The sequence below is a fragment of the Callospermophilus lateralis genome, chromosome 11 (genome assembly GCF_048772815.1).
Source record: "Callospermophilus lateralis isolate mCalLat2 chromosome 11, mCalLat2.hap1, whole genome shotgun sequence".
NCBI classification, from domain to species: Eukaryota; Metazoa; Chordata; class Mammalia; order Rodentia; family Sciuridae; genus Callospermophilus; species Callospermophilus lateralis.
This window is the reverse complement of record NC_135315.1, coordinates 121,467,483-121,537,729: the sequence shown is the minus strand read 5'-3', so window position 1 is coordinate 121,537,729 and position 70,247 is coordinate 121,467,483. Positions and strand designations below refer to the sequence as shown.

The 70,247-nt window shown below is 56.5% G+C and overlaps 1 protein-coding gene and 1 pseudogene across 1 annotated transcript in view; both read right to left on the bottom strand.

The window, feature by feature from the left end:
- Positions 1 to 24,843: 24,843 nt before the first annotated feature.
- LOC143410155 (ribosomal RNA processing protein 1 homolog A-like) lies at positions 24,844 to 37,918 on the bottom strand (annotated as a pseudogene).
- Positions 37,919 to 54,772: 16,854 nt separating this feature from the next.
- Positions 54,773 to 70,247, bottom strand: part of LOC143410792 (pyridoxal kinase-like) — a 16,627-nt gene continuing 1,152 nt past the window's right edge. The window contains exons 3-11 of the mRNA XM_076871510.1: positions 64,841 to 64,945; positions 64,258 to 64,341; positions 62,572 to 62,618; positions 60,557 to 60,642; positions 59,760 to 59,829; positions 58,140 to 58,251; positions 57,281 to 57,417; positions 55,156 to 55,222; positions 54,773 to 54,894 (exon numbers count right to left, since the gene is read on the bottom strand). Of these exons, the coding sequence (XP_076727625.1) occupies positions 54,782 to 54,894; positions 55,156 to 55,222; positions 57,281 to 57,417; positions 58,140 to 58,251; positions 59,760 to 59,829; positions 60,557 to 60,642; positions 62,572 to 62,618; positions 64,258 to 64,341; positions 64,841 to 64,945 (821 nt within the window). The 3' untranslated portion in view covers positions 54,773 to 54,781. The remainder of the gene's footprint in view (positions 54,895 to 55,155; positions 55,223 to 57,280; positions 57,418 to 58,139; positions 58,252 to 59,759; positions 59,830 to 60,556; positions 60,643 to 62,571; positions 62,619 to 64,257; positions 64,342 to 64,840; positions 64,946 to 70,247) is intronic.

The following is a 70,247-nucleotide window of genomic DNA, read 5'->3' as shown; positions in this document are numbered from 1 at the left end:
AAAGGGGGACCAAGGCCTCTTGTTCTTTCATTAAAAGTGAAATAATGTTTAACTTGCAGGGAAATAATATGTTCACCTCAATAACTTCAGGGACTAGCCCAGGAGGAAAGAGTCAGTTCTTATCTCAAGGATATTCCAGCATAAAAGAAAACGTGAGCCTCAGAGGGAAGACCCCTCAGCGCAGCCCTCCGCCTGCTGCGCCTGCCCCTCCGCATTCGCGAAAGCCCTGTAGTGTCAGTTCCCTGAGATGGCCTTTGTTTGGGGACAATTTCTCCTCCTCTTCCAACTTCTTGGGCATCAGTTCTTTGAACAAACCTGACTCCTACCTACTCTGGTCTCTGGAGTACTGGCTCTCGAGCAGCGAGCAGACGGAGCTGGGGCCAGGAGTGCCGCAGCCTGGAGTGTGGGGCCAGGAGCCACGGCCTGGGAGTGCGGCTGCCTAGCAGCAGTCGTTGCCATCATCATCATCATCATCATCATCATCATCATCACAGGCTGCTGAGGGCAGACGCCTCTGAGTCAAGGAGCCCACGGAGCCCAAGGATCCCTGCGGCTCAGCTGCCTCTGCTCCTCCACGGCACCGTCACCCATGAGCCTGCCACAGACAAACAGGAACTCGCAGGGCGGCCAGTGCCCCCAGATGCCATGGGCTCACTTCTCTGCTGAGCAGAACAAGGATAAACAGCTGCCATCGTTTTTTGGATGCTATTCTTTAGGGAAAAACTAACACTTTAAAAGCTCATCAATCTAAAATTTAAAATCAAACAAACTAGGTGGATAGGAGACTTGAGTAAAGGTCAGACAGATGGCTGAGCCACTGGCCCGAGTATGTCCTGGACCTTCACACGGCCTGGTCACCAGAGAGGCTCCCCCCAGGAGTCCCGGTGGTCTGCCAAACGCCCAATGCTCCCTGCGGGACACATGGTGGCAGTGTGCTTCCTGGGGTGGCTAGGGCTGTGGGCCTACATAGGGGCCTGAGATTCACACAAAAGTGACGTGGCCATGCCGGAGACTGATGCCCACACCTGGCCCTCAAGTGCTCTGCTCACTCTGCTGTGACAACTGACCACGGTCTCAAGAGCACGTTCCCTGAAAACTGGTAAGTGTCCCAGAGCTGCTCTAAGGAATTGTCATAGTCCAGGTGGCCTCAGGTGGGAGCGTGTTCTAGAGGCCAGAGGTAAGAAGTCAAAATGAAAAACGGAAGGGTGACGATGTGGCCCAGGGCAGGGCACCCTGGATTCAATCCCCAGCACTGGAAAAAAGCATGAAGATCAACTTTTCCAGAATTCTGGAAATAAGCCCAGGGCTTCTGCCAGCCGTGGAGCATTTGAGCAGGAGGAGCAGAGGAGCTGGAGGGATGAGAGCCTCGCGGCTTTTCAGCCCTATTTCTGCAGCCTCCCCAGAGGCCCTGGAGGTAGCCTATGACCCTCTGGAGGGGCAGGAGGGGCCAGCCCCCAGAGGCCCCATCTGCTGACAGCGTCCACGGTCAATCTGGCTGGCACTCTGAAATGCCCACCACTCGCCTGTCCTCCCTGGCCTGGACTCAGACGCCACTTGCCGTGGGCAGCTTTTCCCTGGGCAGCTGCTGAGGACTCTCAGAGCTCGCTGTTCAGTGTCACTGCGGCACAGGCTCCTGGGTGTGTGACCAGGAGACCAGGCCATGGAGGCAGGGGCAGAGTGGCCTCTGTGGAGAGCTGGGAAATCAGACCTGGCATCACCAGCAGAAGGGAGCGTGGGGAATTCTCAGGCAGCCAACCCCTGGACGGCCAGTGGGTCCCCGAAGAAATGAGAAGGAGTAGTAGCCGGTTCTTTGAGAGGCCTGAAAAGGAGCGTATCTGCATTCATGGGAGGCACCCCAGGGGTGCTCGGAGGAGAGCCAAGGCCACGAATGCCCACCAGGAAGCCCTTGCCCAGTGTGCGCAAGGCCCTGGGTTCCAGGCCCAGCACCACAAAGACAGAGAAAAGAGAGGGGGAGGGAGGGAGGTTGGACGGCAATGGCACGTCGACAGCCGATTCCGACCCCCGACCCCCAGGTGAAGACCTGCCCCTGGGCAGCTCCAGATGCTGGGGGACGTGCAAAAGCAGGCGCACATGTATCACTGGTGGGATGCAGAATGGCACCAACTCTCTGGAAGACAGCCTGGCAAGTGAACTCTTTCCATATACTCCAGGAGTCACGATCCTCAGGGTTTGCCCAGATGGACTGAAAACCTGTGTGTAGCAGCTTTGTTCATAACTGTCAACTCCTGGAAGCCACCAAGCACTCCCAGGAGGTGAGGGGATGAAGAAGGGTGGCCCATTCGGACAACGGAATACTACTCAGCAGTAAAAAGAGGTGAACCCAGGGGTGCTTAACCACTGAACCATATCCCCAACCATTCGTTATTTGGTTTGGGTTTTTTTTTTTAATATTCTATTTAGAGACAGGGTCTCACTGAGTGCTAATGCCTCACTGATCTGCTGGGGCTGGCTTGGAATTGTGAAAACACAGGGAGGGGTTTAGCTGCACATTATTAAGTGAAAGAAGCCAGTCTGAAAGCCCCACGTGGTTCCGAGGGGGAGGAAGAGCTTCACTTCCACACTCTTGGGGGCTCTGACTGGGCCTGGGAACCAAGTGTCACTGACTCCAGCTGATATGGCTTTGTGGGGTTCACTCTGGGGCGGGGTGTGCATGGCGGGAGACTCGTGTGTATCTGCTGGGACGCATGAAAACTCTGCTTTCCTGTGAATCCTAAGCTGCTCTAAAAAACACTCTTTTTTTCCATACTGGAGATTGAAGGAGGGTGCTCTCCCACTGAGCTGCATCCCCAGCCACTTGTTCTGTTTTTCATTCTGAGACAGGGTCTCGCGAAGTTGCCCAGCTGGCCGGCCTCACACTGCAATTCTGCCCTGGCCTCCTGAGTCACTAGGACCCCAGGGGTGCCGCGGTGCCGGGCTCATCAAGTGTGTATTTTAAAAGAAAGATTTTGAATCAGTAACCTAAATTTCCATCTTAAGAAGCTAGAAAAAAAAATGAGCAAACCCAAAAGAAGGTAGAAATTTAAAAATTACAAAGATTAGAGTATAGATAAATGAAATAGAGAATAGAAAATCAAAAGGGAAAATCATTAAAAGTCGTTTCAACGATCAACACAACTAATAAATCTCTAGCTACACTACCAAGAACAAAAGAAAGTAGGCTCAAATTACTAGAATAAGGACTGAAAGAGGGGCCATTACTACTGACTTTACAGAAATAAAAGGAATTATAAGGTAATATTCTGAATAATCACATAACCTAGATGAAATGAAAAAATCCTGTGCTAGTCAACTTTCTGTTACTATAACAAATGCTTGAGATAAATTAACTTAAAAAGAAGAAAGGTTTGTTTGGTCTATGGTTTCAGAGGTTTCAGTCTATGACCAATCAATCCTGTTGCTTTGGGCCTGTGGCAGCACAGTACATCATCCCAGGAAAGGGTGATGGAGGGGGCCCGTTTACCTCATGGCAACTCAGAAGCAAAAAGAAAGGAAGAGACTGGTGTCCCTCTGTCCCCTTCGAGAGCACACCTCCACTGACCTAAAACCTCCCACTAGGCCTTGGATGGTTCCCACCACCTTCCAATAGTGCAGAGCTGGGGACCAAGTCTTTACTGAGCACATGGGCCTTCGAGAACACTCTAGATTCAAACTATAGCAAATTCTTTAAAAGACACCAATTACCAACACTGACTCAAGAAGTAAGAGAAAGTTTTAATAGACTAATAACCAGTAACGATATCAAATTAGTAATTTTTTTTTCAATTATTCACAAAGAAAAACCCAGGCTGTGGTGGCTACACAGCCGGGGAAGAATCAATACCGATCCTTAACGAGTGTTTCCAAAAACAGAAGGGACACTTCCAACCGCTCCGTCAGGCCAGGTCTACCTGACGTCCAAACCCGCGAGAAAACCACCAACCAGCATTCCTCATGAATTCAGATATAAAAGTTCTCAGTGAAATTCCAGCACACCAGGTTCAGTGGCATAAGGAAACAGTCACACCCCTGAGTGAGTGGGATTCATGCCAAGGACGCGGGGTTGGCCCAGAGTGTGAAGATCAGTCCATGTGATGCCCTAATCAGTGGAATAAAGGGCAAGAGCAACATGTTCATCTCAACAGATGCAGAAAAAGCGTTTGACAAAGTCTAATGCCCTCTCATGATTAAAAAAAACTAACAAAGTAGAAAGGGAAAGGAGCTTCCTCAGCCTGATAATGCACAATTACAAAACCCACAGCTGCCATCACACTGGGTGTTTCTTGGTACTGGGCACTGAACCCAGGATGCTTACCACTGAGCCCCATCCCGGCCGATTTTTGTTTGATTGGTTGGGTTTTGTTTTTTAATATTCTATTTAGAGACAGGGTCTCCCTGACTTGCTAAGTGTCTAAGTACTCTGCTGAGGCCTCCTGCCTCGGCCTCCCAAGTTGCTGGGCACTACAGACGTGGCCACCACCCAGCTTACCATCCACTTACTGGTAAAAGACTGAATGCTTCCCCTGAGGCCAGGGATACGACGGAGATGTCCACAAGACCTCTTCTGTTGGGCATGTTAGTCACAACAACAGGCATGAGAACAGAGAAGAGGCCACTAGCTGAAAAAGTAAGTTGAGTGGGTCTGGGGCTGGGGCCCAGCGGTAGAGCTCTCGCCCAGCACATGCGGGGCCCTGGGTTTGATCCTCAGCACCACATAAAAATGCATAGAATAAAGGTATTGTGTCCAATTTCAACTAAAAAAGAAATATATATATTTTTAAAAAGTCGGGGCTGGGGATATAATCAGTTGGTAGAGAGCTTGCCTAACATTCACAAGGCCCTGGGTTCAATCCCCAGAACCTACACACACACACACACACACACACACACACGTGTATATATACATACATACATGGAATGATCTCTAGTCACATGTGACATGATCTTATATACGGAAAATCCTAAGGATCACACCCAGCAAACATTAGGATTAACAAACCAATCCAGCAAGGTTGCAGGATGCAAGATCAATATACAAACATTTATTGTGTTTCTACACACTAATAATGAACAAGCAGAAAGTGAAATTAAGGCAATTTTATAATGGCATCAAAGTGAATAAAATACGTAGGAGTAAATTAAAATATGTGCAAGATTTATACACTGAAAACTAGAAAATACTGTTGAAAGACATTGGGAACACCTAATTCAGTGGAAAGACACCCCACATCCGTGGATTGGAGACTTACTACTCCCCAAGTAGATCTGCAGCTCCAGCTAAATTCCTATCAAAATCCCAGATGCCTTTTTTTTGCAGAAATTGAAGAGCTGATCCTGAAATTTATATAGAAACACAAAGGATCCAGAGGAATCTGATTAACCAAGTAATCTTGAAGAATGAGCAGGAGGACTCACATTTCTTGAGTCGAAACTCACCACAAGGCTGTAGCAGTCAAAATAGTCTTGTGCAGGCGTAAGGACAGACATTCAGATCAATGAGACAGATTAAGAGACCAAAAATAAGCCCTTATACTTAGGGTCAATTGGTTTTCAGAAGGTGTTCCAAGACCACTCAATTCGGAAAGAACAGTCTTCCAACAAATTGTTCTGGGACAACTTAACTATCCACATACAAAAAACTGAAGTGAGACTCTTATATCACACCATATAAAAAAACTTAGTATAAATCAAAGACCTAAGTTAAGTCTGAAATCAGAAAACCTTTAGTGTTCATGATCTTGGACCAGACAGTAACTTTTTAGATATGACACAAAAAACTCAAGGCAACAAATGAATAAATAAATAAATAACAACAATAGATAGGTTGGACTTTGTTAAAATTTAAAACTTTTCCCAACTACTAGTGCCGCAGTCTGGCTGGGCACAAAATCACGAGCCACTCACAGCCTTGTAGATTCAAACAGCAATTCTTTATTCCCGAACTCACACCAGCACTCTACAATCACGTTCTGGGCAAAATCCACACTCTCCACTGGGCTCTGAATCCCAAATACTCTCTGAATCCCACAAGAATTCAAGGCGCCTGAGGCAGCAGGATACGCCCTATTCCCAGCAGGAATAACCTTAAACCTGGAACCTCCCTAAACTCAAGGAGCAGGATACTCCCTAATCCCAGCAGGATACACCCTAAACCTGGATCCGTCCTGGTCCTTGAGCAAGGTCACCTTACATGCAATGTCACTGCAAATGACCTGGGTCCAATATGGAGAGTCCTTCCTCTAAGCAACATTGGGTAGGCTGACAAAGAAATCACCATGCATCATTCCTACTTGGCAATGGCTCTCAGCATACTAGGGAGACTGAGGCAGATCACTAGATCAAGGCCAACCTGGACAACTTGTTGATATCTTGTCTCAAAATGAAATAAAAGGAGCTGGGGATGTAGCTCAGGGGCTGAATACCTGGCTTCAATCCCCAGGACCACACAAAATGTGCGCAATCCCTCTCCTATTTCCATGAAGTGAGGGTCCTTAGAGACAAGAAGGGATGTGGGGAGACACTAGGGCCTACCTAAACAAGCCAGTGTTCAAATTTCACATCTTTGTAAAATCTATTTCTAATTAGTTTGCTTGTTATATTGCTCTTACTAGAATCAAGGTCATAATTCCATGTTTCTACTGTTCTTTTCTTGTACACGTAAGCACAATTGATTTTTGTATATTGATCTTGAATCTTAACTTTTCTGAGCTCATTTGTAGGTTGTAATGGTTTTTGCTGAATTTCTTAAGATTTTTGAAATACTATAATGTAGAGATGAATATAGATGTGAATGTAGATGGTAGTTCTGCTCTTCCAATCTAGATGCATTTTTTATTTGTTCTTTTTAATTATACATGCATTTTATTTATTTTTTTATTCCAAATGACATGGCTAACACCTCCAGGTGATGGTGAATAGATATGGTGAGGGTGGGAATATCTCTCTTCTTTCTAATCTTAGGAAATAAAATATAGGTTTCAGGGCCAGGATCATAGCACAGTGGTATATAGTATCCCAAATTTCATGAGGCCCTGGGTTCAATCACCAGTAATGCAAACTTTAATACAGATTTTATCATTAATTATGACATTAATGGCAGGTTTTTATGCGCCTTTTGTCAATTTGAGGGTGTCACTGTGTACTTCTTAATAAAAGGAAAGGGTGTTTGACATTGTCAAATTTGTTTTCTGCATATTTTGAGATGGTGCAGTGGGGTTGGGGTTTTGTATTCATATGGTGTATTACATTGAATGATTTTTGGCTCCTAAATATTTTTAAAAACTTTTGTGCTACAAACAACATCATCCAAACTGTGGAAAGACGGCTCACGGGGTGGGAGAAGAGGCTGCAGTCACCCCTTGATGAGGTCTGGTGTGCAGAGCACCACTCAGTGAGAAGGGAGACAAGCCTTCCACATAAGGCGAGCACAGGGGGTGGACCCATGTTCCTGCAAGGGACAGAAGGCCTGTCAGGGGTGGGACAACTCATCATCGGGGAAGTGCACACGGAAGCTGCAGTGACACACCACTTCACAGCCCGAGGGTGGCCAAGGTGAGGAGCTGCTTCGCACACTAGGGTCACGTGCTGGAATAGAGGAAAACAGGCCTTGGGTGGGGGATGTGAAAGATGAGGAGCTTTGGAAAACAGTGTGGACACAGGGTTACCACCTTGCCACTTGTAGGGACACAAACGAAACAAAAACATGTTCCGTCATTACAGCAAGATGTTGGAAACAACCCAGGCCACCGCCTGCAGGTGGAGGGACAGAAGTAAGGGGACTGTCCCTCAGCCATGCAGAGGAAACCAGGCTCACCCACCCATGGAACAGCGATGTGACCCTGCGGGCTCAGTAGGAGACAGTGGGGATCACCCACAGGGTCACCAGGGTTTGCTGGGCTGGTCACATGAAGCTGCTTCTGCAGAATACAAGGTGCTTATCTGGAAGTCACACTGGATATGAGGTGACCTGCATCCAATGTCCCTGCAGAGAGGTGGGTGTGGGCCTGGCTCCACCAGCCTGGAAGTCCCCGGGCCTCAGCTGGAGGGCCGTGGCACCCTGAGGGCACCTCCAGTCTCCTTTACACTGGCTGTGCAGGGCATTAGGGTTCCAGGCTCAAAAGAGAAGGCAGAGGTTCAGAATGGCAGCCGGTCCCTGAGAGGGCTGGAGGTGTCTGCAAGCCTCTGGCCTCTCCACTGGCTGCTCGTGGGGTCAGCCCATTTGCCACAGAAGGAAGAAGGTCTCTGCTGGCAGGTGCCGGCTGTGGAGCCACTGTCTGCAAGGAGGCGGGCCTGGGGGTGGAGGGCCTGGGCCCCCACGGAGATCCTGCAAGAGGCCAGGTCAGCCATCTCCCAGCTGCCCTTCGGCAAGTGTGGTGTGGCAGCAGCATCAGCACCACGTTCAGAGTGTGATGGTCCTGGAAGATGGCGGCTTGGTGAGACGTACTAGTGCACCATCATGTCACGGATCTCTGGCCACCACAGTCTTGCACGCACTCAGCAGAGGCCTGTGGCCATCTAACTGACGACACACCTAGTGTCCGAAACCTTGGAGCCACTGGCACCCAGGGGACACCACTGACCCTCATAGCACCTGTGGCCTGCAGTCAGAAACAGCTTCTGGATTCTGTTGGCACCACCCTGGTGTCCCCGTGTCCTCGGGCTCCTCTTCAAGAGCCCCTCGCCAGGCTGCGGAGCAGGAGGGACCCGGTGGCTGCCGTCCTCCCAACTAGCTGGGTTTCCAGATAAGGTCGCCTTTCTTGCCTCAGTACTTTGTCTCTCAACTGCCCTGCAGCATGCATCTGGACCTGGTCTGGTCACCGTGTGGCCTGGGGTTCTCGGGACCTACTCTGCCCCCCCCTGTCCAGGGGGCACCAGGCAGTCCCCACTGCAGGAAGCCCCTGCAGCACCTGGCAAGTGACAGGGATGGCAGGTGGCCCAATGCCAGGCCATCAAGGGGGCCATGGCCCAGGGCCAGCACTGGCTCTGCACCCCCTGGACTGTGGCCCCAGGAGCCACCAGCTGAGGGAACACCCAGGCAGCTTCCTGTCCCATCCCCTCCTCCCTCCCTCCCTCCCTCTCTCTCCCTCTCACACACATACAGACACACACTCACACACACACACACTCTCACATACACACACACTCACACATACAGACACACACTCACACTCACACACACACATACACACACACTCACACACACACTCACACACACATACACACACTCACACATACAGACACACACACTCACACACACACACACACACACACACACACTTTATTCAGGGGAACTCACACAGCCTCACACTAACGGTGCTGGGGTGACCTGTCCCGCAGCATTTGTCACACGGAGCAGTCACAGGGCTGTGCAGCCCCTACCAGTGCCTGCTCTGAATCCCTCCCCACCCTCCAAGGGAACCCTGGCCCTTTACAGTCCTCCCCTCGGTCCTCCCTGGTCCCAGGCAAGGCCCTCTGCTTCCCATCCCTGGATCGTCCCCCCGGACTCCATGGGTCCTACCCGAGGGGCTTCTGGCCTGGCCTCTTACCACACCCCGAGGTCTCTGTGATACATCACGTCACATCCACCCCTTTTGGTGGGGGACCAGGTTGTGAGTGTCCTTCATTTGTCCCCACCTCCTGCTCCTGTGACACTGGGCTGTGAGCACTTAGGGCCAGAGCCCGTGACCCTATCAGGAGGCAGGCATTTGCCGTGGGCGCCAGGTGGTCCACACATCCCGGCTGACCACGCGCCTGCCTGGCGCACTGTCTCTGCACCACAGTGCGCAGGCTGCGAAGTCAGCCGTGGACACAGAACTCCCCTCCTGTCCCCACAGGACAGCGCCACAGCCGGAGCACAACAGTTACCTGAGATTCTCTTGAAGGACGGGCTGCAGAAAACAGAGGCCCGAGGCCATGGTCTCCCATGCGCCAGACCCCGACCCTGCAAGGGCTCCGAGCTCCAGCAGGCTTGCTCCCTCCCACAGGTCCCCGTCCCCACCTGACCTGCGGCCACCACCGTCAGGTCTTCTGCACTATGGATTCGCTGTCGGCTTGCCTCTCTAGAACTTCAGAAGTGAACCACTGTAGGTGCCTGCTATGGGGGTCTTTCCTCACCACAGAGCTCCTGGACTCATGGACATTGGAATGAGATGATGGCGTCCTTCCTGCTGCTGAGCTGAACGCCCTGTGTCAGCCACGGTCCAGGCTTGTCTCTTCTCCTCCTGATGGATCTCTGGGCCGCTGCCAATTTGGGGCTCTCTCTTTTCATTTCTCTTAGTAAAAACCTCGTAGTGCAATTGCGAGTTTGTAGGGCAGTTGTCTGTTTGGTTTTAGAAGCTACCAGGTCTATAGCCAGGTCTGGTAGCCCACACCTGTAATCCCAGCAACTGGGGAGGCTGAGGCAGGAGGATCACAACTTCCAGGCCATTCTGAGCAACTTAGTGAGACCCTGTCTCAAAAAAAAATTTTTAATATTTATTTTTAAATTATAGTTGGACACAATAACTATTTTATTTTTATGTGATGTTAAGGATCAAACCCAGGGCTGTGCACACACTAGGCAAGCACTCTACTGCTGAGTCACAACCCTAGCCCTCAAAAAATTTTTAAATGGGCTGGGGGTGTAGCTCAGAGGTAGAGCACGGTGGCTCAGTGTGCAGTGCCACAGAAGGACAGAGAGGGAAGGGAGCCACCAGCTCTTCACCCAGGGATGTGCCCTTTGCAGGCCCTCCCCCCGGGGGTCCCAGGGGCTCTGTGCCTTTGCTGAACACACCCTCACTTTCGGTGGGCCATGCTGGTGAGTGCTGTGGAGAACTCCGCGCGGCTTTAGCCTTGGTCTCCCTGACGCCTGTTGGGGTTGCCGTGTTCGGTGTGCATTGACCCTCTCCAGTCTCCTTCGGTGACACGTCTGTTCAGATCCCCCATTTCTGAATTGCATTTTGTCTCCTAATGCTGAGTTGCACTGTTTTTGTGTGTATCTCCTCTCAGTCCTGCTCTATTTCTTTCTTTCTTTTTTATTATTATTATTTTATTATTATTATTATTTATCTATCTATTTTTATGTGGTGCTGAGGATCGAACCCAGGACCTCGCACGTGCTAGGCGAGCGCTCCACTGCGGACCCCAGCCCCAGCCCCCCTATTTATTTCTTAATGAGCAGAGTTTTTAATTTTGATGTGATCCAATGAGTCCGATTTCCTTGTATGGTTCTGTGTCCTTTCTGAACAGCTGTGCCTACCCCAAGTCAAAGGCCCATTCCCCTGATTTTGTCTCCCCGGGGGTTTGTAGTTCCAGCTTCTGCCTTGGCAGTGGGCCCCACCTCAGGCTGAGTCTGGTGGGGGCCCAGGCCCCTTGGTCTCCACGTGGGAACCTAGCAGCTTCAGGCCATTTGTTGGAGAGAAAGTCCTGCTCTGGGCACTGCATCAGCTCCTCTGCTGAGAACCAAGGACCACAGAAACGGGCCACGGCGCCCAGGGTCTCCCTGTCCCCTCTTGCCAACGTGCCCTGTCGGCCACCGTGCTGCCACAGAGCTGGACACGGGCGCCTGAGTCCTCCAACTGCTCTCTCTCAAGACACCTGGGTGCTCTGGGTCCTGCCTCTCCACACAATGAAACCCGTCTCCAGCTCCCCACAGCTGCAGGGTGGGTCAGGGCTGGATGTGGTGGGGCTCTCCATTCGTCTAATTTCTGCCTACACTTTGTCTGAGCGGCTCATTTATTATCAAAATGATACGATTTCAGGCCAGGCATGGTGACGCACATCTGTAAACCCAGCAGCTCGGACGGACGGAGGCTGAGGCGGGAGGATCACAAGTTCAAAGCCTCAGCTACTTAGCCAGGCCCTAGGCAACTAAGCAAGACCCTGTCTCTAAGTAAGATATTTTAAAAGGGCTGGGGTGTGGCTCAGTGGTTAAGGGCCCTGGGTTCAATCCTCGATGCCAAAATAAACAAATAAGTAAATAATAATACAATTTCATTGTAAAAATGGGAAAATCCAGAGAAGTAGCTATAGTAGCCCATGGGGGTGCTCACTCCAGCTGTCTTCTGCCGACTCTCCAGTGCGCCCCTTGCCAACCCAGGCCCGAGTTCACAGGGAGCCGGCGTTGCTGTGGCCGGCACTACAGCTCTGGCTTGGCCCCTCGGCCTTCTCCAGATGCTTCCACACCCATCTCCTGCATTCCTCCTAGAGACCTCGATGGCCAGAGCAGCATGCCCCACACAGGCCACAGCCGGAGACACCTAGAACTCGGGGGAGCCACCCTCAGACAAGGGAGGCCCAGGGCCTCAGCCTCGTGGGGCTGCCTCCCTCCAGGTCCCTGGTGCTGCGCTCCCGGTGGCACACGGTCCACTCACTGGGCACTGTCCTCCCTCTGTCCCACCAGGCCACTGGGATGGCTCTCAGTCCTCAGCAGAACTCAGCGGGGATCCCCAGGTCTCAGTCCGCGGCAGCAGGGGTCTCAGTGGCAGCGTGGTATTCCACATGTCCTTCTTCTGGGTCAGCTTGGGTGGGTCACCACGGAGACAGAACACCTGACACAGCAAGGTCCAGAGGAAAGGCTTGGTTTGGCTCCGCAGTCCACAGGCACCGGGTCCTTCCCGTACATTACGGCATGGGAGCCGCTCACCTTATGGCAGCTGCAAAGAAAAGGCGGGAGGGAGAGTCCCTGTCCCCTGTGACCCAACATCCTCCCCAGGCCCCTGAAGGGCCCACTACCTCCCAATGGTGCCACAGGCTGGGGTTCAAGCCTTCAAGGGTGACACCAGCTTTGGGGGACATTAAGGTCCACACTACACATCTCTGCCTCTGCTCCTCTCCTGTGTCGGGCTGGGGATGGACCCGAGCTGGGGAAGCTGGGCCAGGACTCTCAGGGCCACAGCCCAGCCCTGTCCCAGGTCTCTACCCACAAGGTGGTTCTCAGCAGCTAGAGGAGTTCTTTGAAATCATTTCCCAGTTGAACGCAGTGGTGCTTGCTGGGGATACCAGCGACTAGGGAGGCTGAGGTAGAAGGATCACAAGCTGGAGGTCAGCCTCAGCAAGACCCTATCTTAAAATAAAATAAGAAAGGCTAGAGGGCAGCTCAGTAGTGGCACACCCTGGGTTCTGTTCCTAGCACTAAGGAAAAAAATCCCAGAATAGGATTATTTTTTAAGGTTCTAAATTCATACGGCAAAATAGTGTCCTGAAAACACTCAGCCAATCGGGCGTCATCTCTGTAGGATGTGAGAGGGCCTCTTCGTCATGTGTGAAGTGGCCCGCACCTCCCAAGGACTAGCAACTCTCTCAGTCCCTGCACTGTGAAGACAGAGCCCAGAGGCATTTCCCCATTCGGGGTGACTTGGGAGTTGAACAGCGGCTCTGTCCCTAGTGGGCTCTGGGGCCCTCTGGATGGGAAGCAGCCACCAGGCTCTGGGTTGGGTCCCAGAACTGCAGAAAAAAGGAGGGGAATTATGGGCTGTGACAGTGGATCCCAGAGCTGTGAGAAGCAGTGCAGATGGCGCCCGACACTCGGCTCCGGGTGGGGTAGCACACGTGTGGGGAACCTCGTGGCGGCCAGCTGCGACAACCATACAGGTAGCACCCAGGCCTCCCGGGTCCCCCACCCTTCCAGCCACACCTCCTGCCTCCCACTCAGCCCCTGGTGGCTGCGGTTCTGGCCTCTGATTCATGGCTTCATCAGGGATGCTGCACAAAAGGAATCCTACCTGTGTGGCCTGGGGGCTTCCGCCTTTCCTTCGGTTTCTGGAGACCCCTCGGCTGATGTGTGCCTCCATAATTTGCTCCTTTTCATATTCCTGTGTCTCCTGAATGGCCTGTCAGTGTCTGAGAATGCCCACAGGTGGCAGCTTGGCTCAGCAGGCAGGTGTGTTGGAGGGTGACGTGGAGCAAGTGGCCATCTCCAGGGAGGAGAGGGGCCATTCTCACAAGGAGAGCTTTCCTGGTGCCAGGGCACAGGGTGGCCCAGCAGCAGGGGGTGCAGGGGGCAGTTCTCGGCAAACTCTCAGGTATGGCTCGCTCTTGGAAGCTTCCATCTCTTTCTCTGGTTCCTAATAAGGCTGCACACTCCTTGCCATCCCTTCAAACTCCTTTTCCAGCTGAAGGTGCCAGAGAGGATTCTGATGTTGGTAACCAAGGACCCGGACTGGCCCCTCCCTTCTCAGAGGACATCATAGCCCTGCCAGCCTGACGCTCAGGCACATGTGACTGCAAGAACCTGCTGGGAGGCGCGGGGACAGGGAGAGCACTGGACACAGGGTTGGCCCTGCACCAGCCATGGGCCCCAGGCTCCTTCTGGGCATCCCAAGCCAGCTGAGGGAGGGACCTCAGTGGGGACACCTTCCTCCGGGCTCTGTCCCTTCCTCCCCTCTCCCGACCCTGGCCAGGGCAGCTGAGCTGATCAGAGAGGGCAGCCTTGCTCCTCCCTTGAAAGAAACCCCGGGGGGCTGGGGCTGGGGCTCAGGGGCAGAGCACTGTGATGCGAGGCAGGGGCCTGCCACACTGCAGTCTTGCCCACTCCTCAGAAATCTGCCTTGGCCCTGGGCCCCTGCCTGGCGCCTCCCCCAGCCCCCGTGGAGTCAGTCTGTGACATGCTGGGGGCGTCAGTCCAGGCCTGAGTCCAGGCCAGCAGAGAAGCCCTGGAGCTTCCTGGGTGGAATCGCTGCTGCCCCAAACACACAGCGGTCCAGTTTCCTGGGCCCTCCAGGGACAAGGCAAGGGACAGCCCCACTCCTAGAGGGCCTGCTGGCCCTGCACACCCAAGGTGGCCTCGAATGCCCAGGTGTGTTACGGGTCATCTGGAGCAATGGCAGACGAGGAGGCCTAGAGTCCCGCACATGACCCATGGGAGGCTGAGTAGCGTGGCACTGCCAACTTTTTCCTTGTGGTCCTTCCTTGAAACCCTGCCACACCAGCCTGTCCATCCCAGGTGGCAAGCAGAGTGGCATCCAGTGTCGAACCCACAGCCACCTGCAACCAGAAGGCAGCAGTGGGCTGCATCTCCAGTGGACCCCGAGGGAGCCAAGCCCAGGCCAGCAGCACCCCTCACCTCCAGGGCAGCACCTGCCGGGGCCAGCGTGCACAGACTGTCTCCTGGGCCACTCTGCCCATAGCAGATGGGGCTCCCTCGCACCCCCCCCACCCATGTGGCCTGTCCCCTGGCTGGGCCCCTGCTGACCACCCACCAAAGTCTCTGCAACAGTCCCTGGGATGAGCTCGCTGCACTGCAAGTGCCCCAGGCCCTGGACTCTCCACATGGACAAAGGCTGCTCAGGGTCCAAGGAGGGTGCAGGTCGGCAGCAGGGAGGGGTCCACCAGCAGCAGCTGCAGCTCTCACAGGAGACGGTCAAGTGGCAGAGGTGACCTCCTGGGCAGAGAGGGCAGCAGGGCAGCACTGAAGGCTCAGCACCTGCCACCTTTGGACACAGCCCCAAGCACAAGTGTCCTGTGACCCTGCAAGGGTCCCATGCCCTGCTCTGCACCCCAATCTGTCCCCTGGGGATGGCTGGGGGTCCTGGGGCAGGATACCCCAGAGCCGGCCCCTCATGACAGCCTTTGCCTCTCCTCTGAGCAAGGGAGCAAGGCAGCCCCCAGGGCAGCACTGCCCAAATGCTGTCCAGAGACTGCTGGGACCTCAGGTAGAGGTGGGGGCCGCCAGTGAGGCAGGACCCAGATGCAAGGCCTTGGCCCCCAGCCCAGCCCCGGAGGAGGCCAGAAATTGGGGCAGGTTGCTGGAGGTACAAGGTCAGGGATCCAGGGATGGGTGTGTGAGACTCAAACGCTGGGAGGCCCCAGGAGGAAGAGGCTGGCAGGACAGAGGACATGGGGTGTGCGCAGGAGACGGGCCCAGAGGGAGCCACAGGGAGGGAGCGAGGACGCAGGTGGGAAGTGGGAGCCCCAGCAGCCGGCGAGCCCACTGATCTGGCCCTGGCTCAGTCCTGGAGTGTTCTGGAGGCTCGGGAAGATGCCTGGGGCCATCCTCCAGTTCTCCAGCCCTCCCTCTATCCTGCTGGGGGCAGGAGGTGGAGTGGGTGCTCCTCCCAGGTAACAGGGTGCCGGGAGGGGCTGGGAGCCACCCTCCTGCACACCAGCGGCACACGGGATCGGGCTCCCCCGGGGCGGGCTGCGCTGATGCCCTCTGGGAACCCAGCGCCTGATGACCTGCTGCTGGCAGCACTGCTCTGGCCACACCTGCAGAGCCCCCTGCCCATGAACCACAGCACCATCCCCAAGCGGACAGTCACCTCCCTGAGGTGTGGCCTCCCAGGACAGGGCCTCGCTCGCAGGGGCAGGTGGGTACCTCGGGAATGAAGCATGAGCAGCACAGTGAGCAGCACAGGTGGAGGCTGGGGACGGCGCCTCGGCTTGCATCGGGGTGTCCCTTTCCTGCGTGGCTCTCTGAGCTGCTACTGTTCTGGTGTTGGGCACAAGGCCACATTGTGACCACAGGGCTCCAGGGCCAGGACCATGCTCCCCACTGCCAGGCAGGGCCCCCGTGGCCAGCCAGGTGGAAAGTCTTGAGGGCTCAAGGCGCTCTGTGCCCACCATGTTGGCCTGGCTGTGGCCACCAGGGGACACGGAGGGTCCTGCAGGGGCAGGAGCAGAGGCACCCAGGGGGTCTCGCCCTTTCCTTCTTCTTTCAGCAGCAACCGCTCCACGTCAACTTGACTTGCTTTCTAGGTTAACTGCTATTCTGAGCACCTTCCCTGTTCTTTCTGCTTGCCGCTCCGTTTGTCCCACTATTTATAGTTGACTACTTAAGAGGCACAAATCACTGTTGTAACAGCTGATGGATTTCAAGAGACTGCTGAAGACAATTAGCTGAAGGGTTTGCTGATGGCTCCTTCTCCCGGGGCTGGCGGAAGCTCTGCCCCCTTCCTTAGGTGACGATGTGTTCTCCAAAAGCAGGCCTCCCCCTAGACAAAGTGCTCCCCCAGGAAGCTGGCTTTCCCACTCCCCGCACCCACCGTCCCCAGAGAAAGAAGGGCCCTCTCCCCTGCGGGCTCCCACAGGCTCAGGACCCACCAGGTCCTCCGGCTCCACGTCCAGCTCTCTAGGTGGCAGGGTGGCTTCCACTCCAGGAAGCAGAGGGAGAAAAGGTAGGACCCCAGCCGCAGCCTGCCCGCAGCCGCTCGGGGCCAGGCACACTGCCTGCTTCACCGTGTCCACTTAGTAAACCCTCAGCCCGGAGGTAGGCCTGCCACTCTCCACAGAGATGCAGAGACCGACACAGCCCGTGGCTTCCTGTGCTGCCCACCAGGTCCTGAGCCCCGCACCGTGAGCTGCTCTGGGTGGCCATCCTGGGGCTTACCTGGGCAGGGGACACGGTGGTCAGGTCTGGGTGGTTATTTAAGAGTGAACACCATCTCAGACTGTGGTCTGGCCCCCGTGCTGCCGTATCTGAGGAAATGGGTGGGGACACAGGCCTGTACCCATGGGTTTGAGTGCCTTCACTACCTCTGAGGATGCTGGAGTCCAGAGAGGCTCAGTCAGGCTGGGCAGAGCTCTGGGGTCCCGGCCCATGGACAGAGCCATGGCAGGATCCCATGAGCTCTGTGGCTGGGGCTCATCCCAGAGGCGGTAGGTGAACGAGGGAGGAAGGGGGCAGGTGATGGTTGGAGCAGGGTGGGGAGAGCCTGCAAGCGGGTGGTGCCCCAGGCCCACAGCCTGCCCTGCCACCCCCAGGCCCACAGCCAGCCCTGCCAGCCCATCCTGTCCTTCCCTTGCCCTGGCTTCTGGGGAAAGGCCCCCTCTGCCCCACCTGCATTTTCACGTGGAAGCCATAGTTCTTGAGGCCGAGGGGGGGTACTTCTCCTAACTCGGCTCGCCTGGGACCCTCAGGCGGCACAGCAGAGCAAGCATCTGGCGCAGGCTGCTGCACCCATCAGGGGTGTGCTGGGGACTGCAGCCCCCACCCCGCCACGCAGGGCATCTCCTGGGCAATCCAGCAGAGTCACGAGAAGCCCCAGGGCCTCCTGCCCACAGCCTCCAACACACAGCCTGCTAGCTCTCAGGTCCTGGAGAACGGGGGCTCTGGGTACAAGGGAGCCCTGGACAACCATGCGGTATTTGCACTTTTCTGAAGGTCCCCAAGCACCACAGTGGGAAACATGAAGGAGCATAGTGGAGCAAGCTGAGTGCATCACAATGGCGGGTGGACCCACTGGGGCCCACAAGGACACATGCCACCCCCTAGGGGCTGTAGCATCCCAATTTACATAGTAGGAAGATGGAGGGCCCTGGCCATTCCAGAAAGCCGACCCTCACCCACAGTCAGAGGAATCTCCCACCTGCCCCAGGGGCCTGTCAGGAGGACAGCTCTGGGGAGAGCTGCAGACCAAGGGAGAGGGCCTGTCTGCGAAGACAGCCATGGCCCCTCTGCCTGATCCAGCAGAGCCCATTTCCCACGACACCCACCGGACCTGGATGGTGGCAAGGATGCTGGTTCCTTCCGGATTCTCAGACTGCAGCAGCCGGGAGCTGAAGATGGCAGACCCCCCTTTCTCCTGGAATGCCTGCTTCCTGGCTCAGGATGCCCGTGGGAGGGAGGACTATACCACCAGCGAGGGGCAGTGTCACAGGCCATAGTACCAACTTCAGGGTGTCTAGGATGGTGTGAGCCAGTGCTGGGGAACTTGCCCGTGTCCTCCCACCTTTGACCTTTGTGAAGTGGCCCTGTGCGGGTGACCACTGCTGGCCAGGTGGACGTCTGCCCGCTGTAGTGGTCTCTGAATAGGTGGTGTGTCTGGAGCAGGCGTGTTCTCTGAGAAGTTGCATTTCCCTTAAAGAGCCTGCTGGGAAAACACAGGCAGGGCATCTCTTGGGCCAGTTGGCTGGGAGAGTTTTCTAAGACGCAGATGATGTAAAACCACACAAGCAAGTTGGTGGTTCCCAGACAGCCTACAGCGTCCCCATGGGACACAGCCACCCATCCTGAGCACAGACCTGAAGAACGCAGAGCAGGGACCCAAACAAGAAGTGAAAGGAAAGCGCTGCTTCTAGATAAACAGGAACAGGCCACTAATGGACTCCCTCCTCCCAGGAATGCTTGGCTTTTCAAACAGCCCATTTCTGAAATCCTAAACACCAACAACAGAGGGGAAACTGTGAAAACTGTGTTTCCTAAAACGACTTTTTTTTTTTTGGTACTGGGGATTGAACCCAGGGGTGCTTAACCACTGAGCCACACCCCCAGCCCTTTTTGATTTAGAGACAGTGTCCGAGAGTTGCTAAGCGCCCACTAAGTTGCTGAGGCTCGCTTTGAATTCGTGATCCTCCCACCTCAGCCTCCCAAGCCACTGGGATTACAGGCACGTGCCACTGTGACCGGCCTAATACTTCTGCTTTTGCTTTTCTTTTGCATTTCCCCCCCCCCAGTACAGAAGACTGAACCCAGGGGTGCTCTGTCACTGAGCCACATCCCCCGTGCTTTTTATTTTTTGAGATGTTTTCCCTAAATTTCCCAGGCTGGCCTTGAACTTGACCCTCCTGCCTCCTGAGTCACTGGGATTATAGGCCTGCTCCACCACATCCAGCTTTTTTGTAGAAAAATATGTAACATTCCAAACATAGATAAAAAAGAATCACACTGGGCTGGGGCTGTAGCTCAGTGGTAGAGCCCTTGCCTCACATGCATGAAGCATCCAGTCCAGCATCATATAAAAATAAATAAATAAATAAAGATGTGTCCATCTACAACTGGAAAAAAAATCAGAAGAAGAAAAAAAAGAATCATACAGTAACCCACCAGGTACCACCACCAACTTCAACTTGGGAACACGTGGGTCCTTCACACTTCTCCTGCCTCTCAACCACCTCAAGGTCAGGAAGGTGACTGGCCTTCTGCTTTGTGCCAAGTGCTCCACCACTGAGCTAGTACCAGCACAGACACCTCTGGGACACCCAGCCACAGCCACCAAACCCAGGCTCCCGCGGAAACACCGCTCCTGCTCCCCACCCCCCACCGGTTCAGGCTTCCTCCTTCCCAGAGGAGCTCTGAGCAGTCCCAGAGTGCCCAGCTGCTGCGGGTGAGCTGTCCCTGGGGACATATGTGCCGGCACAAGGCCCAGGAGCAGCTTGTTCCGCACCTTCGTCCAGAGAAATGCCCTGGTCTGAGCAGAACTTCCCCCAGGGGAATTCTCTCAAGAGGAAACCCAGCAGTATCCGCTCAGCTGCTAGCCACCTCCGAGTGCCCGCCTGCTGTCCTCCCCAGCTCTTGCTGTCCTGGGGAGGAAGGGGCAGGTCAACCCAGGAAGTTGTTCGCACAGAGGAAGACAGCCAGGCCAGGAGGGCATCCACCTGCAGCAGGAGTCTGGCCCTAGGAAAAGGTGCAGGCCCCTGCCTCGCTACCACCTGGTGGAGCCTGGAGAAGACAGGCCACCACCACCTCCCCAAGGCCCCCATGTCCTGCTCCTGAGGTGCCTGGCATCAGAGTGCAGCTGGCCCTTGGGTGTGGCCTCCTCCTGTGACCAGCCCCTGTGGGACCAGTGCCACATGTGGCCCAAGCACACCAGTCAGTGGTGGGACGGTGGCTGGGGTGCAGTCACTCCCCAGGGTGAGCCCGGCAGCTGTGGGCTTGGAAGGGGCGCAGGCCTGCGGTGCTGTGACCTCACATGGGGCCAGCAGCCTTTCCTGTTGAAGCAGCCGGAGTCGGGGCTTTTACGCTAAATTATGATAATGCCCGACTCCCCAAATCCAGGCACATGTTTAACTTGTATCAAGACAGAATTTAATAATTATAAGACTTAAAAAAGCCAATGCCTGTGTCCAGCCCTGACTAGACCTGGAGGCAGGAGACACACAAGCACCGCGGGAAGCATCCCCTTGACTTGTGACTTCCAGCCCCAGGCAGGGAGATGAGCAGAAACGCAGCCCCTGGCAGAGCAGAGCAGAGGTCATGTTCAGCAAGGCAGGACTCCGGCTGGTGGGAGCCAGGAGCACTGGCAGACGTTCCCTGGAGACCACAAGCAGCCCCCAGAGGGGATGGAGATGCCCCAGCAGCCTATTCTCCAGAACCCACTCCAGGGCCAGGGGCACCCCCAGAGGCAGATGCTGGCACCGTGCCTGTGCAGGTCCCAGGCAGGAGGGGACACAGCCCACGTGAGCAGGGGCGTGGCAACATCCTGGGGCAGGGCCAGAGAAACTGGGCCTACTTCCCCAGAGCCCAGCCAGGTGCCTGCTCTCCTCGCCCCCGGTGAGGCAGACTCCATGTCAACACAGGGGCTCTGCGGGCATGTCCATGTGGGGATGTCACCAGGGGTGAGGTGACACCATTGGGAGATGGCTTGGAGAGAGAGGTGCCCCTGTGGGGGATGCCACCACAGAGTCACGACACCCACGGGGGATGGGCTACTCAGACAGAATGAACCCTGGTTCTTCACTTGTGTTCCCTAAGGTCACAGGTTAGAAGACGCTAGAGAGAGAGATGGCAGGTAGGTGTGGGCAGCAGGGCAACGCCTGGATAGACAAGTGGCAGGCAGGTGGGTGGGTGCATGGAAGAGACACCAGGAGGCAGGAGGGCAGGTGGATGAGTGGTGAGTGTGCGGGTGACAGGTGTCAATGGGTAGGTGTGCGCAAACACCCACATGGGTGCAGAGCTGTCCCACAGTGAACTCCAGGGGATGCAGGGTGCCCGACAAAGAGAGATGCCAGCTAACAGCTCGGTGGCCACCATATGGCACTTGAGGGACATCCCAAAACCCCTAATGGCAGCAGCTGTGGGGAGAGATGGGCGGGACTGTCACTGCTTCTTCCCGCCAGGTCCAGTTCAGAAGGCAATCAGCCCGTCTTCAGCAACACCTTTCAGAATCAATTCCAAGCCAGTGCCCCTGGGTTCTCTGGTGTCCTCTCTCTCCCCAGTGGAAAAGCCCACGGGGGAAGCATGCCCATGGGACCTCCACCAGGGGTCTTCACCCTGCAGTGGGGGCCGGTGCACATGGACCCCACTCTGGGCCCTTTCTCTTGTGGGGCCACATAACAGTGGCAGGACCTCCTTTCCATCCAACCTGCCAGGGCCATGGCATGGGTCTGGACTGTGGGTCCCAACTGTTGTCTGGTTCTCATCTTGGGATCTTCTAAGCCAGCAGGGAGGGACAGTCCCCTCTTGCCAGACTGTGTCTATGAAGCAGTATAAGCAAAGGTGGGGGCTCCCAAGAACTGGTCAGTGTTCCAGTCCCACTACCTGCAGGACTGTCCTAACTCCACTCACCATCTTACAGCGGGGGTGGGCTGAAGTCCACCCTGGCTGGGCCACTCTCCAGGATGTGCCCCAGCACCCAGGGCTCTTCAGTTCCTGCCCACTGCCCCATGCCCACCTCACCAGTGCCTAACCTCACCGGGAATCAGAAGCCTCAGCCTCCCAACAGGAGGCTAAAATGGGGGAGTTGCCGTCACAACTGCCACTGTGGAAGAATGGTGCAGAGACTGTCCTAGCCAAGGCAATGGCTTGTGAGCCAAAACTGTCATTCTCCACCAGAACCAGCCGTGGAATGGAGTCACTCTGGTGGCCTGGACTGCCCTGAGCCGCCCTTTGCAGCTTCCAGTCATCAGGCTGCAGCTGGGCTCCTTGTCTATCTGCACCGACATGTACTGGAGGGACTCGGTGTCCCTGAGATGGCCTGCTAGCCTTGTAGCCCTGGAGCTACTGCTCAGCCTCCCAGAATGTCACATCCGAACAGTGTGGCAGCACAACGGCGTGCTTGCTCCTTGAAGTCCACAAGTCCCTGAGCCACAGAAAGTCCTCACCATTTAGTTGCTCAAGGAAGTCTACGTGAACGTCCCAGCCCTGTGACCTACAACCCATCTCTGCCTCGGCAGGGCCTTCTGCAGCACCCAGGCTTTCTGCCCCGTCTGCTGGAGGACAAGTGGGCATGGCACTGGAGGTTCTTTTTGAGGTGATAAATTGCTCCAAGACAGGCTGCAGAGGCCTAGTGCTGGGCTGAATTACAGCTCAACATTTTTTAAGATGGGGAACTAGTCTTAAAAGGACCACAGATAACCATAGCGGCTTGGGAGGCTGAGGCAGGAGGATCCACGTCTCTAAATAAAGCATAGACAGGGCTGGGATGTGGCTCAGTGGTTAAGCACTCCTGGGCTCTATCCCCACATGGGAATGAGAATGGTAAAAAAATAAATGAGAGGCTAGGGGGCCCTGGCAGGCCTCACCACACCCACCACGCAGCACCTCTGCCCACCAGCTGCACTTGTAGCACAGTCCCCACAGTGACCCTCTGGTGTGTGCACCCTGTAGCTGGGCCCCTGCCACTTGTGCAGACAGGTGTGCAAGCTGCCCAGGACAAAGGAACTGTGGGAAATGCTGTTTCCCTAATGGGCAAGGTCACCGAGACTAGAGGCACCTGGTTTCTGATTAGGGGGTTCACCATGAGCTGTTTCTTACATGTTCTTATGGGCTTCAAATGCTGTGGGGAGCCCTGACCCAGCAGAGGCACAGGGCAAGAGAGTACCCAGGAGACCTGACGGCCAGGTACCCCCACCCTGCCCACACACTTGTGTACAGGTCCGTAGACAGGGCCAAGGGGAGCAGGCGGTGCTGGGGGGTTCTCAGCCACCAGCCTGGGTGAGGAGGGTCTTCACATGGACACCAGTATTACTGGGTTCATGCAGTGGGGCAACACACATAGGAGTCAAAAGGGGCAAGTGGGGTGAGGGCACCCAGCAGGAAGGGAACTGTAAAGCCAAGGGCAGGGCAACCTTGGCTCCAGGAACACCTACAAGGGAGTTGGCGGGAGAGCACAGAACAGAGAAACCCTGGGTGTTAGCCAGGCACCCTCCCTGAGCAGGGAGATGGGCAGGTGCCAGGTGCAGATGCAATGGTTTACTTCACATGCCGCCAGGCCCTGGCACCCAGGATCTGCTCGGACGCCCAGTCTTGCCTGTGGAAGGGCTTCTGGATGAGGTAAACATTGAATTGAGCAGATTCTTGGCAGATGACCCACCATGCTGTGGGGCTCTCCGGCAATCACTTGATGGCCTTTAGTTTAAAAATAACAAAAAACCCTGTCCCTGAGCAAGTGGGCACACTGCCTCTAGCCCCAGCAGTTGGCTCCCCCGACATCTGCCTTGCAGAGTTCATCCTGTAGTACACAACCAAGCAGGCCAAGTCTTAAACACCTCTCCCCTACATCAAGGCACCCCTCCACCCATGGGGTAGGAGGTGACAGATGGCTTTGCCCTCCCCATGGCCTCCAACTTGCTTCCCAGCTGACCCCAGCCCCGGGAACCCACGGGGCAGGACAGAAGGGGGCTGAGTACCCAGGGGGGGGACACGTGTGGCATGCCCAGGCCTCCTGCCACAGCTGTGGTCTCCAGGCCCACCAGAATGCCAGGAGCCAGATTTTCCTGCCGTGGATATGCCAATCAACAAGAGCTGCATGAAACCCCAGCTCCCGGTGAGGCTGTTGAGTGCCGGGGCGGAGTCTCAGAGCCCTGTCCATCTGGGCACTGCCAATACTTTGGCAGCTCTCATCAGGTTCTGAAAACTGGTAGACATTGTTTCCCCACAAAAACGGATATAAAATGCAAACAGTGCTCAGGAGCCCCACCTGCTGCTTCAGTGTCTACCCTGATGCCCCAGAAGGAGCAGAGCTGTGGAAAGGACTGTACAGTGTTTTATTTCATGGACCCAGTGGTGCAGGCCAGGCTGAGACAGGCGCTCCAAGTCCCCAAAGTCTGAACTTTGGCGCAAGGACATCACACTCAGGTGCATTTTCTGAGGCTGGCACAAAATGAAGGGCCCCCACTCTCCCCACCCCCTGCTTCTCCCCTTACAGAAGTTCAGGAGCCGTGGGCACTCAGAGGCCATGGCAACAGGCCAGGCTCCTGCCCCTCAGCCACCTCAGCTGCAGACAAGGAAAGCCACAGCAAGCTCAGCGGCCACCCATCCTGGCCAGGCCACGTCATTTCCTGCTCTTCAGCGACGGCCTCTTCTTCCTCCCTGCCTCGGCTTCCTCTTCTTGTGGACCCTTCTCTGGCCACCAGACTCTGCACGTGCAACGCTGGGGCTGACCCTCTTCTGGCTCCTCTTCCTCTCAGTCCCTGAGCCCAGGTCTGGACTAGAGGCCTCCTCCTCGCCTTCCCCTGCTGAAACAGGAAACACACTTCTTCCAAAACAAGTCCCCTGCAGGCACAGCAGCCACAGCCCACCAGGGGACCTACATCAGCACAGATGGTGTGTTCCACAGTCACCTGTGCTCGTGACAGGGAGGGCCAAGCCTGGAGACACACCTCCAGAAAAACCAGTTGTCAAGAGGACGGATCAGGAGGCCCAGTCCTGAAGCAAGGCGTGGAGGGGTGGGACTGGCTCATTGCAGGGAGAGGAGGGACGACCCTGGCTCAGAGCCGAGCTGCCAAGCCCTGAGTTTGATTCAAGTTGCACACCTGTGCATTTGGCTCAGGTCCTGGGGCCCAGCTGAGGGCAGGCTGCTGGGAAGTCACTACCCAGGTGGGGACAACACAGAAGGGGCTCAACAGTAGTGGGCGGCCCAGGCCAGGTCAATCCAGATGGCGGGGAGGGTTCTTCAGTTCCCTGCAGCGCCATATCTGGCACAGGGCACTGCCCGCCCCAGGGCAAGCAGGCACTCAAGCCTACCACAGGGCACAGATGCAGGTCGGTCCTTAGCATAGGTGCCTTGTCCAGCACAATCCTGTGGCCATCAGGGAGGGACAGGGAGGAAAAATGACCCTGACAAGGTCAAGAGCTGTGAAGCTCAAGGACTGCCGGAGGACATGGAAGAGGAGAGGCACATGGGAAAAAAGAGGTAGGCAGCCCAGAGAAAGGCACCATGGTGTGGACAGGGCAGTTCCCACAGCCAGTGTGCTTCAGGCAAGGAAGCGGGATGGTGGAGAGTAGTCCCAGGATCAACCCCGAGACCACGACCATGCAGGGCGCCCCAGAACTCGAAGCCAGCGGGCACTTGTGTCTGAAGAGGAGACTTAGGAAAGGACATCAGAGGTGACCAGGGGCAAGGGACAGGGCAGCAAGTGAACCACCTGGATGTCAATAGTCACCTCCAGTCCTCCTCCTCTTGTTCTTTGGCCTTGACTTCAGTGAGTGCCTCCTCATCTTGTGCTCCCACCTCCCTTCAAGCAGATGCCTGTAGGTTTTTTCCGGGATGTCGTCCTCGGGGAAGGTGCCTGAGAATCCGGGTGAGTCAGGAGGCTGAGAGTGGCTTGAAATGTGCCGCACACACCTGCCCGTGCTGCACTTAAGACAGGGCCTGTTCTACTGCCAGGCATGAGGTACTGAGCAACAACCCCACAGCTGAGATGGACAGTGTGAAGCCTGACCCGTCCCCGCCCAGAACAGCAGCACCTGGGAAGCCCTTCTCAGATCACATCGAGGCTGGTCTACTTCTCAAACAAGCAGTACTGTGCAGGGGCACAAGGGTCCCTTCTGTACCACTGTGGGTGTTGTGCCCTGCACATGCCCACCCAGTGTGTGTGACTCATGCCCTTCACTGCATGAACTTCACTAAAACTGCTGGCCTTCAGCTCCTGATGCCATCAGGGAAAGGCCACCATGTGGACAGAGGATGGACTGACAGGCAAATAAGTGATGAACAGGAACCCAGGGGCGGGCACGCAAGCACCCAGGTAAAATACTTCACCTGGCTGCATTTTGAAATCCTGCATAACCCTCCCAAGGAGCGGCCTGTTGGGTCACCTACACCACACGCTGCAGAGTGGAGAAGCTCCCTGCCCAAGTGGCAACACCACCATCAGCCACTCCAAAGCCCTGGACCAGCACTGTGTCTCACAGCCACCAGGGGCTGAGGATCACTAAGCACTAGAGAACAAGGGCTGCAAAACCCTCAGCCTGCCGCTCTGCCTGCCCTGCCCTGCCCCGCAAGCCCCCGAGGGAGCACGGGGAACCACCACAGGGCCCTAGGGATGAACGCCTCCAAGATGGGGTCACATGGAGCCAATCCAATCCTCACCTCCAGCCAGGTCCTGCAGCCTGCAAGAGCAAGACAGACTCTGTCACACACAGCCTTGGTTCTGCCAAAGCTGTGTCCTGGGGACACACCCAGAGCTGCTGAGGGGCCCAAGACACCCTGCCCTTGGTGAGACACCTGTTATGGGAGCTCTGAAGTCCTCTGCCTGGCTGAGTGGCGTCAGGGACAGTGCAGGGGGCACAATGTCAGCAGAGGCAGTGGGGCTAAGACAGGCAGCTCTAGGGATGGAGAAGGACAGGCCAGGTGCCCTGAAAGACACTCACTTCTGGATCACTTTGTAAAGGCGCTTCCTGTTCTGAGAAGGAGTGCTCTGCCAACTGGCCACTTCAAACAGCCTGTTAGCAACGGCCTCGTAGTCAAACTGTTTCAAAAAGGGAGGCCAGGTCAGTCACCTTGCCAAGCAGACCTCAGTCCAGCACGTGGACCCTGCAATCCACTGGCCCACACCAGCACAGGCTCAGGGTCTCCATACCTCCAGAGTGGCACTGCCCGGCACATTTAGAGGGCTACAAAGCTAGCCCCACTCGCAACCTTAAATTCCCAGCAGCCACAACCAGATGCAGAAGTAGCAAGTGACAGTAATCTTACTCTTAGCCCAAAGGGCCCAATTTTCCTTCACCTTACAGCAGTAAGCACTGTATTCCAACTCGGGTCGCTGCTTTGGCTCCCAGTGCAATCCAAGCCAACCACTCAGCATGTGTCCCCTCATGAAGCCAGCAATGCCCCCCAGCAGGGGAGGTCTGGGAAGGCCGCCTACTTGTCCATGGCAAAAGGACTGCTGTGGGGCCAGCCTCTGCACCCACCCTCCCAGCACGTGACCCCAATCCCACTCACTGGCCCTGCCCCTTGCAGGCAACCAGGCCTGCCGTCTGTCTTTCCTCCAAAGCTGACCTCCATGAAGGTCAGTCTCCAAGTCCATAGCTATCACCCTCCATTCTGGAGTCAGCAGCAGAGCAGGAGAGCCTGTATCTACAGGCCCAGATACCTACCTGGAGGACGGGGCCAGCACTGTCCTCATCGTCTCCTGTCCCCTTGCCCTTCTCAAGGTCAGTCCTGTGTATGGAGCCTAAAATGAAAAGGACCTCGTGATCTCCAAAGCCCCTGGGAATAGAGCAGGCACAGGACGGGAAGGACAGCAGGTGGCTGTTGGGCGGTCTCCTAGATGGGCCTTGGCTGACCTCAGGCAGCAAAGTTGGTGGTGAAATCCCACAGCAAGGTCAAAGGGCAGCCAACCCAACCAGAGGGCTGGACCAGGGGAAGTGGGAGACCACTTCAGTCAAGGCCCCCGTGCCAGGCTGGGTGCTCAGGGGTTTGCTGGTGCTGACTTCAGAAGGCAGGCACAGGACAACAGAGCTGCGGGGGCAGCACACGTGGAGAGTGACAGCGGCAGGGCCATGGGCTGCTCTGGTGCACCACAAGCAGGATCCAGGGACCTGCCTGGAGACTCCAGGATGATAGAAGAGGGCAAGGGGGGCCAGGGAAGGCGCACACAGATGTCCCCAGATGATGCGCTGGGGACAGAGGGGTGTGGGCTGACCCCAGGAAGGCCAAGGGCTCACCAGCATGGGCACTGAGTCCTAAGCCATGGGTGACCTGCCCTTCCAACAGGACATGTCACGTGGTACACAGAGCCTCTACAGCAAGACTGGAAGCAGGCAGGCTAGATCTGCTGCTGCCAGAGCACCCCAAGTCACCTAAGGAAGTCAGGGACTACACCCAGCATGGTACCCAGATGCAAGGGACACAGACAGAGTGCCAGGTCCTAGTGGACCTGGAATAAGGAGCTCAACAGAGCAGCTGATGGCTGTCATCGTGAGTGACCCAACATGGAGTAACCCAGCGTAAGGCAGAGCAGAGGCTACACTGTAAATGGGGAAGTCAGGCAGCCTGAGTGACAGGTGGACAGGGTGCAGGCAGGCCCCAGGGAGCACTGTAGCCTGGCACAGCAGGGCCTCCAGGGAGCTAGGTTGGGGATTAGTGGGGAGCACGGGAGGAGCTGGGCAGCTGGACAGTGCTGATTGCACTGGAGGCTACAGCAAGCAAGGAGAGCAGAGACACGTGCCTGGTGCTCTCCAAGGTCACTGGTACTGTGCTGCCAGGGAGTTCCGGGTGAAGCAGAAGCAAGGGACCAGTAGGCCACGCAGGCTCAGTCCAGGACAAGCAACCGGAGGACAGAAGCCCACCTTAGTATACTGTGACCCTCACCTGCAGAGTCTATGGGATAGCAGGTCCTATTCACACTCACCTTCCAGAGATTCACTGTCACCATCTGACACCTCATCCTCCCCGTCCTGCGCATCCATTTCATGCATCAGGTGCTCAATGGCAAATGGGGCCTGCTCCACGATGGTCTCAAAGATGCCCCGAGCAATGTTATGCAAAACCAGGGAGCTGAGAGGGTGAAATGGAAGCCAGAAAGCCTGCTGGACTCGACTCTCCACAAGCAGGTCCGAGCATCCTCCTACTTCACCCCATGGCCAAAAGCTTCCAGAGCCCAAACATAGTCAAACGGGGCAGCAATCCCCAAGGCAGTCTCACCCAGAAGCAAGTGAGGAAGGATCAGGCCCCAGCCACCTGCCACTTACTCCTTAGTGCAGGCAGTGATCTTGCAGAAGGGGTCAATGAACTGCAGGTTCTGATCTGCGGTGAGCTGCGGGAAAGCAAGGGGAGCTGGTCAGTCCCTGGCACGTGCCACACTGAGCTCCATCACCCTACCGACACTGGCCTCACCTCTTTAGCTCCCACTTTGGTCAGCTCCTCCAGGAAGATCTCGATGAAGTGGCTCTTCACTCCGTTGGGGGCCTGGCTGCTGGGGTGCAGGATCTCAGTGATCAGCAGCTCCAGAAGCTGCTCAACCTGCCTGAATAAGAGGGCAAATGCAGCAGCAGCCATAAGGGCCACACGCCACTGGTGCCCCGTCCCCTCTAAAAGCTCCAGCAAGAATGCACACAGGTGGGCACCTCCACCGGAAACACATCACTCTCTGCACCCACAGGTGGTCTGTGCAGCAAGGAGGGTGGCAATCAAGGGTGTCGTGGCCATGGCCAGCACCGGAACAGTGTGCATGTGGGCCCCAGCAACCTCTGCAACAATCAAGATGCAAGTGGGAAAGGCCAGGCTGAGGCAGGACACTATGCCACCTTGGCCAGATGGTCCTCTCTGTTGTCCCTGCAGGGTACAGCTCAGGAATATGCATCAAGACAGAGCAGAGGTGGAGAGAAAGGCAGAGGCCAGGAAGGGCAGTGGGCTGCAAGCCACCTGCTGGCCTCCCAGCCTTGCCACATGGAGTGCAGGCTGAGAACACATACAAGTAGTAGCTCTTCCTGAAATGTGAGCCCGATGATCTCAGGGAGGCCCTGGACCCTCAGATCAGAGATCCCCAGGGAGCAAACAGTGTTTAGCAGTCTAGACACACCCAAAACCCCAGGGGCGCTAACAGTGCAGAGCCCCAAGCCCAGAGCCCCTAGGCAATTCCAACACAGAACAACTGGCTAAGGAAGGAAAAGTGACACTCTACCAGGCTCACAGGAAAGGAGGTGAGACCCGTGCTAACCAAGAGAAAGACACCATGGCAGGAGGCCATTGCTGAGCTCCTGCTGACACCTGATGCACTAGAAACAAAGACCTGTCTGCCTGTGGGGACTGGGATGGGATGTGGTTAGGCCCAAGCCATCACTCTGCCTGCCCAGGGAAGAGGTTACCAGTGCTCCCCAGGATACCCTCTGCAACCAGTGGCTGTTACCACAAGGATGGAGCTACTTTTCTAACTTGTGAACCCAAAAACGGTGATCACAACAAAGTCACCCCGAGGCCCTGGGCCCCTTCAGGATGACCCACACTACTGAGTCCTAAAATGAGCTGGAGTCACCAGCTCTCAGAGTCCTCACTGGGAATTCAAGGATGAAAATCACCCTCAGAAATTCACACCTCGAGGCACTCAGTGAACTAGTCCAACTCCTGCTGAATCTCCTTCATGAAGAGAGAAAGTGGGCTGGGGCCAGGGCCTGTTCACTGTGTGACTCTAAAGACAAGGAGCTAGGGCAGCCTGGGCCTCCAGCTGCATCTGTCCCAACAGCCCTCTGACAGCTGGGCAATGGCAGGTTCATGGATTCAGAGCAGCTCCTTTGGGCACACTTTCTAATTACAAGTCAACTCCAAATACACTTCCAATCCACTCTCCCCACTCACCCAAAAAAATTTAAAAAGGAGAATAAAGACAAAACCTTGCAGCAGCAGAAGGCAGACAGAGGCCAACACTCAGTAAGACATGGAGTGCTCCGCAGAGAGATGCCTGCAGCACTGTGTTTTGTTGGATACTAGAGACAGAGCTCAGGGATGCTCTACCACTGGGCTCCCTCCCCAGGCCTTTTTGAGACAGGGTCTTGCTAAATTGCTGAGGGTAGCCTCAGCTTCCCAAGTCACAGACCACAGGCAGATACCATCACTCCAGTTGCATTTATAAGCAACCATAACAAGTGAAAGTGACTTTTCAGGGATGGGAAGTAGTTCAGCAGTAGAGCATATACTTTGCATGTATAAGGCCCTAGGTCTAATCCCAAGTACCTAAAAAAACCTAAAAAATATTTTTTAATATTTCATAGTAGTTCTCTGAGTTCTTTAAATTGTGCATGTGTCATTTATACTTACAAAAAAATTGTAGGTAATTTTTTTTTAAAGAGAGAGTGAGAGAGAGGGGGGGGAGAGAGAGAATTTTTAATATTTACTTTTTAGTTATCAGCGGACATGACATCTTTTTTTTAAAAAATCTTTTAATATTTATTTTTTAGTTATCAGCAGACACAACATCTTTGTTTGTATGTGGTGCTGAGGATCGAACCCGGGCCGCACGCATGCCAGGCAAGCGTGCTACCACTTGAGCCACATCCCCAGCCTGACATCTTTTTTTTGTATGTGGTGCTGAGGATCGAACCTGGGCCGCACGCATGCCAGGCGAGCGCGCTACCGCTTGAGCCACATCCCCGGCCCAGGTAATTTTTATTAATTTATAAAACTTGGGCTGGGGTTGTGGCTCAGTGGTAGAGCGCTTGCTTAGCATGTGTGAAACCCAGGATTCGATCCTCAGCACCACATAAAAGTAAGTAAATAAGTAAAATGAAGATATTATGTCCAACTATAACTAAAAAATAAATATTAAAAAACAAAACAAAACAAAAAAAAACTTTAAACTGTTAAATATTCAGAAACTCACTTTACACCGGCTGCCAATGAAGGCTTGAAAACCCAACTCCCCAGCTTGGAGGCAGAGCCCTGGGTAGCCCCAAATGGCACCTGGCATCAGATCTCTAAGCCTGGGGTCTCTCAAACAGCAGGTGGAGCTGAACCCAGGCAGAGCACAGGACTCCTGGGCGGAAGCCCACTGCTACCCAAGGAAGCCAGAGACTAGAGAAGACAGCTCACAGTGGGGAAGGAAAGGCTAACTGACCCCAGGTACTGCTGCTGAAGGTAAGACGCAGGGAGGGGTAGGACACATTTAGAACAGGGAGCAGTGACCACTAACAGAGCTGAACATGTCTCTTTTTTATCAAAAAGGGCGTCTTTAGCTGCTGGTCCAGTGTGCCCAGTAGACTCCATTCTAACTCTCAGGACTGACCGCCCTGGCTCAGAGCAATGGCACTTCCATGGGCACTAGGACTACTTGTAACTTCCAGCTCTGGGGGCCTCCTTCAACACGAACTCCAGAACCTCTTTATGACAAAGAATTACACGAGGAACTCGGGACTCCCTCCCCCAGCCTTAGTGGCCCCAGGACTCAGGTTCGGCGTGATGACTCACTTTTCTTCCCATCCTTGTGTTCTCACGGCCTTCAAGGACTCATTTAGAACCATCCGCATGAGCTTTGGTACAAAAGGAAACTCGTGTTAGGGGAACACAAGCCAGACTTCACTGCAGGCCTCCCCTCCATGCACCAGGTGCTCCCAAGGGGAGGGCTGCAGCAAGTGGCCAGCTGGAGAGCAGCTGATGGGATGAGTGCGGGGGACACCTCATCTTTTTTTTGGGGGGGGTACCGGGGACTGAATTCAGGGGCACCCAACCACTAAGCCACATCCCCAGCCCTATTTTGTATTTTATTTAGACAGGGTCTCACTGAGTTGCTTAGCACCTCGCTGTCACTGAGGCTGGCTTTGAACTGGTTATCCTCCTGCCTCAGCCTCCCCAGATGCTGGGGTTACAGGCGTGCGCCACCACACCCTGAGAGAACGCAGCTTTGCATACAGCTGAGATGTCACGCTAAGACAGAGCTAAGTCGGGTCCCCAGACTAGGGCTGACCTAACGGCTACTTCAGAAGCGAGAATGGAGTGAGAAGTGGAGCTCCTTCGCTAGGGAGGCAAAGCCAGGTCTGAAGCAAGCACTCTTCCCCAAGCCCTCCAAGGCTCCAAACCCCACAGAGAGCAGGGACACAGGTATATCCTGTCTGCTCTGAGAGAAGCCCAGGCTCAGCATCTGCCTCCCACAGCTCAATATTTTTGTCATTCTCCCACCTTAGAATGCCCATAAGGTGACAGGGCATGGTAAAAAGTAACTAAGGACACTAAGACTGCCTTTGTGCACAGCACACCCCAGCAGCTGGGATGCTATTCCTGGGACACTATGGCAGGTGCCTCCCTACAGTGCCTCCGAGTCAGCCCTGAGCTGCTAACTTGGTCACATGAGTACCCAGGAAATGGGCCTTGAAAACAACAGCATTCATCATGTGAAAGAACTGCATTTCAGTGTGGAAGCTTCACACAGGGTGCCCTGGCACCCAGCTGTGTCCTGCAGAGACAGTGCTGGCCCAGGCCCACCTGCGCCACAAAGCCCACCCTCCTGCCCTCCTGAGCTCTGCATGTGTCTCACTGTAAGGAACCAATGCGTGTGCTGTCGATAGAAGGCCAGCCCAGGCTGCAGCTGGCCACTGAGCTACCTTTGGCGAGGCCCAGACACTGCCCTGCTGGGCATCCCCATTAGGTTCACTGGCTTCAACACAATGACAAGGTCCCTTCATCTGGGGACTACTCCCACGTCACAGTGCAAAGCTGTGGTTCCATGGGGGAGGGAGGCCAGAGCAACACGTGTGTCAACAATACCCAGCTCCTTGGTGACCCCGATGGGAGTGTAACATGAAGGGAAAGGGGGAGGGGACTGTGCCATCGGTGTCACCCTGCCAGAAACCACCGCACGGCCTCTCCTTCTCGGAACCCAGAGTCTGTGCAGGGTTTTTAGAATCCAGTTCTTCACCCACTTAATAACCTCCCAAATGGGGACAAACACTGCAAAATTCTAAGCCAGTATACTCCCAGCCCATGGGGCTCAGGGCCACCCTGCCTAAGGTCCTTAGCACACAGCCAGGGACAGGAAGGGTGACTGCCCCCTCCTCACCATGTAGAACTTGTCCAGGCGTAGTCTGTCGATGCCGGCTCACTCGCGGTTCATGGTCTGCCAGAACGTCTGCAGGAACAGGTGCTCTGGGGGAAGAGCCATGTCAACACTGAGTCACAGAGGGACACAGACACTCTGGGAGGGCAGGGGAGAACAGAAAGCCCCCACTCAGAAAGCCACCCATAGGCAGCCTCTGGGGTTTCTCAGTCCCAGCCGGTTGAGTAGAAAAGTAACACTAGATAAGTTGGCTGAACAGACAGGGAACTCGGGCACAGAGACCAGAGGTCAGCCCAAACCACAGCCACATCCTCCAAGAAAGGCATATGGAGGGAGCAAGGCGGCTGGCAAGAGAAGCAACCCTCGGGCCTTGTCCTCCCAGCTCCTCTGCTGCCACATTGGCTCAGGCTGCACACCTCCTGACACCCAAAGACAGTGTCACCAAGGCAGTGTCAACTGCACACAGGTTTCTCAGTATTCAATCCATGAACCCAAAAAAATGCATGACCCTACATTATACATGATAACAGTGTGTCGGACACAGGACACTATGGGTTGAACTACGTTCTCCTAAACTAACATGCAGAAGTCCTAACCACCAGTACTTCAGAATGTGATTGTGAAGGCAAAGACACAGAGTCTTCTTCACAGACTAAAATTAAGGTGAAATAGGGTCACTAGTGAGGATCCTATTCTAATCTGACTGGTGCCTATATGTGCGCACGCACAGACAACACCATGAAGACACAGGGAGAAGACACTGTATGTAAGCCAAGGAGAGGGTCCCCAGGGACCATTCCTGCCCATGCAGTCCAAAGACTTAACACACAAGGAGGGCAACTATCTCCCACCACAAAATCCCTGCAAGAGCAAAGGGCTGGTGATACCACCCAGGCACAGGCAGGCCTAGGTTTACTAAATCATGGGAGGTAGGCCAGGCGGACAACTTGGGCTATGCTGAACACAGCAACTGTTCTGCAAGAGCTTAGGAAGAAACAATCAGGGAGCATGATCTACTCCACCAGTTACTCAACACAATGAAAGTGTCTCCCAAACCTAGATGCCAGGTGGGCACCCCTAGTGTAGGTGGCTTCAACTCAAGGGAACTAAAACCCACTGTGCATGCAACTAGCACCAAGAGTACCACTCCAGCTGCCGTCAGGGACACTCTCAAAGCTGGCTGCCCTCAGTGCAGTGTGGGGAGGCCTAAGATGCTAATGCCCAGGCTGTGCCCCGGGAGCTGGAGGTTAGGATTTTCACAGGCTGCCCAAATGGTTCTGATGGGCAGGCAAGATGAAAACTACTCATCATGGACAGAATGAAGAGCTAGAGAAATACACTGCAGGAATATCAAAACATCAGGTAGAACTCAGTCAATTCATTTTAATTTTAAAATGCAGGACCTCAAGCCTCATTTGCTCTTGAGTCTATTTGGGTAAGTGGATGGTGCAGCCTTAGTACTCAGAGCCATGTTTCACACATGACAAGCACCCAGCTGCTGGCTTATTCTCACTCTAGACTTCAGACCACACACTTCAATGTCTGATGGCTTAAATCTCAGTGACTCTGGCATCTACATGTGGGCTTAACTACAGCAGTTTACTCACGTGTCTCTGTGGTCTGAAAAGCATGGACGAGCTGGGAGATTGTCCTTCCTAGTTCTTCCTGTGCAAAAAATAAGAAACACACCCTCAGTCCCTGAAGCACTGTGTTCTTACAATAACAAGTAAACACAAAGATCCACTGACTCATTATAGACAGCCAGGAGCAGTGGGTCTCAGCGTAGCAGACTTGAGTTGTGTAATTTCCCCCAGCTAAAAAAGAACCCCCACCACAGACAGTGGCAGTCACTACCCTCATGCCCAAGGCTAAGCACAAGAAGGGGATGGTTAAAAGGAAAAAGAGAGAGCAGGGAACCTCTTATCAGCAGGAGATGAGGTCAAGACCTAGAAGTCACTATCTGCCTGCCTCTGTGTCAGGCATCACCCAGTGTCCATGCTAAGACAGCAGAGCCCACAGCCTGAGAGAAGGCTGCTTAGTAAGTACAGAATATGAGCTAAGACTCAGCGTTTAAATAAGCTCCTTCACACCCAAGTTACTTTAAAGAGCAAAGAACACTTTGAAAACCACTGTTCTAAAAGGTCAGTAAGAGAAATCCTTATCTCAGAAGACCTAGTTCTATTCCCTGAACTTCATTATTTCAGCACTCAGTTTTTAACCCAATGGGACATTTCACCCATGTCCTGGCCATCACTGCCACTGTCAGTGGCACAGTGGGACTTGACTCAGCAAACCATGCCTGTCCTTAGTACAAGCCAGAGCCACTCTAATCAAAGACCCTGCCCTCCTGCCAGATAGAACACAGCACTGAGGGCACACAACTTCACCCAGCATCCCTGGCCATGCTTAATGCCCACCTGTCCTCCCACACTCTGTGGCTTCCTGCCCATGCACTCACCTGCAGGAGTGGTTTGTCTTGCATCCACATGCAGTAAAACAGCCCTTTCCATACCTTCAGCAGCTCGTCATGTGTGAAACTACCTGTGCCAGAACGGTGACATTCAGACTAAACGAACCTCCACCCCAACCTCTTAGTGCCAGTCACCCAGTGTTTGGATTAGTCCAAAGTCCTATTTGCTATAAAGGTAACTGGAGTAGTCTGTCCCCTCCCCAAGCAATCCTTCCAGTTCAGTCCCTGTGGGACCCTCCTCAGGTAACTTCCTGTACTCACTAAACATTGAGGCACAACAGGCAGAAACCAGGTACCCTGGAATTCCTGAGATTCAAAATTCAGAATTTAACCCCTTCCTGAGTGGATGGTGGCCCTAAAGTGAGTTTACTGGTGGTCATTCACCCAGTGTTACATGGAGTTTTGTGCTTCTCTGTGTGATGCCTCAAACGTTCAAAGAGAATTCACTCGGTCACTAGGGAGGGCAAACGAGGTTGACAAAGGCTGCAGTGTGTGGACCAGGGTCCCCTGTGGAGCTTCCTAAAGCCAGGTCGCTGAATCTGCGCTGAGACCCTAGAATCTGCATTTCTAAGGATGCAGAGGCGTGGTGCTGAAGTTGTGACAGGGGTGGGGCAGGCCTGGAGAACCGCGGTACGATGAAGGGTTCAGCAAGAAGCGTGTGCTGGCCCTCGTGGAGGCTGGCAAGGGAAAGGTGGACACGCCACCAGCTACACAAACCGACGGGGATGAGCCGCGTGGCACACGGCAGGAGGGAGCAGCAGGAGCGCACGTTCTGCTGGGGGTTACCCACAGGAGAAGGCCCGACGGGGCCTGGAGAGTGTGGCCCTGGAGCCTCGTGTCACCGTCCCACTACACCCGGCGGCCGGGGCGGGGCGGGAGCCCGACGCGGTGGGGACGCGCCGCCGGCCCCGCGAAGACCCCACACGGTCCCAGCTCTAGTCGCCGCCGCCCCTCGGTGTCCTGCCGGCACCCCCGCCCACCTGTGGCCCGCTGGGTCCTGGCGACGATGTACTTCTGGAGTTTCCGCACCGTCCGGTCTCGGGTCACCTGCTCGTTCCCCGCTAGGCGCTGAGTCAGCTGGATCTCAGGCGGGAGCTGCGTCTGCGAGACCATGGCGACTGCGGCGGACATGCAGGAGGGACCGAGCCCAGATCCGAATCCACACCGTAATTGCGGCGCTCCCGTGACGTATGCCACGTCACCCTCCCGCGACGGCGCGTGTCCTGCGTCATCCTCCCGCGACGTCTCTCGTCATCCTCCCGCGACGCCACGCGCCTGCGTCAGCCCCCTAGGATGCACTCCGTCGCCCCGAAGGGCTGGGAAAGTGGGCGACCGGCGCCGTCAGGGAGCAGGTGGCGCGCCGCCCTCCCCGCTGCCCTCCCCGTGGCCCAGGAGGGCGCCCTCGGAGGAGCCCTCGGAGGCTATCGCGTGCTCTGCCAGGCCCGGCGCCTCAGCGCTGAGCGGAGAGCGGGAAGGGCCGTCGCCGCTCCAGGCCACTGGTCGGGCTCTACAGCTCCTCAACCTGGCGCCTGAGTGGCGGGCCCTGAGCTGGGCCGGACGTGCCTACGAAGCTTGAGCGGAGCCGGGCCACGGAATGGGCTGTGAGCGCCGTCTGGGGAGGTTGGGAAGACGTGCGTGCAGACGCGATGCTGGTGGACGCAGAAAGGCTGTGGGACCTCTTGGGCGTGACACTGTGTTTGTAAAAGGGGACCCAGCTGACCTCGAAAGGGCCCTGTGTCAGGGGACCCCGAGTGTCCAGAGCCAAGGACCACGCCGGGCTCCACGATTTTCTAGGAGGACTCACAAGACCAGCGGACACTTGGACTCAGGTTAGGGACCTAAATCTGGCCGCTCAGCACATCACAGGTCAGTCAACAGACAGGAAGGTGGGTCTGTTTGAGAAACTGACTGCCCGAAGTCCCTCTTGCCAGGAGGCCGGTTTAGGGGTGGTTTATGTGGGAGGTGAGTAACGGAGCTTTGAGGCTCAGGGCCCGTCATATCATAATCACCTAGTCACAAGATGCTCTTCACTTCTGCAGATCTCAAGATCAAAGATCAGCATTTCCTGGGGCCATCTTGTTACTCGCTCATTGAGTAGTTTTCAGTTCCTGACATTACACTATGGACAGGCTGGGGAGCTGATCACTAAATTCACCAGAATGCAAGAAAACTGCCAGGCATGGTGGTTCTCACCTGTAGTCCCAGCGACGTGGGAGGGCTAAGGCAGGAGAATCATAAGTTTGAGACCAGCCTCAGCAATTTAGCAAGGTCCTCATAACTTAGGGAGACCCTCTCTCAAAATAAAAAAATAAGGGCTGGGGATGTGGCTCAGTGATAGAGTGCCTTTGGGTTTAATCCCTTGTATGCCCCCCACCACCAAAATAAAGAAGTCAAACAGCTTGCCTGACTACTGTAGAAGAGGAGGGCCAAGCCAGGTCAGGTAGGGAAGTGGACAAGTGCTCAAGTTCATGTGATTTATCACAGAAGGATGAAAAGCAAAATCTGCAAAGGGAAAAAAAGGTGCTTGGGGTGGGGGGCAGCCAGGTGGGAGCCCACTTGAGACCTCTGGGTGGAATCGCATGAGATGCTCCTGATCTCCCAGAAGTGAGTTGTGACAACTTGTGTGAAATGTTGCCAACTAGGGAATCTTGTTCGAGATCAGTGCCTAGGGTTTTATTAAGATTTAGTCACGGGCTGGGGATGTGGCTCAAGCGGTAACGTGCTCACCTGGCAAGCGTGCGGCCCGGGTTCAATCCTCAGCACCATATACAAACAAAGATGTTGTGTCCGCCGAGAACTAAAAAATAAATATTAAAAAATTTCTCTCTTTCTTCCTCCCCCACTCTCTCTTAAAAAAAAAAAATTAGTCACGTAGCAACTTCTTGGCACATACCAAAATGTCAGACTCCCAACAGGAAAGTAGGTGTTCATCATAAGCCATATTGTTTGTATGGATTAGGCAATGATACCCTCTTCTCAGAATGTGAGAACTCTCCTGAATTCCAGGCTCCCCAAAAGCAGGCCTTTCAAAGAGCAGCAGTCAGAAAAAATATTTTCAGTTTTGTATGCTGAATAATTTTGTATTATAGCAAAAAAAAAGCCATAAATTCTGTGCAAATGAATATAGCTTGTGTTCAATTACAGTTTTACTTATTTAATTTTTAGTACTGGGGATTGAACCCAGGAGCACTTAACTATGAAACCATATTCCCAGCCCTTTTTGAGACAGGATCCCAAGGCTGGCCTCCAACTTGTGATCCTTCTGCTTCAGCCTCCTGAGGCACATGCCTATAATCCCAGCAACTCAGGAGACTGAAGCAGGAGTATTGCAAGTTCCAGGTCAGCCTTGGCAACTTAGTGAAACCCTGTCTCACAGCAGAATATAAAAAGGGCTTGGGCCAGTGCTGTGGCACACACCTGTAATACCAGTGGCTCAGGAAGCTGAGGCAGGAGGATTGCAAGTTCAAAGCCAAACTCGGCAAAAGTGAGGTGCTAAGCAACTCAGTGAGACCTTGTCTCTAAATGAAATACAAAATAGGGCTGGGGATGTGGCTCAGTGGCTGAGCGCCCCTGGGTTCAATCCCTGGTACCAATTTAAAAAAAAAAAGGTATAATGAATGCACAATTATTCCTCTTCAGGAAACTGTTGGGTAGTATTAATGAGCAGTGAAATGCAAATTAATAACATAAGCAGGGTCACCAGTGTTCTTCAAATTGCTTTAAAGACTAATGAATAATTGAGTTACTTACAGAAAAACAACAGGTGTTCTAAAACTGAGAGTAAACAGGTGGACACAAAGGAGCCAATTGAGAAATGTGGAAAGGAAAGAAGGAAAGATCAGTGGGGCTGACTCCTGCTGGGCTAACTGGGATCACTGCATAGTTAGGATTGATGGCCTTAGGTTCTTCAGTAACACCAGTGAGCTAAGATAAAGTCGGTCTGGTCACCGACCACAGCAACTACATTAACAGGATTGACTTGTAGATGAATCCCCACCATAATCACCATGGCAGTTCCTGAAAGAACCAACTAGGCAATAACCCACCCCTACCGTGTGGAGGGGGAGGTAAGCATATGCTGGGTAAAGACTAGAAGGTGATGTCAGTTCCTAGGGCAAACATAGAACTGTAATAAATTGTTCTCTGCTCGGAGATGACCCACTTTCTCTCTCTTGAGGGTGTTCTTTGTTTGAGCCCTATTTTACTTTCACTTCTTGCTCGGCCTTTTGTGTGTGCCGTTAAATTTCCTTTTGTGGGAACAAAAGAACTGAGGCTTGGGGCATCAGCTTGCCACTTAACTGTGACAGAACCATCCAGTATGGGTATTGAAATTAGTGGGGTGGAGTGCTTGCCTAGCATGCATGCAGCCCTGGGTTCCATCCTCAGCACCGCAAAAAATAAATACATGAAATTAGTGGGTAAAAGTATGAAAACGTGTGCCAGGTTTCCAAGGACTTACAACAAAGGGAAAGCAATATTTTTCCAATAAAGAGATCAGAAGACACCCCCCTCATGAAGTGACCAAGGCATGGCCAGAGCTAAGACATCAATGTTCTTAGGATGCCCTAAGAAATATTCCTCAAAATGACTGAAACTTTCCCAGTTCCTCTCAAACAGAGTGCTGTGTGGGAGAAGCCTGGACCAGAAAAAGGGCCTCCGGTGGGGTGCTGGGAGAAGACGAGGGGTCACAGACCAGTCACTGGCACAGTACCACTGTGCTGGCTTCCTGCTTTGGGTTACTGTACCATTGGGTAAGATGTAAGCCTTTGGGGACACAGGAAGAGCTGGCAGGAGCTCTGTGTTTTTTCCCAGTACTTAGGATGAAACCCAAGACCTCTACTACCAAACTACATCCCTGATCCTTTTTATTTTATTTTGAGTCAGGTTCTTGTTGAGTCTAAGCCCTTGTCCTGAAGTGGTGGGAAAACAGAATTGGGGCCATATCTGAAAGAAGGTTATCAGGAAGCTCAGAATCAAGGGTTAACCAATAGCATTGGTACTTTTCCAAGCACTGATGGGCATAATTTAGACCACCAGCATTGACCCAAGAGCTATATAAGTCCCTAGACTAGCACACTCAGAAGACAATTTGTAATAGGGTCCCTTCTCACCCTCTTTTATTTTCATGTGAATAAATCCTAGTCCTTTTACTCCTGCCTTCCATTACTGTCTGTGGATTTCATTCTTTGAATTTGCAAGACCCGTAAAGAAACTGTCAGTGAGCTGCTGGGGTCTACTGTGACACCAAGGCATAGCCCATCACTAAGAGCTGCCACACACTACTGGATAGTGGTGGGAGGAATCCAGCTGCACCCTCTGAGCTGACTGTGATTCACTGCTAACACTAAAACGGGCTTTCTCCGTTGCAGAGGCCTGCAGGTGATGCACACCCCACCCACCAGCAGAAGCAGAGAATCTAGTTTCACCTCAAACTCCAGTTTCATGTCTGTGTTGCCCAGACTGGCCTGGAACTTGGAATCCTCCTGCCCCAGCTTCCTGAGTCACTTGGATTCCAGGTTGAACCACTGCACCTGGCTTCTGCACATATTTTTAAAAATTGTTTCAGAATAAAAGATTTGAAGATTGTAAAAAGGAGATAATCTGACAAGAATTTGATTAAGGCAATAATTTTACAAATTCATAGACACTACATTTTGCTATCAGCTCCCATAGGCAGGGATTTTTGTTTGTTTCCTGCAACCAGAACACTGCCTCACTGATGAGTGTGTAAAAAAGCTGCCTGCTGGGTCTCAGCAAGCACAGAAGGGTGCACACTGTCCCACAAATAATAAACTCGAACGTCTGATCTCCCTGCAACATCACGGTGACCCACTTCCTGCCCTGAGGTTGTCCTGTTGTCCTCTAGTGTCAACACTCCATGATCAGGGGCCCTGAGGTTTCCTATGCCTTGGTCTTTCAACTCCAGGCTCAACTTGATGAAAACATGCCAGTCCAGGTGTGCATATGACATCCCTAAAAGCACAGCTTAACTCCCATTCTTAGGAACATATATGTGACAAACAGGGAGGAAGTACCATTTCTGGGGGTGCTGTGACAACCACCACAGACCTGCTGGCTCAACACAGCAGGAACTCCTTCTCACGTTCTGGAAGCCTGAAGTCCAGGGTCAAGCTGACAGGCTGCCTGGGGCGTGCCCCCTGAGGGCTCCAGGCTCCTTGGCTTTGGCTGCTGCACTCAAGCTCCAGTCTCCGCCTGTCTGCACTCGGCCATCTCCCTCTGTCCAACCTCACCAGCCATTCTTTGTGTCCTCTCCTCTTATCAGGACACCACCATTGGACTCTGGGTTGAAGTTCTCAGCACTGACGTGACAGGGCTGTGGAGCAGGCCAGCGTGCTCAGCCATCAGGCTGGTGGCCAGGAAGGCCAGGTTCTCCCATGCTCTGGCTGTGGCCCCATACGCCTCAGCCTCCTCCAGGAAATAGAAGGTTTCAGTAAGCCCAGTTCTTTTTTTTTTTTTTTAAACCAGGGATTGAACTAAGGGACACTCGACCACTGAGCCACCTCCCCAGCCCCATTTTTCATTTTAGACACAGGGTCTCACTGAGTTGCTAAGCACCTTGCCAATCCTGAGGCTGACTTTGAACTCCCAATCCTCGCATCTCAGCCTCCTGAGCCACTGGGATTACCCACGTGCTCCGCTGCACCGGCTTCCGTAAGCCCTGTCCTGAGCTTAGCTCTGGGTCTACTGGTACATGCTAGCACACTTGGCACCGGTACAGAGATGTGCACAAGAAGCAGCAGCACCCAGTGTGACAGACTCGGTGCAGTGAGCCTGGCAGAGTGGGCAGGGAGGAAAACCCCTGGAGCTCTGCGGGGCCACGCTGCCCTGAAGGGAGGTGTCTGGGAGCCTGTTTCTAAAATGCTGTGTGGTTCCTGTGGAGGCCACCTCCTGCTGGGAAGCCATGTCTGCCCCCACAGTGTTAGGGTATTGATGGTGGCATGCCTGTGACTCCAGTGACTGAGGCTGAGGCAGGAGGACAGCAAGGTCAAGACCAGCCTGGGCAACTTACAGACCCTGTCTCAAGTTAAAAACAGAAAGGCTGGGTGTGTGCTCCGTGGTGAAGCACCCCGGGTTCATTCCCCAGCACCCCTGCAAAAAAAAAAAAAAAGACTGGGCTACATTTCTCTGCTTTAGGGTCATGCTGAGACGTGCTCCTGAGGGCCACTGACCTGCAGCTGCCCCTGGGACTTAGGGCATGTGTGTCAGGGCTGTGGCTGCAGGACCCAGGCTGTCCAGGTCACGGGTGATGAAGCCCAGTGAGACCTTGGGTCAGTAATGGGCAGGTGTCTCACCCTCCACGGGAACTCAACGCTTTGAGGGCTGAGGAGCGGCTCACTGGCAGAGCCCTTGCTGATAGCATGTGCGTGGCCCGGTTCCATCCAGTGCTGTAAAGTAAGGAAAGAAAGAAACACTGATAACATGCCACCCCAGGCCACACCTCCCACTGCCTGGACACATCAGGGGAAGGCGGGTGGACGAATGCCATTCAGGTCTGGGGAGGGCCAAGTGCCCATCTTTGCCAGAAAGGGAGCAGGAGGCACAGGAAGAGGAACTGGGGAGCCCAGAGCAGCAGCCCGGCTCGGAGTTAGAAGGCCGTGGGAGCAGGACGTGTCAGTGCCTCTGGAGAGGGGAGACTGGCACTAGTCTAGTCCAGGTGATGGGGGCAGAGCGGCCCCGCTGCTGTCACCTGCCCCAGTGGTGCCGGCATCACGAGGCGAGCTGGCTTCCCCTGCTGGGGACCGAGGTCGTGTTGCCGTGTGTACTGTGGGCTGTTCCGATGACCACCCTCTGGGGTGGCAGATGGCTGTGTGGAGGGACACTCAGGATGAAGGGGTTGGGGGACCGTCCTGCTGAGACCACCCAGCAGTGGCAGAGTGAGGGCTCCAGGCTGGGTGAGCACTGTCAAGGGGCCTGCTCATGGCAGGGGCCTTGTGGATACCCTGCAGTGGACTCCCCTGGATAAGCCAGCAGTCCTGTCACAGCCAGAGCAGGTCCAGGTGCCCTGCAGCCTGGTGGTCACACTGGTCGAGCTCCTGGACCAGTAAGGATAAAGTGCCAGTCCTGTCCAGGCCTCAGGATGATGGGCCCTGAAGCCCGGGTGGGGAGTCCCACCCACGGGCAGGACACCAGAGTGGACCACTTCCCGCCCTCACAGTCCTGGAGAGCCTTGAGGACAATGCGGGGTCCTGCTCATGCCTCCCACAAAGTGTCCTGCACTTGGGACAAATGGCACCAGAAGCCAGGGCAGCAGGCACACAGGCGGCCCCCCCAGGGACTAGGCCTCTCCAGCTTAGTACAGAGCTCCAGTCTGGGTGGTGGGCTGGGGAGGAGGTGCGGGCAGCTCCAGCAGGTGTGAGGATTGGTCGGAGCGTGGCCCCCTGTGAGGGGTGCACTCTGCTTCCACACAGAACTCCCCTGTGGGGGCGCCCCTCAGGCACCCCGTGTGGGCACCGTCTCCACCCAGACCTGGACAGTGCGACATGCCAGACGTATGCTGGCCAGGAGCTACCCCACCCTGAGCACCAAGACCTCACCCAAGCCCCTAGCTGAGCCCAGTGCTGGTCCCCAGCCCCTGTCACCCTCTCAGCCACCCTACAGGTTCACAGTCATGTCACTTTACCCTGAGCCTGCAGTGTTGCAGGCCCCAGGTCCCCGTTCTGGCCAAGCAGGCTGCCCACCCACTGTGCTGAGTTCTGTCTATAGGAGAGGGGTCTGGTGGGCAGCCAGGAAGGCTACGGTGTCCTTGCCTGTGGGGAGTGAAGCAGGTGCCTCTGCCACGCCCTCAAGGCCATCAGAGACAGTGTTGTCACGGGGCAGGGTGAGCCGTCCAGGTGACATTAGACTCTCCTTAGACAAGAGCAAGAACATCACCGGACGCACGTTGTGCAAGAAGATGAACGCAGACCTGGGCTCTGATGCTCCAGGACAGGCGCACATCCACAGTTCCCTTAGGGCTCCTGGCAGCGGCAGCAGAGGGTGCAGGTAGGGTACGGCCCGCACCCAGCTGGACGCTGCTCCACAGCCACAGCACAGTAGCCCTGCGGACACCCTTTTCTCCAGGTCCTTCCTTTGCCCCCGCCCACAGCTGTGCCCTCTCCCAGACCATGTGAGGACAGCAGGCAGAGCAAGATGTGTGGGCTGTCCTCACAGATGACCAGACTCAGCCTTCCTGCCCAGACCTTCTCCAGCTCCTTCACGGGGCGCTTAAAGGACACTGAAGGTGCTGTGGGAGCAGGTGCGGCCCCATGACAAGGTAGAGCTCAGACAAGGCCGGCCGAGGGGCTGGTGCTGAGCTGAGCAGCAAGGTCAGAACCCAGGCACTCCGGCGCCCTGTGCAGCATGCTGGGTGGAGAGACTTACGTGTGCCAGAACTGCTCTGGGGAAGGCTGACCTTCTAGGACAAGGAGAGGCCCCCAGGGCAGCTGGAATGGGGCAGGTGAGCCCCGCCTCTCCTCCAGGCTGCTGCCTGGCCTGGGCTGGCCGAGCAGCGGGGGCCTGTCCTCTTCCTCCTCCCCCCTCTTCCCCATGGAGTGCTCACCTGTGTGCCCACAGGGTCAAGTAATCCAAGAGCAGCGTTGTCAGGGTCACCAGGTCGCTAGACGAGCATGCTGTCACTCCTCTGGGGTGGGCCTGAGCTTCAGGATCTCCCAGAAGAAAGGACCACAGCCAGTTGGGGAGTGTGGTGGCCTCTGGGTATGCACTCCAGGGACGGAGATGTCCCTGAGGTTTTTGGATACTGGCAGGACCAGCCCTTCCAGGGAGGCAGGCTAGGGGCTTGGCCAGGTGACACCCTCAGGAGCCCAGGTGCATCCAGCCAGGGTCATGCCTGCGGATATGGCTTTGCCTGCAGCCAGCCGTGGGGTCCTGGGGATGCCCAAGTCGGGAGGCTTTGCTCCAGGGACCCTGGTGCTCACAGGACCAGTGGGAGTCCACGGGCTTGCAGCCTGATCACCTCCCTTTGCTGGGACATGGAGTTGTGGGGTGGCTTCTGTCCTGCCCTGGCTGATGTCAGAATCAAAAGCTTTGGGAACCTCAGTTCTGCCAGTCTGAGGACGGGGGTCAGGAGGGGGTCAGTCTGGGGTCAGGAGCTGCTGTGCAGCAGACGGGTGGTTCTATGTGTGGCCAGAGGGTGAGCCGCAGAAGCCATGAGGACCGAGAGCAGAGGGAGACCACCTGGCCACACAGGTGGGCGCTGATGGGGGTGGGCAGGGCATGGCCGCCTCATCTGCTTTGGCTGTGGGCACATCTGGCCCTCCAAGAGCCCAAGAACGAACCCTGGGCAGGGGGTCCTGGCCTGGACATCCGACGCTGAGCAAACCGCCCTCCTGGGGCCAGGAACCAGCACCATAGAGAGGACGGAACAAAGGACCTTGCTCTCCCCAGTGCCAGAGGCCAGGGACCCAAAATGCAGGGCTGGGCTCCCTCCCAGGACCTGGGCAGCACCTCGGTTCCTGGTGCTGCCTGCCGTACTCCTGCCTGTCTTCCTGAGGCCTCCGTGTGTCCAGGTTCCCCTCTTTAAGGACACAGCCATTGGAGGAGGGGCCACGGTACCCCAGTGACTCGACTAAGCCATCCGCAACCACCCTCCTTCCCAAAGAAGTTGTGTTCGTGGGGACACTACCTTTGCGGGACATTAGGTCACTAAGCCACAGGGCAGCGTCTATACCCATAAGCACCCCCTTCCAGCTAATGCACAGCGCCTGCCCCCACCAGGCGCTGCCTGCCTGCTGGCACCGGGGGGTGGTGGCCCTAGAGCACCAGGGCCTGGAGGCAGATGGGGAAAGTGCCATTCTGCGGGCCCTGCCTGGGTTCCCCGCTAGCAGTGGGCAGGGGAGCCCTGCTGCTGGAGCACAGGAGGTCGGGAGTGGGACCCACAGCCTTGTCCAGGGTCCAGTCCTGGTCCCAGGGGCTCACCGTGTCCCACAGGGACTCTCGTTTGGAAGTCACCTGTTGTCTTAGCTGTCCAGAGCTGCCAGGCCCAGGATCGCAGTCACACGGCCACCTTCTTGGGAGGCACCAGATGTCTCAGGTCCTGACTCTGTACAGCCACATCCTACTCATCTAGTTAGATCACAAAAACCATATTTCCAAAAATGTCAGATCTTGAGGCTCAGGGACATCCCCGGATTTGGGGAGCCCCTGTCCAGGTCTAAGTTGAGTCCCTTTCAGCAGAGCTACCTTAGAAGCAGACCCTGACTCTGCACTTGGAATGGGTCAACCGCAAGCACGAGAATCACAGCTCAAGATCACATTACGAAGAGAGAGGGCAGAGGGGCAGGCCAGTCCCGTCCTCTCCTGGCCCCCCTGGCTGGGAGCCACCTCCAGGCTGGGCTGAGGGCCACCACACAGGAGGGGTGAGGCCTGGGCCAGCCTCAGTCGGCAGCTCTAGGTGTGCAGGTGGAACTCTAGGTAGGGTGGGGCCGAGAGGACACAACCCCGGAGCCCCACCCGTGGCACACTGAGGGAACAAGAGGGTCTCGAAGGAGGTCCTTCTGGTGTGGAGGGTGGGTGACGGGCACACGGCAAGAGCAGGGTGCTCGTGGGCATGAACAGGCACAAAGGGCTCTGACCCGGGGGAGGTGCTGCGGCCAGCCCTGCCTGCAGTCACCAGAGGCGACCTTCTGCAGCCTGCTCATCGCTCCATGGCACCCTCTGCCTCTCTCCCCTTCCTGTCCTTGCTCTGGCACAGTGGGGAGGCCCTTCATGTCACTTTGGCTGTGACCCAGGCTTGAAAGTCCCCAGCCACGTGGCTCCGGGGTGGACCTGGGTGGACGCCAGCCTTCCCCACCATACCAGCGAGGGCCCGGTGGAGTCTTTGCAATGGTTGAGATTTGAGGCCCAAGTGTGATCCGCTGCTCAGGTGCTTGGGGGGGTGACCAAGTCAGGACCCACCCCAACCCGTGGTCTGCCAGATAATGGCCCCAAGGTGTCAACATCCTCATGCAGGAACCCGTGAGAATGGCGTCGAGGGTCTTGAGATAGAAGGTGGCCCTGGGTTATCTGGGAGGTCCAGTGTCACTACCTTACAAGAGAGAGGCAGGAGGGTCTGAGTCCCTGAGATGGAAGACACAGGGGGGGCCTGGGAGCGCAGCACTTCCAGATGCTGGGAAAGGTAGGAGACGACCCTCCCCTGAGCCCCCAGCAGGCACTAACCCTGTGCCCCATTTTTAGACTTCTGGCCTGTGGAACTGTAGGAGAACAGAGCCGTGTCTGTGGAGACACAGCAGCAGGGCCTCGACACACTGACCCCAGACCATGGCTCCAGGCCAGAGGGCCCTGCCAGGTGCCCAGCGGCAGTAACTTGGAAGTAGGCTGGATGTGCGGCAGGTGTCTGGGTCCCCTGAGTCAGCCTGCCCCTTGCTGAAGTGTCACACACAGGCAAGGTGCCATGAGATCACAGTGCCCACCAGGCCAGCAGCCGGCAAGTCACCATCTAGGAGTGAAGGAGCCCAGGAGCAGGGCCAAGGCCCAAGGCTGGCGCTCAGGATCCTGCAGGGAGCCCCAGGGCCCAGGGCCCCAAGAGAACAGGGCACAGAATGAGAGGGGAGCCGGGTCCTCAGGTTGAACAGGACCTGGCTCTTCCCTCATGAGGCAGATCTTCAAGGAACCAGGTGCCACCATCAGCGGCAGTGACAAGGCCCAGTGGCTGGGTGACAGCAGGCAGTGACTGCTTGGCCAGCCAGGCCACGTGGCTTTGAGCACGGCACAGTAATGAAATCAAGGTGCTCCAGGGAGCTCATCACCCTTCCACACGTTGGCCGTGAAAATACTTATTGTGGATGATCAGCGAAGTCAACAGGAGCATGGCCCGCACGGCACTGCAGGCTAGTGTCACTGACACCCACGCAGACAGCAAGCAGGGCTGGGGACATGGCTACCAAGACCACTGAGCCCCCGACTCTCCCTCCTGCTGCAGCGGGGACTGTGGGGCAAGAGGTGCCTTGTTCCAAGGGCAGAGGAGCCTCCGGCAGGGGCAGGTGGCCCCAAGCAATACCTCAGTCTTCCATTGGTCCGGTTTTGCAGTAATTGCAATAACTGGGGGGACCCCAACTATGGGTCTGCTTCAGGACAGCTGTCAAGTTAATAGCGCTCACAGGGCCACTGCGGCTTCTCACCCTTAGAAGCCACGTGCAGTAAATGAAGAGTTCCCTTTGTTCTCCACCTCCTCATCCAGAGACAGCCCAAGTACCTGGCCTGAGCTCAGAGCCCAGCTTGGCTCCCTCCTCCCCGCCACTCTTTGGAGCACACTGGAAGAGTCTGCCAGGCCCACCAGCCCCAGCACCCATCCTCCTTGCACCATGAGCTGGGTCCTGGGTGAGAGCAACACCAGTGGCCTTCCTGGTGACAGGGTGGGAGGGATGCTAGGGCAGGCTCTCCCCAGGAGCTCCCCGATCAGCCAGAGGCTGTTGGGAGAACTTCCGCAGCACAGGACCTCAGGGTGGTGAGCTCTGACCCCACCTACCCAATTTTGCCACCAGGGGGCGCCCCTTGGCCAACTGTTCCAAACTGACTTCTAGGATGGCGGTGGCTCCTGGCCAGGGTGAGCACCCCATGGCCTCATGAAGGCATCTCCTTGCCCCAAAAGGTGTCATTTGCAGAAGGATCAGAGTCTTCCCTGCAGTGGTCTGGGGGAAGGGAAGAGGAGAGACCCGGGCTCAGGAGCACTGTTCACCATCAGGGGTCATCCTCAGGCAGCAGATCAGAGATGGTGACCACAGCTTCCTGCTACCTGGCTCCCAAGTGCAGACACTTTTTATTCTTAAATAAAGGGCCCAGGAGTGCTTAACCACTGAGCCACACCTCAGTCCTTTTTATCTTTTGAGACAGGATCTTGCTAAGTTCCTAAGGCTGGCCTTGAACTTGGGATCCTCCTGCCTCAGTCTCCTGAGTAGCCGGGATCACAAGTGTGCACTACCATGCCTAGCTGGGGATGCTTTTTAAACCCATGTTTATTCTGCCACCATGAAAGCAAGAAAACCTCCAGGAATAACTTTCTATTAATATGAAGTCTTAAAATGCAGTCAGCTCTGAAATCGCTGATTCATCTCTTCCAAGCAAATAAGCACACTGGGTTGAGTTGCCAGGCGGAATGTTTTTAATCAGTCTGCACCCAGAACACACTGCAGAACAGGAGACACACACCCTACGAAGGCCCGCGTTTAGCCGCCCCAGCCCTCCTGCTGTGCGGCAGGGCTGCAGCCTGGCTCCCATCTCCAACAAGGAAGATTTACATGGGAAGGAAACAAATTCCCCAGAAAAGCGGCTGATGTCTGATCTACCAGGGGCTGGGCCAGGTACCCACCTCCACCTCTGCCTCTGCCCACCCAGCCCTTCTGTGCCCCCTGCTGGCTGAGGCTGGAAGTGCATGGTGGGCAGGCAGGAGCCCACACCCTCCCACCTGCAGGTGGCCAGCTGTTCCTCCACTGCTGCAGCTGCAGCCAAGGCGCCTGCCTGCCTGTGACATATGAGCGCCTGGCCCAGCTCTGCTGAAACCCAGGCCCTCCATTGTGCTGGGGCCCTGTGGGTAGCATTCACTCAGACAACAGGACCCAGCTCAAGGCTGCCCTGGCTCAGGACTCATGAAGGACCTTTGGGCAGTGAATCTGGTCCCCCAGAACCATGCTCTCCAGGCCAGGGGTTCTTCTGAGTGCCCACTTAGTTGGCTCTGGGGTCACTTTCTGTGTGGCATGCTCCTCTGAAGGACCCAGCTTCCTGGAGATCCAGTGCAAGAGGCCATGTGGGAAGCCCCCTTGGGCCTGCAGGGAGGGGCGAGGGGTAGAAACACCCAGGAGCCACACTTTGAGGGCAGAGTGGTCTGGGCCACGTGAGGGCCACCACCAGAGTTGTCCCCCTCTGTCCACACAAACCCCAGTGCCCTCTCCCTGGGCAAAGCCAGGAGCTTGGGAAGGATCCTGAGGGACCCTGCCCCATAAGGAGGAGGTGCATGAAGGAGGTGCTTGGGAGCTGCTGGGCAGCAGGAGAGACGAGGGGCTCTCTGGGCAGCATGAACATGGACCCAGGGCCTCCAAGAAGTGGGCCCCTAAAGGGCTGCAAGGACCAAGAGTTCAGAGCCCAGAACACTCTCACCTGCTTTTTTCTGTAGTTTTCAACTTAAGAGAGATATGAGGCTTGAAGCAACAGGACATGGACACTGTGGTCAGGAGTTTTCTGGAAGCCAGTGACCAAGGACACCGCCTGCTGGCCCTGAGTGACCTGCCTCCTCCCAGGGCCTGACGGCCCGAGGCCCACTCAGGGGGCGTCTCCTTACTGTGGGTGATGGTGGAGGTGACCCACCACTGGGGGTGGGGGCAGCCCCTCCCTGGCAGGCAGTGTTCCTGCTTTGAGGTGACCCCGGGAGCAGCTCAGCCAAGCCCGGCTCAGCCCGTCGTAAAGGTAGACGTCCCAAAATAGTCTCTGACAAGTTTAAGGACAGGACGTGAAACAAAGCATCGTTTTTACAATTACTGGTATATATTGCAAAATCAACACAGAGGCACACAATTACCTTGGCAGGACTAGGCGATGATTGAAAATTGATTAAAAAAGGATCACATTTTGTAATTCCTTCTTGCAGTCTCCAGAAGGCTTGAAAAGCTGGATTAAGAAAGTTTTAAAATCCTACCCCCTAGGATCGAGCGAGCAACACTGGGCTAACACAGCGTTCACCTCGGATTGTTACGATTATGATTCTGATGTCATTAAAACTATGGAAAGTAAAAATAAGCCTGGATTCTAACTTGGACCCGAGCTGTATCAACAATCACTACCAAAGCCCACGGTCACTTTGGACAACAGGCTGTGGATCTGGACCCGAGGCAGCACCTGTGGTGTGGAAACGAGGCCAGGAGCACCGGGACGGTGGCAGCGCCACTTTGAAGACCTGCGCTCACAGGTGGGCTGGCCAGACCCTTCCTTGCGAGGAAGCTAACGTTTTCTCTTCTTTTACCGGGGGTGGTGCGTGGCTGGGGATCCCACCTAGGGCCTCGCACAGGCTAGGCCAGGTCTGCCACGGAGCCACACCCGGCCTTCTTAACGTTTTTTCAGCATGGGTCCCACACCTAGAGCCCCACTTGGAACATGGCTCCAGCCAGGGCCCCTCCTGTCCCCAGGGGCAGGTTCATGATGCTATAGGCAGCTCCACAGGGCACTGGGGGAAGGAGAGGGGCTCACCCTCACCTGGACTAAGCCCCAAGGTGTCGCTCAGGAGCAGAGCGTCCACGTGCCTGCAGAGTGCGGCCCCTCGGGTCCTCTGCACACACAGCTGGGTCTATGCCCCAGGCTCCCAGCAGCCTGAGTCTCCCCACGGTGTGGATGGGACACACAGGTAGGTCCCTCCTCCAGCTGGACACTTGCTCTCGTGTTAAGAAAGGAAATATAGGGAAAAAAAAGATGGGGACAGGAGAAAGAAAGGGATACTAATCAGCTGTCCTCATTGCCGGCACTGGGTCCCTGGTTCCACCTGGCAGTGACAGCTTTCCTGAGAGGCCATGCAAAGGCTCCTGGTCACTTTGGCTGGTCTTCCCTGCCTGGCTCTGGCCACAGCCTTCCTTCTCCTGCAGGTCCAGTGGGTCTTGTGCTGGGAGAAGTCTGCCATTGGGACCAGGAATCATGGCAGCAAACACATCCGGCTTGGTGGCCTGGCAGAGAGCCAGTCAACCGTGGCCAGGGAGTGCTGACCTCAGAATGGGAGCTGCATGGGGTCAGAGAGGTGTGAGGGGGCTGAAGTCCCATGGGGCCCGGCGCCCTTGGTTCTGGGGCATTTTCCAACAAGGTGGAGAATGCAGACCTGGAGGAGGGTCTTCCCGGAAGACACTGGACTGCACTGAGCGGGGGTGGGCTCTGGGAAAGGGGCCACCATGGGCATGGAGCCGGGTGCCCTGGAGGAGCTACCCCACTCCCCAGGGTGCAAGTGCCAGGAAAGGCAAACCTTGGCACCCCCAAGAACTGGGGTGCAGGAAGGAAGGGTGGGAGGACAAGGTGGAACCAGGGAGGTCGCCTTGAGCAGCAGACAGCTGGCCTGGTGCTGGGCCGCTGGCCTCCACCACTGCAGCCCGCCAGGTCTGAGCCGACCTCCCGCATCGTGCTCCAGCGCCTGTCTCCAGCAAGCAGCCGGCATAGACAGAGAAGGGGAATGAAACGGCAAGAGGGGACAGCGGACACCACCTCGTCCTGCACCCCACACACGTGGCCCCATGCAGCGTCACCACGGTGGGCAGCAGACCCACGGCCTAAGTGGCACACAACAGATGGAGGATGCTCCCAAGGAACCCACAGGGCACCTTTCTCCAACTCCACCAGCTGCCTTGGCCAGGGGCGGCCCTGCTGCACCAGCACGTCCCTCCCGACACATGGCAGATCCCCAGAAGTTGTTCCCTAGTCACAGGAGGTCCCACTGATACCCGTGAGGACTGCAGACTGACTGGAATTCACTGGGCCCTGGAGAGGTCCCTGTGCGGTGACCACACGCCAGTGTGTCTGAGCGTGCGCACATGAGCAGCTGTACAGCTGCGTGAGGCCAGACCCCAGGGACCCGGCACGCAGCAGACTAGGACAGTTCCAGCGCAGGAACCGAGAGGGGACAACCAGGAAAATACAGGAATTTGGCGTGATTCTCCCAGATGCTCACGGTTGAGACCCGACGCAATCCAAGACACGGACAGGGGCCTTCATGGGCCCAGCCCATGCGGGACAGGGGTCCCGTGGGGCAGTGGCAGCCAGCGGCCCACCGAGGGCAGTCAGGAGTCCCGAAGCCTTGGGGGAGGGCCGGGTTTCCAGATCCCAAATTCCCGTGATCTTGTTACTTTTGAAAAGCACACTGGCAGGTTTCTCCATCAGGACCCACGAGGCCCGACACTCACAGATGGAAGGCAAGTCAGTCATGGCACTAAGGCAGACGTCACACTGTCACAAGGATGAAAACAGGGACATGCTGTGCGCTGGGGCGAGTGGGTGACCTCAGAGCACCGTGGCCTGGACGACGATCTCTGGGTCCTCGATGTCCTTCTTGCTCTGCACCATCCTCAACTCCAGCTGTGCTGGGCTGGGCTTCTGTCCCTCCCCAGCCTGGGCTGCAGACCAACAAGGGCCAGTGAGGGTGGCCCAGGAGCTGCCTGCCCTGGTCCCCGCGCCCGCCCATGTCTAAGCCAGTGGAATTGAGAAAGGTGCCCTGTGGGTTTCTTGGGAGCTTCCCCCATCTCTGTCTAAGCCCCAAGCCTCCGAGCTCCAGGTTCAGGACAGGGCTACCTACCAGGGCCCCAGCCCCCGGCTGCTACCTGCAGCTGCAGGGGGACTGTGCACTCCCAACAGGGCCTCCCTCTGTGGGCAGCTACCTCGTGCACATTGGATGGTCCTCTGCAGAACGTGGTGCATGGCCGACACGGTCTTCTCGCAAGCCACCTGCAGGGAGGGAGAGACACTGTGGCCCAGCCCCTGGCTGCATCCCGGAGCTGACCACTGCCGCCTGGAGGGGTGTTCACATGCACTCCTGCTGCAGCACCACCACACAGGCCCCAGACATGGGAGCCCCCAGGACTGACCACAGGACTGTCCCAGGAGGCCATGTGTTAGGGCTCAGGCCCATCCTGGGGGGCAACTGGGGATGGTGGAAGCCTGAGAGGCGGGCCCAGCGGGGCCTGAGATCACAGCGTGTGTCCTTCGAAGGCGGGTGGAATGCCCACCTCTTCCTCTCCTGTGCTTCCTGCCAGTGGGTGGCTTCTTCCCCCACACTCCCACCATGATCGGCCACCAAGACCCGAGAGCACGGGGCCAACCCACCATGGACTGAAACTGACCCCAAATAAACCTTTTCTCTTTGTCCTCTCAGACATCTTGTCACAGTGACAGAAGGTAGCACCCGGGAGGTGGCAAGTGAATCTTGCATATTAAATGACCAGACAGAGGTGGGAAGGGGCTGTCTCAGGAACTCAGTCAGTGCTGCCTGGTGTGCAGCAGGTGCTTAGCTAGAATCCCTGAAGCTGAATCATTCCTGGAGTTAACCGTCAAGGCCATCGGGGAGGACGCTTGTCCCCAAGGCAGCCAAAGTCATCATCACTGCTGCCTGGGGGTCAAAGGCTAGGGGGATCCAGCGGGTGTGGGGGCGTGAGACTCATTCCCTGAGTGTATCTGGGCGGGTGAATCCAGGGCCTGGCCCCCAGAGCCCCAAGCCCTGGAAATGAGGCCTCCTCCAGGTGCCAGCTGGGTGTCTCTGCTACCCTGCACCATAGGATGCAGGTGCCACAGCCAGGTACTGGTGGCAGGTCCTGCTTACACTCTACCCTTGAAGGAGGCAGGAGGGGGCCAAACAGTGAGGGCACCGCACGTTCCAGCCTGAGCTCAGGGTTCGCAGTGGTTTGCCACTCGAAGGCCACAGTGGACTTCATTTTATAAACACGGAGCCAGACACCTGGCGGTACTGACCTACTGGAGAAGTGCGCCCAGCCCCAGGGGACCTGCAGCCCTTGGGTGCCCAGCAGAGGACATCAGGGAGTCACAACCAGAGCTGACTCCAGGAGCCTTTCCCAGAGAACACCACCACGGTGGCAGGGCTGTCCCTTCTGGCCCTCACGGTGTTCTACAGGATGGCGGGCCCCACCCCAAAGGGATCTGGGCGGGTCTGCAGGGAGTTTTCCAACTCTGCTATCCTTCCCCTGCCCTCTCCTCCCCACAGTCCTTCCAACTCTGCTCCCAACAGCACGAAGGACACTGGCGTCAGTGGACAGGGTGTCAGACAGGAGTGACCCAATAAGCACCCATGATGCAATTTCTTGCACACAGCGCAGGAGGAGCCCCCACTGAGCTCCGCGCTCAATCGAGTTTTCCATGAAAAAGGCCCTGACACGTCACCCTGTGCACTAGGTCAGTGGCAACTGACCCACTGTACCCAGCAGTGCCTGAGCAAGGCCGCCCATCTCAACTGCACAGAGCAGGTGGGACAGACTCCCAAGGGTACCCAGGGAGCAGACCTCCATGCCAAGGCCTGCAGCGACCTACTGCTGGGGCCTCTGTCCTCAGCTCTGGCTCGGTCCCTGGGGTGGGGGGCTGGCTGCAGCCTCTCAGACCTTCAAGTCACAGCAGGGCCCCACACAGTGGCCCCAGGGTGCACCTAGCAGGCTGCTTGGACTCAGGGCTTCCCCTGGCGGACCTGGCTGACCCAGGAGGGACCCAGCCTTCTTGTTTTTGCCATGCTGGGGATGGAGCCCAGAGCCTGGCACACGCCCTGCAAGGGCCATACCACGGAGCCCCACACCAGCCCAGCCGGGGTCCTGAGTGCTCTCCTCCTGCCCCACAGCACTGTGACCCCTACTTCCCAAGCGGGGGAGAGGGCAGATCCACTGTGGGAGGGGGGTCCTGAGCCCACAGCCCAGCAGCCCCTCCCCCTACTCGGGCTGCTGCTCAGGCCAGGCCCCTCCCACCCCTGGGCCTGCTGAAAGGCCCTGCACAGGGCACACGGCTGACCTTGAGGTTGTTAGGATGCTTGTGTGTCCACGCCAGGAGCATGGCAGCAAAGAGGTCCCCGGTGCCAACGAAGACAGCATCCACCCTGCACATCTCCATCCGGATGCGCTCGGTCACTGTGGTGCCATCAGGCCTCTCTGCAGGAGAAGACAAGCCAAATAGTTGACCCGAGACTCCCTGGCCAGAGGAGGATCAACCCTGCAACAGGGGGCAGCCAGCGCTGCCCGTCCTTGGGGTGTTCACACAGAGCGCAGGTGGCCTCCTGGTGCCCTGGGGCTCTAAGAGCATGTTGTGCTGCCTCCTGTCCCCAGTGCCACCCCCGTCCCTAAAGAGAAAGTGGAAGACAGAAGCCACAGTGAGGATGGCCTCAGGGACAAGGTGCAGCTGACCAAGCACAGGAACTGCCGGATGTCCTCAGCTGTGTGCCCACACACCGTACCCAGAGGCAGAGGTGCCAAGGAGGCGGCCACCTGGGAACGCTCCCTGGGGCTGTGGGTGTGACCCCTCCCCTCACTGTCCCAGCAGGGGACCCGACCTTCTGTCACCCTAATGTTGTTCAGAGAAAATTGGCCCAGGTGGTATTCATATCGCCACTCGACACAGCCCAGCAGAAGGCGCTCCCGCAGAGATGGAGGCCCGGCCCAGCTCCAGGTGGCCACTTGATAAAAGCTGTGCTGTCCAGGGCTGCTCACCTGCCCTGAGCCTCCTGCAGCTGACCCTCCTCAGCAATGAGAAGTGCTCAGGAAATCTACCACCAGCTGAGGACAGTGTTCCTTCTACTGAGCACACGACACTCCCTGATGGCCAAATGTCCCCTGAGCCATGAAGACAGAAGACGCACTCAGGCCAGATCACTTACTCATCCTCTGGCTGCCCAGTGTGATCAGGTAGTCACTGCCCCACGAGGAAGGCAGGTGGGAGCTGGTGATGACCACTGTGTCGGGGCCCATGGCATGCAGCACGTCCATCACCTGCGGTGGCACAGGGAGCACGTCAGCCCAGTGGACACGCCACATGCCCACTCCAACCAGCACGTCCCAGTCACAGAGAAGGCTCCTGGGTGTGCACACCCACCCCCTTGGCCCAGCCAGGGCAGAGCCAGGAGCCTGCCCAGGTCAGCAGCTGAGGCCCAGGTCAGCAGCTGAGGCCCTGGGCAGTGCTGGCTTGGAGCCAGGTCTGAGTGGGAGGGGTCTGCCCTGGGTCAGACCCTGACTGTAGTGGCCCTGCATGACAGGGACAGATGGCAGCTGTGAGGGTCAGGGGGACCTGCATCTGGACCCCGCCCATGTTTACTGGACTGTAACAGAGCTCAGAGCTGAGGCCTGGGTTTGAATGTGTCCCCTGGGGCCGTGAGGTGGGGCCTTTGGGAGTGAGGGCCTAGTGACAGGGCAACCGGGGCCAGCTCAGGTCCCCTGCTCTGCCACTCTGCTGGGAGGACACCGCCCCTGCACAGAGCCCTCCCCAGGCGCCTTGAACTGGGACTTGTGGCTCCAGAGCTTGAGCTGCCTGCTGTTTACCCGCCACCTAGGGTCTGTCTTTTGCTTTGAAAGCAAAGGATGGAGGTGACTACAGTGGCAGCTCGAGGGTGGAGACCATCCCCCAGGGCTGTGCTGGCCTGAGGGCAAGTGGCAAGTCCCAGAGGGGCGCCCACGGGAACAGCAGTCTGCCCTGGGCCACACCCGCTCCTGCCTGAGCCCCGCTGCACCAGGCAGCCTGCCAGTGGGCTGACCTGGGAACAGCCTGTCCTGGAACCCCCTGTCCACACATGCACCCTGCTGGTCTCTGGAGCCCAGGGCAGGTGGCCTTGTGAAAGGACCCCAGGGGGCACAGCTCACAGCCCAGGCGCCGCTGCCACCGGCTTCCTGACCACTCCTCTCGGTGTGGAGGAAGGTGTGGGCCTGAGGTCACTGTTGGGGGGCTGCAGGCCTCGGGGGTGACTGCCCAGCTCATAGGACCCTAGCCTGCAGCACCACTGGGGGCAGGCGGCCATCTGGGCTGTGCTCTGAATGTGTATGCTGTGGTCCTGACCCCAATGCCTCAGAAAAAGGTCAGAGCAGGGTGGGACATCTCAAGGACAGGCTGCGGCCCTCTAAGGAGTGCACACAGGCTGCACAGGCCGTGGTGAGGCCTGCTGCCTCCCAGCCCAGCAGGCCCTCCGGCACCCTCAGAGGGAGCCCTGCAGCACCTGAGCCCCAGGGTGCCGGGGGTGTGCTGCTTTCGGCCCACTGTGCGTTGGCACTTTGTCCCAGCAGCCGCAGGGCTCGCAGGACTGCTGTGACGGGTAGGGCAGATCAGCCTGGGCCCTGCCACCCGCGGCCCTGCCAGCGCCGGCTGAGGAGGAGGGGACAAGGGCCAGTTGGCGGATCAGAGGGCTGGGTGCAGCCACATCCGAGGCCAGAGCCAGCCCAGCTGGGTGCCCATCTCCCGTCCCCAGATGTGTACTGCACCCTCCGACCGTGAACAGTGTGACCGGCCACACGCACGGCCCCCCAGGTCTCCTCCCGGCTAGCGCTTCTTCCTGGCTGTGGATCTTCCTGCCGCTCAGCAACCTGGAAGACAGTGGGCTGGGGTCAGGGGTGGTGTCTGGTCCTAAGGGGACTCTTGTCCACTGCACTGCTGTGAGGTTCCAGCTGTGCTGAGTGTCGACAGTTCACAGTGGAGAGGAACAGCCCCACAGGGCCCCAGTGACCCATGCCACAGTACACAGCCCCTGTGAAGGGCCCAGTGTCCAGACCCTCCATGGACTCACACGGTCATCGCTGTACCAACAGCTCAGGGTCAAGGTGAGATATCACCCCCCATATTAGACAGGGCTAGGTCAGGGATCCCTGGCCACCAAGAGTCCAGGGGCCACACCTGTGGATGACAGGCCTCAGGGACGGAGGGACCAGCTCATGGCCAAGAAGGAGCAGCCTCAGCTCCGCAGCCTGGTGACTGGCTTTCCCAGGTGTCTGCTCCTTCAATTAGTCGGGCAGGAGGCCCACCGCCCCTCTGAACTCCACAGAGAGACCCCGTGGCCTGCCTGCCTGTGGCACCACCGTGGCTCCCCACCTGGAGGCATGTCCAGCCTCCAGCGCCCTCCGCTGGCCAGAGCGTCCCCCTCCTATACCTGGCTATTCGGGTAGACACAGGCCAGCAGGTGGGGCCTGAGCGAGTCTGCCACTGTGACTCAGGTGCAGGTGGCAACCTCGGGGTGACCTGACCCCAGTGGGGAACTTCTGGGGACACTTCAGGGGCAGGCACAGGATCCTGAGGCCCGCCCTGTGGGTTACTTACTCGGCCTCAAACTGGTTGGGGGTTATGATGTCCGCCACGGGCACCACCTTCTCTCTGTACACCGGGAGGAGGTCCTCGGGAACGTACTGAGCAGCACAGGAGACAAGGGGGACTCACTCACGCTGCAGAGGCTCGCGCCACTGGGCAGCGGGCAAGGCCTCCACAAGGGCAAGGGGTCCTGCAGGAGGCTGGGGTGGGCAGAGGAAGGGCAATTCCAGGGACAGGGGTCTGGGATGGGAGGTGGGCGAAGGTCTCAGCCAGGGGACAGTGGGCCAGAGCACAGAGGAGAGAGGCCGCGAAGAAACAGGAGAACCCAGAGGATGGGGAGAGGGGTCCTGAGGCCAGGGTTGGCCAGAGTGGCCCAGGGTGCATCTGGGTCTGGGAGCTGACCCGCACATCTTCTGGTATCTACGGAAGCCACGGCCGTGAGCCACACCCACGATCAACTCATTTTTGTCTTAAATTGTCCAACAAACAGTTTGACCTAACAGCATTCTTTAGCTTCCACATTTCTTTAAGAAGGACCCCAAAGCCAAAGTCCAACATGAGGGTGTGAAATGACTCTGCTTGCTTTATGGGTACTTCCCAGCGGCCGCGGAACAGCTGGTTTCTAATCCTTCCCCTTCATGTAGCTTGGGGACCTCCCTGGAGAGCCAAGGCCCCTACAGATGTACCTGTGCCTTGGTGATCAGAGAGCCCCCAGATGCCACTGCTCCAGCCACAAGCTGGGAGGTGCTGAGAATGGGTGGGGTGCAGCCAGCCCACCCAGGCCCTAGCTCTTGCCTCAAGTTGGACCATGATACCAACAGAAGGTTCTTCAAAACCTGGTTTTCAGCTGGTGCCACAGTGCACACCTATGAGCTCCCACGACGTGGGAGGCTGAGGCAGGAGGATGGCAAGTTTGAGGCCAGCCTCAGCAACTCATCAAGGCCCTTAGCAACTTAGCAGGACCCTCTCCCAAAATAAAATAAAAAGGACTGCAAAATGCAGTTAATGGTTCAATCCTTAGTACCAACACACACACAAACAAAAAAACCTGATTTATTCAGCCAGGCACAATGACACACGCTTGTAATCCCAGCTACTCAGAAGCAGAGGCAGGAGGATCTCAAAGTAGGCCAAGGCCAGCCTGGGAAACTTAGCAAGATCTTATCTCAAAAAGTAAGAAGGGTTGGGAGGTCACTCAGAGGTAGTGTGTTTGCCTAGCATGAGTGGGGAACTGGGTCTGACCCCGTCGGATTCCTCCTTTAAATCCGTGTAGGAACCTGAGATTGTGGGTTCTCTCCACCTCTGAACCTAACATGTCACCTCACGCTTAGGCTGCACTCAGATCACAAGGAAAAATCAACCTGATCAAAACAAGGACAGGTCCTAGTCAACGAACTGGATGGGCCTCGGCTCTTTAGGGCCCAAACTCCAGCATCCTGAGCCCAGGACAGGGAGCAGCACCAGGAACAGGCAAGGCCTGGAGCCGGGTTCCAGAAAACAGGCCCCGGGGAAGGTGCCCGAGAGAACACTGAGCAAACCAGAAGCCCGTGAGCCACCGACCAAGTGGGGCAGGGAGGGCAGCTGCCAGGCGTGCCCTGTGCCAGTGGACACCATGCTCAGCTTCTGCGCCCGGTGATCTCCCAGCACACAAGAGAGAACAGGCCCACAGGCGGGCAGAAGGCAAGACGGTGCAGGTGCTAAACTGCCGACCTTGAAACCCATGGGCAGGATGGCCCAAGTTCCTCTGTGTCCCCACCTCTGTGAGGGCCACAGGATGGACTTCACCTGGTCCAGTTTGTCCTGTGCAGGGGCATTGCACCATGCATGTCTCGCCGCCTACTTTTGAACAGCTCGTGAGCTAAGAATGATTTTCTGCCCTGGGGCTACAGGAACAGGGTGCCGCAGAGCCCAAGGGCTTATCCACAGCCTGACTGGCCCCCGAGCCTCCCCCACAGGCCCTGAGGTGTGGGCCTGTCTCTGGGTGTCACGGGGCCAGGCCAGGACCTCACGGCAGCACCGAGACTTACCATGAAGCCTTCGCTGTTCCACTTGTCACCCATCACGGGATCGCACACTGCGGAGACACAGGCCGCCGGTCAGCCTGGCGGTGCCGGCACCCCCGACCCCTTCATGCCACCCCCCTGCCAGATGTCTGTAAGGGCCGGTGGGCTCAGCATCAGAGTGCTGGCCGTGTGAGTGAGGCCCAGCTTCAGCCCCCAGCCCCACGATTCGTGGTGGTAAAACATCAGTAAGGCGGTGAGTGGGCGGAAGGAGGAGGGCCGTAAGGGCATCCACGAGGGGAACCGCCACCTTCCCCTTCCTCCCAACTAACACTGCCTCCATCACACACGGACTCCCCACTCCCAGGCCACCCTCAGGCCCTGACTTTCCCAATCCCTACAGCTCATCTATGTGGAATCCAATCTGCCCTCTGGAGACTGGCTGCTTACTGGGTCATAGAGTTTCCTTTCTTCTTCTTTCTTTCTCTCTCTTTTTGGTACCAGGGATTGAACCCAGGGGTGCTTCATCACTGAGCCACATCCCCAGCACTAGTTCTTGAGGCAGGGTCCCAGTAAGTTGCTGAGGCTGGCCTTGAACTTGTGATCCTCGTGTCTCAGCTCCCAAGCTGCGGGGATCACGGGCATGACCACCCCAACAGCCATTTCCTTCCTTTTAAGGCTGACTCGGGCTCTGCCTTCCACACCACCCTGTGCCTGTCCACTTTACCATCAGTGGACCCTGGTGGTTTCCACCTTTGTTAACACGGTGCACAATTGGTGGAGGGTCTGCCTCCATTATTCTGGACCCATGGCAGGGAGGGAGCTGGGTCGCGAGGTGACTGCACGTGACTTTATGAGCGACTGGCAGACTGTTCTCCGTGGTGGCTGTGCCATTGCATATTCCACCAGCAGCGGCCAGTGCTTGCTGTTACGACCACGCGTGGGTGTGAAGCGGGGTGGGCCAGTCCAGGCACCCCCACCAGCTCCCTGCTGTCCCCGGCTACCTGGCTCCTGTGTTTCCTTGTCTAAGACGACTGGTTAACTCTGACCTAACTGAGGAGCATCTGCACCATTTCTCAAGTGACATGGAAGAGCATCGAGGGGCTCCTGAGCCAGCACAGCAGTCCCTCCCCTCCCTGGCCATGGACAGGCCAACCCAGGTCTCCCGGCACTGGCCTGTACAGCAGCATGGACAAAGCAACAAGCTGAGGCAGACCCGCCACTGACCGCGGGGACAGGGTCACCATGCCCCTGAAAAAGGTCCTCAGTCTGCAAGTCTGACGACACTGGCCCTATTCCAGGTGGCAGGATGGGCCCAGGGCTGCCTGGGCATGAAGGAGGGCTGCTCTATGCAGACACACCCAGACGTGGCCAGTCCCCTCACCCCCTTGCAGCCTGGCCCTGCCTGCGTGATACCCCACGCCCATGCCCTTAGGGTCATGTGCAGGCACATCTTGGGGACCCCAACTTTTAGCACATTAACTCTTCTCTCTCACACGCCCGAAAGACCCAGGAAACGTTTCCCGCTCCTTTGCACAGCCACAAGGTTCTCCTGGACACCAGTGGACAAAGCTGACTGGCCAGGAGCAGAGCGGGAGGGGTGGCCAGGAGGAGGCAGCTGGGCCTCCCTTCCTGTGCTCCAGGCAAACCCCACTCAGCGTGACAGGTGCACCCTGGCCACTCGGGCCAAGAGCAGGCTGGTCCAGCACCCACAGTACACGAGCCTGGAGTTCTGCTGCTTCAGCTCCCGCACGATGTCCACCACCATGGCCAGGAAGGACTTGTCCCGGGTGTAACCTTCAGGGGGAAGAAGCCAGATTACCCTCTTAGTACAGCTGCTCGGCAACCACGGGGGCCTGGGCAGCACAGCAAGGCCTGTGCCCAGGCAGTGTGGGACCAGTCCAGGGTCATGGAGGGAGACCAGGCCTTTTTCTTTTTCCCAAAAGAAATGCAACATTTGAAATGAATGGACCCCTGGGTGACCAGCAGACGACTGTTCTTCCTTTCTTTTATTTTCTACCTTTGATAGTGAGCACGTATCACTTTTAACCAGGTATTTTTTAAAAGTCCCTTCTGGCCCCCTTCCAGCCCAGCAGCACCCCCAACACCCACCTGTGCTGCCCGCCATGGCCCCAGGACACCCAGGACCCAAGCCAGGCCCAGAGTGGCAGGCCCAAGGCCACCAAGGATGTGACATGCCTAGGGCACTGAGAATCTCCCTGAAGAAAGCAGGGACCAGGTGCAAGCCTGGGGAGGAAGCTCTGGCCCTCGGCGGCCACTCGCCCTGGGCACGCACCCGTGAGCACATAGTCGTACTTGTTCACGCTGTTCAGCTTCAGGCCTTCATACAGCTCCTGCAGTTCATGGGCATTCAGCACCTGACCCTTCCAGTGGGCGTAGCCTGCAGGGGCGGCAGATCACACGGGCCTGAGGCACGGGGGCCAAGGGCGTAGTGGCACAGGCCTCTCTGGTGGCCATCTTAGCCCAGGGACAACAGCCCACCCTCCCTGGGGATGCCCAGTGGGCAGCCCTCCCCTGGAGCTGCACAAGGCCTAGTGAGGCAGCCCAGGCACAGTGCCCCAGCAGGCCCCCAACACGTGTCCAGCGCCCCTGAGAGCCCCAGGTCCTGCACCCTTGTCTGCACACTCTGCTGGCCAGTTCCTGCTGCAATTGTGTCCGGTAGAACTGGGGTCCTGAGTGGGAAGGGCAGCCAGGCTGCCTGACCTCTCCCCAGGTTCTGCAGGAGTGGCTCAGTGCCCTCCCCCCATCTCCGGATCCAGTCCCCACTGTGTTCCTGGGCATCAAGCGGGGCTGCTTCACCCAGCACTGGGCACCCTGTCCCGACACCTCCACCACAAGGTTACTGAGTGACAAGGAAAGCCTTAGACCAAGCCGGACAAGAAACAGACCCAAGTGCCCAGCCTGCCCTTGACCAACAGGAGTCCAAGCAAGGTGTCGACTCCAGGACTGCCCGCAACCTGGGGTACACCTGAGGTGCAGGACGCTGCAGCACTGCTGGGGGGCACCTGTGCATGCCAAGGGAAGCCAAGTGTGGAAACCCCACCTCTCACCACTGCCCCCACCCAGGGGCCTGGCGTCCCCGACTCACTCCCCCGAACACACGATCACACAGCCTTTCGGTTCTGATTCTTGGAACAGCAGAGTCCAGGGGTGGGAGGCGTCAGACCATCCGACTCCCTGCATGAGGGCCCTGTGACACCCTCCCCGAGTGTCTGGCCTGTGTGGTGACAGCTGTTCCCATGGCAAAGGACCCTGGCTTTCCCAGGCACCATCCTAAGGTGTCTGGAACAAATGCCATTCTCCAGAACAGCCCCAGGGACACGCGAGGGTTTGGCTGCCCCACCTGGCAGAGGCACCCTCAGGTTCTGACTGAAGAAGGAAGTGCAGGACCCCAGGTACGCGGTGGACCTGCCAGACAGAAACAGACTGACCCCCGGCTACCAGCTCAGCTGGTCAGGAGCCTGCCCCTCCAGGCTCCAGCTGCCCACTATCTGGGATGCCCCTGGGCCCTGGGCTAGCTTTCCTAAGGAGGCCTGAGGCTGCCACCAAAATCTCACAGGCCTAGTGGTGCGGGGTGCAAGACAAAAAGGCCCTTCCTGACTCTTGGTCTCAAACATCCTTCCACCTGCACACTTGTGTCCTGGTGTGCTCAGGCACCTGTGACAGGTAAACAGACCCCGCTGAGACCTCTCACATTCTGGAAGCTGGAAGTCTGGGATCAAGGTGTCTCAGAGCTGGTCTCTCCCAAGCCCTCTCCTTAGTTCAGATGCCATCTTCCCCTGTGCATCTGGGTCCTACGGCTTCTTCTTCTTTTTTTGTTTTTGGTAGTAGGAGTTTAACCCAGGGATACGTTTTGGTATCAGGGACTGAGTCAAGGGTTGCTTAACCACTGAGCCACACCCCAGCCCTTTTTAGTTGTTGAGAGTCTTGCTGAGTTGCTTAAGGCCTTGCTAAGTTACTGCTGAGGCTGGCCTTGAACTGGCAGCCCTCCTGTCTCAGCCTCCTGAGCCACTGGGGTTTCAGGTGCGTACCACCAGGCCCAACTCTGATGTGTTCTTCTTATGAGGACAGTTGTGTCAGGGCCACCCCATGACCTCATGAACTTTAATTAGTGCCTCTAAAGGCCTCATCCACATAAAGTCGCATTCTAAGGTCCCGGAGATTAGGGCTGCAACCCAGGAATCTAGAGTGCGGACACTGTTCAGCCCCTGGCTCACTAGGAGGAAGGTGAGCCGCCAGCACCCAGCCAGGTCCCAAGCACAGGCCCCACGGCAGAGCACAGGATTCCTAGAGAGGTGGCTTCTGGGCTGATGGATTTTGGATCTGCAATGTCCCCAAAGGTCCATGTGCAGCATGGTGCTGTCGGGGGGCAGGGGGGCTAGTGAGGTTTTTAGGTCGCTGGTGCATGCCCTCAGAAGAACGGTGGGCCCCCAGTCTCCTCCTTTTATGCTTCCTGGACAGAAGGTGAACGGTTTCACTCCCCCCGGGCTCCCCTGTGATGTGCCGCTCCACCACAGGCCCCAAAGCGCCAGAGCCAACCAGCCTGGGGTCTGAGCTGAGCCAAAGCAAACCTTCCTCTAGCCAATGAGTCTGAGAGAGAGACCAGACAAACACAAAAGGCTGGTCCCGGGGGCCTCCTGCACCTCTCTTGTGACTCAGATGGGTCCAGAGCCTGCGAGAACCTTCTAGAAGGGACACTCGGATCCTTTGGTCAACCCACAGCAGCAGAGAAGTGGGGGGCAGGTTTCCCACTGCAGTCCCGCCCCGGGTAGTCCCAAGACTCCTGCCGCCAGCCCTCTCCAGTCCTCAGGCTCCCTGAGTCCACTCTGGCAGCCCCTGGCCAGCTGCCTCACTTTCCAAACTCCAGGTGACAAGACAGTGTCCCAGTCCCAACCACCAAGCCTCAGCCCCGCCAGCTCCATGCTGTCCGCTGGAGATGGGGACCTTGGGAACAGGAAGCTCTGGCAAGGCCTGTTAAGGAGCAGCAGGAACTCGGGGTACAGGGCTCTTCCAGCTCAGCCACTCTGCAGCTGGGGACAGCAGGACACAGGGAGGCTGAGGCCACCAGGCCCAGAGAGGTCCTTTCACAGGGTTGTCCCTGTGGCATCAGGCCCCGACTCCCCAGTGCTCCCCTCGGCCAGGCAGAGGAGTGATCAACCCCAAGCGCTCAGTCTCCACTGAGCTCCCAGCAGATAACACATCACATGTTGTCACGGCTCCTTGCTGGGGGTCAGGTGCAGCCTGAGCCCCATCACCTTTCACCCCTGGGTGATGTGTACACTGCAGAGCATGGAAGTGTCCCATGGCCCGATTCAAAACAGCCCAAAGCTGGACGCAACCAGAAGGTGCGACTGATGGCTGGACAACAAAATGTGGCCACCCCGGGGGACCCCACTCACCCGGGAAGGACAGGGAGCACCCCAGGCTGGGATGCGGACAGCTGCTTCAGTGAGAAACGCCACATGTGGAGACCTTGTGTCCCTGACCCCATTCACAGCAACGTCCAGCAGCCATTCAGATGGAAAGTAGGCCTGTGGAGGCTGGGAGAAGCAGCTGACAATCTTCCTTCATTCCTGTATTTACTTTTAAGCTACCAGAGTTGAACCTAGGGGTGCTTAACCACTGAGCAACACCCCAGTCCTGTTTATTTTTATTTCAAGACAGGGTCTTGCAAACTTGCTGAGGCCAGCTTTGAACTTGGGATCCTCCTGCCTCAGTCTCCTGAGCTGCTGACACCACAGCTGTGCGCCACTGTGTGCTGCTCTGATGATAGCAACATTCTAGAACACCGACTGTGAAGATGGCTGCACAATTCTGTGGATACACCAAACCCATAGACTGCTGGGCACAGTGGCACACACCTGTAATCCCAGTGGCTCAGGAGGCTAGGCAGGAGGATGGCGAGTTCAAAGCCAGCCTCAGCAAAAGTGAGGCACTAAGCAACTCAGTGAGACCCTGTCTCTAAATAAAATACAAAATAGGGCTGGAAATGGGGCTCAGTAGTTGAGTGCCTGAGTTTAATCCCTGGTACCCCCACCCTCCAAAAACCCCAATGACTGTACACTTTGATGGGTGAATTAATCACATGATACATGAATATCATAATAGAATTGTTTTAAAAAGGGGAGGGCAATTAATATGTTTAAGTCAAGAAGTTTCTTCTGGGGGCTGGGGACATAGCTCAGCTGGTAGAGTGCTCGCCTCGCATGCACAAGGCCCTGGGTTCAATCCCCAGCACCACCATCACCCCCCCCCCAAAAAAGTTTCTTCTGGTCCAATTAAAGGAAGATTATACAAAAATTAATAATTAGCATTTAGAAGTGTGTTTTTGATTACATTGATTTAATGTAACAATTGATTTTCAAAAATAAATAAATAAAAATAACAAGGGGGAGGGGGCTTCTAGCCTGGAGGAGAGGGCAGACCCTGGAGTAGGGTTCAGAGCTGCTCGGGCACTGCCCACCCAGGAAGTGCACAGCAGACAGCAGAGCAGGGGAGCCTCAGTGGACCCTGGCTGGCTCAAGTGTCCTGGCTCAGGGCCATGGGGCTTTGTGGCCCAGGGCAGAGACAGCACGTGGCTGAGCCTGCGTGGCCAGTCCCACGTGGGACCACACGACAGTTCCTCGCTGGGCTGAGGTAGCACAGTGCTGGCCACGATGCTGGCCGTCACTGACATGGCGGTACGCCTCTCCTGCACGAGGGGCCTTGGCGGCTGCTTCTGGGAGGTAGGGAGCAGGTGAGAAGCCCCACACTCCAGGAATGAAGGTCATTCAGTCAAGGACCTGCAGGTCCGCCACCCAGGACACAGCCTACACAGCCTGTGACGCGAGGACAGAGATGGCGGCATGAGGTGCTCCACCGGCCCCAGGGCTGCAAGGTAGGGGCTGTCACTCATCCACCAGCTCCATGGCTGCCCAGGGGCCGTACACCTTGGGGGCAGGTGAGAGGCGCCAGCCTTGCTTCTGAGCAACGGTGTGGTGGGGCGAAGGGTGGGAACAGGTAAGGAGCCCATGAGGCAGGGGTGAAGTGAGGCCTCCCCTACAGGCTCACCCCTCAGTCGGTGGCCCTGAGACAGAGGCACCATGAAGCCCCAGTGAGGCTGCACAGCCAGCCAAGCCCAAAGACCACATGTAGGGTGCTGGCAGCCAGCCCCAAGTGGGCCACCTGGGGCCCCCGGGGCCAGCCCAGCCCCCGTGGTGTCTGGAGGTGGGAGCTGGGGCACAGGCACTTGTCCACTCAGGGGATCCCCCAAGCCATGGGGTGGGCCCCAGTGAAAAGAAGCCCCAGCGCCCTTGCCCTCACCCTGCACCCGGAGGGCTGCCCAGCACCCAGGGGTCTGGTCTTCATCTTACCTCCTCTGGGTCAAGCCCAAGGCCTTTCTGTCTCAGATTCCCAGGGTGCCACCCAACCACAAACGGAGGAAGCTGCAGGACCTGGAGGGCAGCTGGCCACATCTGCAGCCTGAGGCCCTGCACTGCTGGAATCGGCAGGGGGCAGCAGGGGCTCATGGGCAGACGTGCCCATCTCCAATGGTGCTGAGGGGCTCCTTGCAGTCCTCAAGCGCAAATGCAGCCGCTCAGTGTGCAAGCCGGTTTTGCTCTCTTACTTAAACCATGGGAATGGTAAAAACAGCAGTCAGAGCCCATCAGTTTCTGGACGTCTCTGGACTTAGAGCCCTTACT